Here is a 65,389-nt window from a genome sequence, read left to right as displayed (position 1 = left end):
TCAACGGCCACTACAAGATGGCGCCAGATCACAGAAGGAAGCACAGGCCTGCAGAAGGGCGCAAAGCCGCGGCCTCAATTACCGGCTGGCACGGCCCGACGCGATCGCGCGGTGGGGGTGCACCGAGTCACAGGATACTCCAGCTGTGCCGCCCCAGGTGCCAGGTCACTAAATCTAGTCGCAATTGCGAGCTGGCACCCGGGGTTTGTCAAACCCTGATATAAACAAAAAAAATACTGAAAATTTTGAAAAATAAACAAAATTTTATACATATCCAAAAAAAAAATGTAATGTCTTCAAAAAATGAATGCCAAAATGTCTTTTGCTACAAGACTTTGGTAAAAAAAAAAAAAAAATCAAAGCTATATTAATTGTACATTTGAGGCCCTAAAATGCCAGAACAGTACAGATATCCCCCAAATTAACCCCTTTTTGGAAAGTAGACAGCCCATGGGGCCAGATTCACAGTCAAAATACGCCAGCGTATCTACTGATACTCCGGCGTATTTTCAAATTTGCCGCCCGCTGGGTGGAGTTCGCGTCGTTTTCCGCGTCGGGTATGCGTCGGGTATGCTAATTAGCTGTTTACGGCAATCCATCGCATTCTCTTACGTCGTCGCTAGTCGGCTTTTCCCCGCGTAGTTACGGCTGCTATTTCATGGCTTATATTTAGACTGCCCATGTTAAAGTATGGCCGTCGTTCCCGCGTCGAATTGTAATTTTTTTTTTGCGTAAGTCGTCCGTGAATAGGAAAGAACGTAACGCACGTCGCTGTTCAAAAGATTACGTCGGTGCGACGTCATTTCGCGCAAAGCACGGCGGGAAATTACAAAACGGAGCATGCGCAGTACGTTCGGCGCGGGAACGCGCTTAATTTAAATGATACACGCCCCATTTGAATTAGGCGGGCTTGCGCCGGACGCATTTACGCTACGCCGCCGCAAGCTTACAGGCAAGTGCTTTGTGAATCAAGCACTTGCGCTGAAAACTTGCGGCGGTGTAACGTAAATGGGATACGTTAGACCGCCGCAAATGTACCTGAATCTGGCCCACGGTATTTAGTAAGAGGCATCGTAAGTTTTTTTAGGTTGTCTTTTTTTTTTTTTTTTTGCCAGAATTTTTTGGAAAATTAAGGAATTAAAAACATTTTTTTTCACTTTTTTTTATATATATTTTTTTTATTATGTACTGTTGCATGTGCAGTACGGCATCATTATATAGCTGGTGTGGTGGTGGTCAGGAACACTGGTGATCATATGTGTAGGCACCACCCGCTGCACCAAAAACAAATCTGGTCTCGTCGCAGGCTCCTCGCCAACTGCCCGCTCCTCCATCTGACATTTCTTAGGTGACCCCCGCCCCCTTGTGACATCACTGACCGGGGCATTTACATTTTGAATTAATAGAAATGCACATGTCTACTTGCCATCAATCATCAACAAACTTGACTGGGGCTCTTGGCAAGGTATGGTGATGGGACGCAGCTTCAGCAGACACACAAGGTAGGGCAGATGGCTGAAGGAACACCAGGGGGCGCCAAACTAAGTGCAGCAATATAGTGATATAGGATAGAACAAAACAAATGGCAACAGACTCAGGAAACATGTAGAGCACGTTTGTAGATCATGGTGATGACGGTAGGTATGTTTGTTATGCAGGTCAACCATCCAAGAATCAACGCCACTGTCCAGTTACTGTACCATGTCCAAGCAACTGAGAAACAGGAAGCAGGGGTTTCGGCTGGAAGTGATGTCACAGGAGGCATGGCTACGTGTTTCGAGGCATCTGCCTCTTTCTCAAGCCATGTAAATAATGAGGAGGGTACTTTTTCCCCCAAAAAAATTGCGCTTGTAAGGCCGCTACGCAAATACGGTGTGACAGAAAGTATTGCAACGACCGCCATTTTATTCTCTAGGGTGTCTGAAAAAAAATGAATAGAATGTTTGGGAGTTCTAAGTAATTTTTTAGCCAAAAGATTTTAACTTGTAAACAAGTGTCAAAAAGAGGCTCGGTCCTAAAAGGATTACTAAAGGAAAAAAAAGTTTTTTCTTTAAAATAACAAACATGTTATACTTACCTCCACTGTGCAGTTCGTTTTGCACAGTGTGGCCCCGATCCACGTCTTCTGGGGTCCGTCGGTGGCTGTCTCTGGTCCTTCACGCAAAAACTCATCCCAGTCATGCGAGAGCGCTTGCATGGTGGTGAGTCCTTGTGGGCGCACTCCCGTGATACAGCGAGCGGCCATAGCCGCTCGCTGTATCACTTGGCCCCGCCCCTCGGCACGCCGCGTCACTGGATGTGATTGACAGCAGCGCCAGCCAATGGCTGTGCTGCTCTCAATCCATCCCCTCTAGCCAATCAGCGGCAAGGCTGAGCGGCAAAGAGGATCTCGGGACCGAGCGCGGGACTTTCGACGGGTCAGGTAAGTAAAATGGGGGCTCGGGGGGGGGGGGGGCGGCATCATCAGATGTATTTTCATCTTAATGCATAGATTACATTAAAGTGGAGGTTCACCCAAAAAAAAAATTTTTTAACATTACATTCAGCAGCCGAGTTGTCCTAATGACAATCGGCTGTTTTTTTCCCCCCGTACATAGCCTGTCAATCAATTAGGAACGCCCAGTCCCGCAGAAGACATACCCGGAAGCGGCGGTGAAAATACGGTATGTACGGGGGGAAAAAAAACAGTGGGTGAACCCCCGCTTTAAGGTGAACAAAAATGTTTTCTTTACAACTCCTTTAAGTGGTTAAACAGCGTTTTAGTGGCACTAAAATGAGTTGAGCTTTAGCGCTAACACATTAGCGGCCCCAGTGTGAAAGGGGGCTTAGTCAGAGCCGCTTGTTTTAATTTACATAGGTCCTTTATCTGGACAGGCAACTTTTGTGGTAAAAATGAACTAGTGCTTTCAATGCTGGGTCAGTTCTGAGGGATTCAGAACACGCTTGCTAAATACTCGTAATATATCAGTCATTATAACATGTATTATTAATATTATAATTATTAATATACTTGGCCCTTTTATAAGCCACTCAACGTGGGGCAGCATTGCCCACAACCAAGATGGCGGCTCAGGCGCTTCCTTGCCGTGACGTCACGAGCCGCCTCTCACCGCTCCTGAGGCACTTCCGGTGTGGACGGTTGCAGGTGTGAGCCCGGAGAATCCGGTAATTCCGCCGTCAGCAGGTTGCAAATACCTCGGCCCGGACGTTCCTCTCTATTGTCCAGGTAAAACGTGTGAACCGGCAGACAACCGAGCTGTGGAAGGACTGCATGTCCCCGACTTCCCCACTGAGGTGGAGAGGAGCAGGGAATGCTGGGAGTTGTAGTTCCCTTTACCCCCTCCCAGACCAATACCGATGTTGCACTTCATACAGTCAGTTCGGATTCGGAATGGGGGTCAGTGCCTGTTCTGTCTCGGGGACACGAGGTAGACTGGCGCGCTTTGGGACACTGATGCAATTCTCACACAAGTCTCGGGATTGGGGCGTCAACTGAAGATCCTGAAAAGCCCCGTTACCTGAAAGCCATGAATTATAATGGAAGTCCTCCTTAACCACTTAAGCCCCGGACCTTTAGGCAGCTAAATGACCCAAGGGGTTTTTACAATTCGGCACTGCGTCGCTTTAACAGACAATTGCGCGCTCGTGCGACGTGGCTCCCAAACAAAATTGGCGTCTTTTTTTCCCCCATAAATAGAGCTTTCTTTTGGTGGTATTTGATCACCTCTGCGGTTTTTATTTTTTGCGCTATAAACAAAAATAGAGCGACAATTTTGAAAAAAATTCAATATTTTTTACTTTTTGCTGCAATAAATATCCCTCAAAAACATATATAAAAAAATGTTTTTCCCTCAGTTTAGGCCGATACGTATTCTTCTACATATTTTTGGTAAAAAAAATTGCAGTAAGCGTTTATCGGTTAGTTTGCGCAAAAGTTATAGCGTTTACAAAATAGGGGATAGTTTTATGGCATTTTCATTAAAAAATCTTTTTACTAGTAATGGCGGCGATCAGCGATTTCTTTTTTTTTCATGACTGCGACATTATGGCGGACACATCGGACACTTTTGACACATTTTTGGGACCATTGTCATTTTCACAGCGCTCGCGACTCCAAGGCTGGGCTCATAAAGGCAACGGACAGGTACGTGCCTGCGCCCAGCCGCGCCCTTCTGCCAAAGTATATCGGCGTGAAGGGGTCCTTAAAGGGTCACTAAAGGAATTTTTTTTTTTTAGCTAAATAGCTTCCTTTACCTTACTGCAGTCCTGGTTTCATGTCCTCATTGTTCGTTTTTGCTTTTAATGTTGCTGTAAATCCTCTCTGTTTTGGACACTTCCTGGTTGCCTGTTTCCTGATAACCACAGTGCTGGGAGATTTCTCACGGTGGTCACTAATGTGATTATTGTGTGTAAAACGAAACTGGATTGGTGCTGAGGAGTTTTAGACAAAGTATCACTGCTCTCTATTGGCTGACTGCCCTCTAGTGGCTCTCTGTACATCAGAGAACCAGCAAACAACAACAAAAACGAAACTACACTGCAGGCACATTATATGATTGTTTTTTTTATCTATTTTTTAATCATTTTTAAAAGGAATCAGTTAACTATTATGTCTCTATGCCCTGTAAACAGTCATTTCAGCTAAAAAAAAAAATTCCTTTAGTGACCCTTTAAGTGGTTAAGGGCGCATGGGCGCCGCCTCCCCTATCCACGTGTCCAGCCCCTATCAATGCGGAGGGGCTGTTTTTTTAAAGAAGACTCAAAGAATAGGCTTCAATATAGGGTGGGCTCGGGTTGTAGAGGTGTACGTCTTAGTACGCCGTCGGATCGTAGGTGCATTTTTCCGCTGGCCGCTAGGTGGTGTTTCCGTCGAATTCCGCGTCGAGTATGCAAATTAGGTAGTTATGGCGATCCACGAACGTACGTCCGGCCGGCGCATTTTTTTACGTAGTTTCCGCAAGGCTTTTTTCGGCGTATAGTTACCCCTGCTATATGAGGCGTATCCTATGTTAAGTATGGCCGTCGTTCCCGCGTCAAATTTTGAAAATGTTACGTCGTTTGCGAATAGGGATTTGCGTAGAATGACGTCATCGTCGTAAACATTGGCTTGTTCCAGGTTTATTTTCGAGCATACGCACTGGGATACACCCACGGACGGCGCATGCGCCGTTAAAAAAAAAAACTAAGGCCCTGCGACAGAGGGGTATAAATAGGGTGATCCACTTCTCAAAAGAAAATCGACTAATGACAAGGGGAGAGATGGAAAGAGAAGGGATGCAGGAACTGGACTTTCTGAGGCGGATGCAATTAGAAGCATTTCTTCGAACAAAGGCAGGTACCTACACGATAGTCAGGACCAGGGCTGTGGAGTCGGTAGATAAATGTTCCGACTCCGACTCCTCAGTTTTATGTACTTCCGACTCCGACTCCCCGACTCCTCTGTATTAATATGCGAATGTATTTTATACATTCCTTGAGGGAAAGAAACGCAACCTACCACAGGACTACTGGCTGGGAAGCCAACAGTCTACTGTATTGCACAGTTTAAGCAAAAGACAAACACAATGAAAACAATCAAGTGGCTGGATAGTATCAGCAGGCATAAACATCAGGAACAGGATCTTTACCAGTTCAAAAATACAAACCACATTATTTGGTTGTTTTAGAACAAAAACAAAGCTTATCTATAATAAACCAAAATCAAAATCTGCAAAACCTAGAAATGGTTTATATTAATCTTGAAATGTAGTTATAGGCTTAGCAAATGCAAACCAATTCAATGTAGAGTTCTAAGGAAGAGAATTGCCTCTGCCAGATCCTCTTTCATAGAGGCTCTTAAGTCAGACTTTATTATTTTTAGGGCTGAAAATAATCTTTCGACACTGACTTGGGTGGGTGGCATTGCAGTAACTATTCTGGCCACATCACTAACGATCTCTGGATAAACAAGGATGGCTTCTTCAACAGTAAGTTTTGATGAGCGATCATACTTTTCAACTTCTTTTAGTGCTTTATAAAACTCCTGTTGGAATTTTTTTATTTGGACACTTACTGGTTCTCTAACATGCGTTCCCTGTAAAAGCAGAACACAACACTATGGAAAGTATAAGTATTGCAGCTCCTAATTGTGCGTTGCGTGCCATATAGTGAAGCACATGAAAAGCGCGCTTCTTCACGGTCACTTAACGTGTTCGTTTTGCGGTTACGTGAGGCACTGCATGCATTGGTCTTTATTCTTACAGTAGAGAAGTCATTAATTATAACTTTTTGTGAATTGGGACATTTAAACTTGCTTTTTTTTTTTTTTTTATTCCAATCTAAATTTAGTAGGAGTCGGAGTCGGTGCATTGTTTGCCGACTCCGACTCCGACTCCAGGTACCCAAAATTTCCCCCGACTCCGACTCCTCGACTCCGACTCCACAGCCCTGGTCAGGACCCCATCTAAATTCGAGCGGACATGCCTAGAAGGAAAGTCAATAAGACACTCCCTGTCCTATTTCTATGCAATATTAGTAAATCTAGATATACCACAAGAATTTAAATTCATACAAGAATGGGAGAGAGACCTGAAATTAATATTCACACAAGAACAAAAAGATAAGATCTTGAGTTTCACGCATAAAGCATCAGTAGCAAGTAAATACGAGGAGGGGGGTTATAAAATTTTAACAAGATGGTACAGAACACCAGCGGTGCTACATCGAATATATCCAGAGATGTCAGAAGTCTGCTGGAGATGTCTGGAAGCGGAAGGGACACTAGTGCATATCTGGTGGGAGTGCAGAAAAATACAAGAATTCTGGCAAATGGTAATAGAAACAATCGATAAAATTGCAGGACTTAATTTGACGGGTAGACCATCGGCGGTTCTACTATTAGATATCCCAATGACAATGGAAAAATATCAAAATTCGTTGTTAAGACACCTTATCATAGCTGCAAGAGCGTGTATCCCAGCCTTGTGGAAGCAGGAGATACCTCCATCAAGAGCACAATGGCTCGCAAAAGTGGCAGAAATCCAACAAATGGAAAACCTAATATCGACATTGAAAGATCAGGATGGGAGATACCAATCGATGTGGGCCCCATATGAGAGGTATAGGGAGGGGTTGGTGGGGGGCAGCGGGGAATAGCCAGCGGAAACCTTCATTCTTTTTTCTTTTTTTTTTTTTTTTGGGAAGGGGGCGGGAGAGGGAAGGACTGTAAGGAACAGAAAGAAAGATAGAAAAAGGGAGAAGTATCGCTAAATCAGGATGGAAGCGGGAGGGGGAATGGTGGGGTTCTTATTTTTATGTTTTTTTCCTTACCATTTCTCTAACAATTCGATGATATAGTTTATGCAAGTGGTTGAACCACAACTTATAAGTCCTGTTAAGCAATGCTTGAAATAAATAAAGAATTAAAAAAAAAAAAAAAAAAACTTAATTTACGTCGGGTCGCGACGTATTAACATAAAACACGCCCCCATCACATACATTTGAATTGCGCGCCCTTACGCCGCCAAAGTTACACTACGCCGGCGTAACTTACGTCGCAAATTCTTTGAGGATAAGGAAAATGCGCTGTAAATTACGGCGGCGTAGTGTAGGGCTCGACAAATCCCGGGCGCCAGGTCGCCATGGCGACTAGAAATAGGGTCCTGGCGACTTGGCTTGGAAGGGGGAGCTGGCTCCATCTGGTGGTGAGCCGTTGGTATTACAAGTTATTACCACCAGATGTGTGAGCTGGCGCCATCTGGTGGTGGCCGTTGGTATTACAAGTTAAGCATTACAAGTTAAACAGCAATTCTAATGTAATTTTTCACTATTTTCACTGCCACCTTCTTCCCTCTAATTAGAACCCCCAAACATTATATATATTTTTTATCCTAACACCCTAGAGAATAAAATGGCGATCGTTGCAATACTTTCTGTCACGCCGTATTTGCGCAGCGGTCTTACAAGCGCACTTTTTTGGGAAAAAATTACACCTTTTTTAATTAAAAAATAAAACAGTAAAGTTATCCCCATTTTTTTTTAATATTATGAAAGATAATGTTACGCCGAGTAAATTCATACCCAACATGTCACGCTTCAAAATTGCGTCCGCTCGTGGAATGCCGACAAACTTTTACCCTTTAGAATCTTCATAGGCGACGTTTAAAAAAATCTACAGGTTGCATGTTTTGAGTTACAGAGGAGGTCTAGGGCTAGAATTATTGCTCTCGCTCTAACGATCGCGGCGATACCTCACATGTGTGGTTTGAACACCGTTTACATATGCGGGCGCTGCTCACGTTTGTGTTCGCTTCTGCGCGCAAGCTCGTCGGGACGGGGCGCATTTTCTGGCTCCTAACTTTTTTAGCTGGCTCCTAGATTCCAAGCAAATTTGTCAAACCCTGGCGTAGTGTATCAGAGATACGCTACGCTGGACGTAGGAATGCGCTGCGCTACAAGGATCTGGCCCAATGAAAATATTGGACGAATGATCATCCGTTTTTTTTTTTTTTGCATGCTAGTCTCATATCAAAAATGAAGAGGGAACGAAAGTTATGAAAATTCTTTCATGACAGAATACAAGGAAGTGATGTAATGTGTTGTATTGGTAATTCTTTCGTTTCCGAGCATGCACAGTCTCGGTCTTCCGATTTTGTTTTTTTTGTGGACGAACACTGTACTGCATAAAAGAAAATGGTACATTCTGGTATTGTTTGAGAAATTTTATATGTTTGTCCCTTCGTATTTTTTCGTATAAACTGTCATGATCGGCCCTCGAAAGCTGTGTACTAATGTATAGATTATCGTAAGATTGCTTTGAAAGCGGTATTTTTCATCCAGTTTTCTGGTCATGTGTACGAGGCATTAGTTAGGGGTGGTTCACCCTAAAAACTACTTTTTTTTATTATACTGGCCCCCCACATTACAATACGATTAAGGCTATTATTTTTTTTTTGATGCTGTACATACCTTTGTACAGCATATTCACCCGTGGCTTCGGTGTTGCGAGTCCCGCGGGAGTGGTCGTTCCAAACATGTCTGTGATTGACGTTTTGAGCTCCCCCCCGTCGCGTAAGCCGCGTCACGGTTGGCGAAAGGAGCCAAACGGCGAGTCGGCGCTATACTGCGCATGTGCATCGCCGTTCGGCTCCTTTCGCCAATCGTGACGCGGCTTACGCGACGGGGGGGGAGCTCCCCCAAACTCAGAGCAGATCTCATTTACAAAAAGCAATCCAACTAGATCAAAGAGCAATTGCCCACAAAAAGGGACAGCAGCCCCGACTCAGGAAGGTTCCCCCCTTCAGGGCATTTTTTTGCTAATCAGCACTGCGCTACTTTAACTAACAATTGCGCAGTTGCAAGTGCAACATTGTACACAAGTGAAATTTTTATAATTTTTTTTCCACACAAATAGAGGTCTCTTTTTTCCACACAAATAGAGGTCTCTTTTGGGGGAGTGGGCGTTCCTAACATGTCTGTGATTGACGTTTTGAGCAACAACGAGCTCCCCCCCGTCGCGTAAGCCGCGTCACGCTTGCCGAAAGGAGCCGAACGGCGAGTCGGCGCTATACTGCGCATCGCCGTTCGGCTCCTTTCGCCAATCGTGACGCGGCTTACGCGACGGGGGGGGAGCTCGTTTTTGGTCAAAACGTCAATCACAGACATGTTAGGAACGCCCACTCCCGCGGGACTCGCAAGCCGGAAGCCACGGGTGAATAGCTGTACAAAGGTATGTACAGCATCAAAAAAATAATAATAGCCTTAATCGTATTGTAATGTGGGGGGCTAGTGTAATAAAAAAAAGTAGTTTTTAGGGTGAACCACCCCTTTAAAAAGGTCTGGTTACCAAATACTAAATAGTGTGACATTTTATTGCCAACAGATTAACTGAACGATGGATCGGCATAGTGGAAACAATGCATCTCAGTCACAAAGCCTTAACCAATTATCAACCATAAACAATCCATCGTTGCCTCTAGGTTCAGGGCAGCAAGCATCCATCTTGCAAGTCGGTGGTCAGTCTTTCCTGATATTGACCGCGGGGCAATCATCGTCTCCACTTCAGGGTCTTGGAGTTAATTTGGTATCAGTTGGTGGACCTGATGCTTCCTTATTACAGACTGGTGGACCCCAAGAACAGCTTCTTCAAGGAAGGTGTGTTCAACCAGCTATCATTCAGATTGGTGGAATCCAACCTCTCTTTAACCAAACTGGAAGAGTTCAGCCCAACGTTGTCCAGATTCGTGGTCCTCAGCCTGCTACTATACAGCTTGGCCCTGGTGTTCAGCCACAAACCGTCCAAGCCAATGAGTTCAAACCATCTCAGTCCATCAGTCCACTTGACACTAGAGTTCAGGTTGGTGAGCTGCGGTCTTTATCAGTTCAAGGTGGACATACAGTTCCACCTCAATTGGCAACTTCGCAAATTCATGCTCCCAAATTTACGAGCGTGCCTTTAGTTGAGGGCAGAGTTCAGTCAGTTATAACCCAGACCGGTGGTGCTACGCCTCTCTTAAACCAAACTAGTAGAGCTCAACCAAGTGCTGTCCAGATTGGTGGCCATGTGACTTCCTCAGTCCAGGTGGGTTCTACCACTCCTCTGGGAATGGTAAAGACTAAAACAAGCAAAATCAGGACTCAGACTACGACAGAAAAAACATTTCACCCTGCTGTAGTTCAGAAGAGTGGAACAATGCCACCCTTGAGTGAGACTGGAAGATTTCAGGGCAGGATTGCCCAGTTTGGTAGGCTTCAGTCTTCCTCGACCCAAGTTACAAGTGCTGTTCCAATACAGACTGAATTTTCCCAGTCCCATGCCACGTTTAAGACAGAGCCTGGACTTGAAGAGCCGGCTGAGATGCTAACAATCCAAGCTAGCGGACATTATGCAGAAACTACCAATGCGATTCATTTTGGTACCCCAACAGTTCAGCCAAGCCTATTCCAACCATCGTTGGGGCATGCTGGTGGTAGACTCCACACGTTGGCTCCCCAAGAAAATGCTTTAACCAAAAAGAACAAACATTCCTCAACAAAGAAGGGATCCAAATGTCAGCAAGACACCCCTAAATACACAGACGTTGCGGGCTCAGCCTACGATCTGATAAAAATGGAGCACACTTACACTAACACAACCAAGATGAGCAAAAGCATTGGGACACAAGCAAAAATCTCATCAAAGAGTAAAAGTCAAGCCATTCAGTTTCCTGAGAACAGTTTTGGGGAACCTGAAGTGCCGACCTACCAGGAATGTTCCACACAGTGTGAGGAATCCTTCTGGCCTGAAGGAGTTGGTTTTCGGCAGAACAGAGAATCTTATCCCGAAAAAGTGGAAATCGTACGAGATCCCGAACCAGAGAGCGTCGGCGTATTTTTTCCGGGGGCTTCTCTCGGGGACAGTGATGAAGCGTGGAACATGGAAGGAGCCGAGAAGTGGATACACAAATCTTATCAGGCTGTAAGTATGCCTTCCAAAAACTAAGGCCCCATTCACACCTAGGCGTTTTTATGCCTGAAGCGCACTGCTCACAAACGCCAGAGGGGAGAATTAACATTATTCCCTATGGTGACTGTTCACACCTGAACGCCCAAACAAGTCCCGGACCTTTTTTTGTCGCGCGTATCGTGCGGTTTGGGCGTATTTGAGCGTTTTTTTCCCCATAGAAAGTAATGGGAAACGCGCGAATTGAGCGTATCGCGCGACAACGGGCGTTTGCTACGGGCGTTTCGTCGCTTTAATAAATAGAACTTGTCGCCCATGCAGAAGATTAAAAAAATCTACCAACATAGCAACAAGTGATGAAAAGATGATCATTTTTCCTATTGGCTAAAATAAAAACCGCCGAAGTAAAAAAACGTCGCACGACGCTGTATGCAAACGCGCAAATACGCGCGACAAAACGCCAGAAAAAAACGCCCAAAAAAACGACCGAACGACCGACGCTCAGGTGTGAATGCAGCCTAAAGGAAGAATGGCAGGCAAATGGGAACATCTCAATTAGGTTGCTGTGATGATGTGTAAATAAAGTTTATAGCAACCTTCTTCACTTCCCATATGTCAGGGGTGTCAAACTCCGTTTCAGCATTATGGGTATCTTTAACCACTTGCTTACTGGGCACATAAACCCCCTTAGTTCCCAGGCGAAATTTCAGCTTTCGGCACTGCGTCGCTTTAACTGACATTTGCGCGGTCGTGCGACGTGGCTCCCAAACAAAATTGACGTCCCTTTTTCCCCACAAATAGAGCTTTATTTTGGTGGTATTTGATCACCTCTGCGGTTTTTATTTTGTGCGCTATAAACAAAAAAAGAGCGACAATTTAAAAAAAAATATATATATTTTTTACTTGTTGCTATAATAAATATCCCAATTTATTTATTTTAATTATTTTTTTTTTCAGTTAAGGCCGATACGTATTTTTCGACGTATTTTTGTAAAAAAAAAAAAAATCGCAATAAGCGACTGGTTTGCGCAAAAGTTATAGCTCCAACAAAATAGGGGACAAAATTATGATATTTTTTTTTTTTTTTTTTTACTAGTAATGGCGGCGATCTGCGATTTTTATTGGGACTGCGACGTTATGGCGGACACATCGGACACTTTTGACACAAATTTGGCGCCATTCACATTTATACAGCGATAAGTGCTATAACAATGCACTAATTACTGTATAAATGTGACTGGCAGGGAAGGGGTTAACACTAGGGGGTGAGGAAGGGGTTAAATGTGTATCCTAGGTGTTTCTAACTGTGTGGGGGGAGGGGGGGTGACTGGGGGAGGTGACCGATGCTGTGTCCCTATGTACAAGGGACACAGATCGGTCTCCTCTCCTCTGACAGCACGTGGAGCTCTGTGTTTAAGAAGGTTGCTTTGCACTTTATTTACACATTGTCACAGCAATTTAATAGTGGTGGTGGAACCCTCTGAGCGGGGCTTAGTTTTCTCCATCCTCCCTGCAAAATTCATAGACCACCAAGCCATGGTCCTGGCAACCAGTGACTACACCTAGTAATAATTATTGGCTCGAGAAAATTAAGTAACGTCCTTCAGAATAAATAAGACCTAGTTCATAAATGTGAAATAAATGTATTTTTTTTATTTTTGGACAATTTTAGGCATACAGTGACAAGAGTCTCCCCGTAATCTGGTCTCTCCTTAGGAACACCCGCACTTTGATGACATAGCGGTTTATTTCACAGAAGAGGAGTGGGCGTGTTTAAACGATAAAGAGAGAAACCTGTATAAGAGGGTGATGATGGACAATTACTGGAACCTCGTGGCTGTAGGTAAGTAGATGTTATATGTGATAAAGTCCATCCAGATCTCCACAATCTATTTGATGTTTCCCAAAGCAACCGAGCTCCAGACGACATTGTACCACCAATCTGCAAGAGCCCCTGCATGGCACGTACAATTCTTTGCAGGCTCCTAGTAAAAAAAAAAAAATGCACATTTTCTTACCTGCAAAAAGATGTATATTTATTATTTATTTTTACAAAGGTGAACTTCTCCTTTAACTGCATAAGAGAAAAGTAAGGTCACTGACCACTGGCTGTTGGTTGGTCTAGGCTGGCTCTTTCTGCCTGTTCCAAGCTCGGTCTCATTTCCTAGATGGGGTCCTAATGGCATTTCTGTCACATGACCTCCTGGTTAGGGTACCAGTAGGAGCAGACGGGTCTGGACTCGCACACCAGCAGCAGTGGTCTCTACAGGTCTCTGACTGCAGGCTCTTCCCATTTGTAAGCAAAAAAAAACGAATTTGTCTGTAACTGGAATCCATTCTTGAGCTGCGCGTCCTGATTGCCCAAACACCCTTTCACTGCCCTTTCGCATGTCACTTACTGCATTTACAAAGTGACAATGCTACCCTCTCTTTTTATATATTTGATGTTTTGGGGGCTAAAATCTTGACCTGCGTATTCTCTGCAGCTGTGTTGAGAAATGTCTGTTGCACAGGGTAAAATGTACACACGCAGGGGAAAAAGTCACAACAGTGAACATGTCCACAGTTTCTGTCCATCTACTGTATCATGTCCACAGTCTCTGACCATCTCCTGTATCTCATGTCCACAGTCTCTGACCATCTCCTGTATCTCATGTCCACAGTCTCTGACCATCTCCTGTATCTCATGTCCACAGTCTCTGACCATCTCCTGTATCTCATGTCCACAGTCTCTGACCATCTCCTGTATCATGTCCACAGTCTCTGACCATCTCCTGTATCATGTCCACAGTCTCTGACCATCTTTTATCATGTCCACAGTCTCTGACCATCTATTTTTCATGTCCACAGTTTCTGACCATATCCTGTATCTTGTCCACAGTCTCTGACCATCTTTTGTATCATGTCAGAAATCTCTGAACACCACCTGTATTATGAACACACTCTCTGACTATCTCCTGGATTTTGTCCACACTGTTTGACCATTTCATGTTTAAAGTCTCTGACCATCTCTTTTATCATGTCCACAGTCTCTGTCCATCTCTTTTTATCATGTCCACAGTCTCTGTCCATCTCTTTTATCATGTCCACAGTCTCTGTCCATCTCTTTTATCATGTCCACAGTCTCTGTCCATCTCTTTTATCATGTCCATAGTCTCTGACCATGTCCTGTATCATGTCCACAGTCTCTGACCATGTCCTGTATCATGTCCACAGTCTCTGACCATGTCCTGTATCATGTCCACAGTCTCTGACCATCTCCTGTATCATGTCCACAGTCTGACCATCTCCTGTATCTTGTCCACAGTCTCTGACCATGTCCTGTATCATGTCCACAGTCTCTGACCATCTCCTGTATCATGTCCACAGTCTGACCATCTCCTGTATCTTGTCCACAGTCTCTGACCATCTCCTGTATCATGTCCACAGTCTCTGACCATCTCCTGTATCATGTCCACAGTCTGACCATCTCCTGTATCTTGTCCACAGTCTCTGACCATGTCCTGTATCATGTCCACAGTCTCTGACCATCTCCTGTATCATGTCCACAGTCTGACCATCTCCTGTATCTTGTCCACAGTCTCTGACCAGCTCCTGTATCTTGTCCACAGTCTCTGACCATCTCCTATATCATGTCCACAGTCTCTGACCATCTCCTGTATCTTGTCCACAGCCTCTAATAATCTCTTGGATATGTTGAGGGACGCACTTGAGCCCCCCATATCAAGAAAGTTCACCACCACTGGTATAGACATGGCCCCTGGATTTCCAGCTAAAGGCAAACGGATTCTGCTTTGCCTTTTTTTAGAAAACCTGTAACACTTTGTTGCTGGTATTGGGTGTACACTAAATTATAAATTTATCAATAAGATGTTATACTAATGGTAAAAAATAAATAAAGAAAGATAGATGTTTAAAAACTATATGGACTTTCTCCCCCTGGTACTGAGCTCTTTCTCTGTTCATCTGTCAAATGGCAGAGCTTCTTTTGCCTACTGAAGTCCCGGTATTTGACAGTTAAATGTAGGACCAAAACAACTAATCGATTAATCGACAACTAATCGATTATGAAATTAATCGATTACCATTTTCATAATCGATTAATCGGGCGGTTAACATAATGGGGTTAAAAATAAAAAATTAGCCCTTTATAGCACAAAAAGAGCAAATCGCTACTGTAAATATTACATTTACTGTCACACAGTAAAAAAATGAACCTCTTACAGTAGCGATTATTTTTTGCAGAAACGCACCACAGTTCATGTACCTACAGTACAGACCAAAAGTTTGGACACACCTTCTCATTCAAAGAGTTTTCTTTATTTTCATGACTATGAAAATTGTAGATTCACACTGAAGGCATGAAAACTATGAATGAACACATGTGGAATTATACATAACAAAAAAGTGTGAAACAACTGAAAATATATTTCATATTCTAGGTTCTTCAAAGTAGCCACCTTTTGCTTTGATTACTGCTTGGCACACTCCTGGCATTCTCTTGATGAGCTTCAAGAGGTAGTCACCTGGCGCAGCACCCCATCACTCTCCTTCTTGGTCAAATAGCCCTTACACAGCCTGGAGGGGTGTTTGGGGTCATTGTCCTGTTGAAAAATAAATGATGGTCCAACTAAACGCAAACCGGATGGAATAGCATGCCGCTGCAAGATGCTGTGGTAGCCATGCTGGTTCAGTATGCCTTCAATTTTGATTAAATTCCCAACAGTGTCACCAGCAAAGCACCCCCACACCATCACACCTCCTCCTCCATGCTTCACGGTGGGAACCAGGCATGTAGGGCCAGATTCACGTAGAAGTGCGGCGGCGTAACGTATCATAGATACGTTACACAGCCGCAAGTTTTCATCGCAAGTGCCTGATTCACAAAGCACTTGCAATGAAAACCTACGCCGGCGTAAGCCCGCGTAATTCAAAGAGGCGTGTGCCATTTAAATTAGGCGCGCTCCCGCGCCGGACCTACTGCGCATGCTCCCTTTTGAATTTCCTGCCGTGCTTTGCGCGAAGTGACGTCATTTTTTCGAACGGCGACGTGCGTAGCGTACTTTCGTATTCCCGGACGTCTTACGCAAGAAAGAAAAATTTTGAATTTCGACGCGGGAACGACGGCCATACTTTAACATGGGCTGTGTAAAGTTAGGGCAGCTAATACGACGACTAACTTTGCAACCGGAAACTAGACTAGCAGCGACGTAGCGAACGCGAAAAACCGTTGTGGATCGCCGTAAGTACTAATTTGCATACCCGACGCTGGTTTACGACGCAAACTCCCCCCAGCGGCGGCCGAGGTATTGCATCCTAAGATCCGACAGTGTAATTCAATTACACCTGTCGGATCTTGGGGCAAACTATGCGTAACTGATCCTATGAATCAGTCGCATAGTTAGGAAGCCCCTAAAACAGAGATACCACGGCGTATCAGGAGATACGCCGTCGTATCTCTTTTGTGAATCTGGCCCGTAGAGTCCATCCGCTCACCTTTTCTGCGTCGCACAAAGACACGGGGGTTGGAACCAAAGATCTCAAGTTTGGACTCATCAGACCAAAGCACAGATTTCCACTGGTCTAATGTCCATCCCTTGTGTTCTTTATCCCAAACAAGTCTCTTCTGCTTGTTGCCTTTCTTTAGCAGTGGTTTCCTAGCAGATATTCTACCATGAAGGCCTGATTCACACAGTCTCCTCTTACCAGTTCTAGAGACGTGTCTGCTGCAAAAGGTGGAAGAACCTAGAATATGAAATATATTTTCAGTTGTTTCACACTTTTTTGTTATGTATAATTCCACATGTGTTCATTCATAGTTTTGATGCCTTCAGTGTGAATCTACAATTTTCATAGTCATGAAAATAAAGAAAACTCTTTGAATGAGAAGGGGTGCCCAAACTTTTGGTCTGTACTGTATCTATGTATCTTGCCTTCCTCTGGCTCTAATCAGCTGGATTTGTATGTGAGACGTCTCATGTTGTTCCCCTTCAGTCTAAGTTACCTGTTCTGAGATGGAATAATTGCTTATTGAATGTCGTTGTGTTTTATATACAGGGAAGATAAGTGTAACGCCCCCGTTGATATCAAAGATTGAGAGAGGAGAAGAGCCCTGCATAAGGAGCCTACAGCAGGCTGACCACAAGCAGTTCTCAGACCATGCCGGTAATGTAACTGTTTTCGGAAACCGTTAAGTCGATGGGTTTAGTTCCGCTTTAAGCAATGCTCCCAGCACAGAACAGATGCATACAGTATGTGGCAGCACAGATTGAAGCCCCTTCTCCACCCTACCACATTTATGCATATGGCCATCCGGAAAAGGTTAAAGCGGAGGTTCACCCTAAAAACATTTTTCTAACATTACATTGTGCTCACTTCCAACATTGACAGTATGCTGATTTTTTTTTTTTTGCTGTACATACCGTCGTATAGCTATTCCCCCCCCCGGATTCCGGTTGTGGCTCCCGCGGGAGTGGGCGTTAATATGCAGAGGCTAAGTGATTGACGTGATAACAAAAACTTCCCCCCCGGCGCATAAGGGGCGTCACCAGTTTCCGAAAGAACCTGAACGTCGGTGCGCAGGCGCCGTATAGAGCTGACTCGCAGTTCGGCTTCTTTCGGAAACTCGTGACGCGCCTTATGCGCCGGGGGGAGGTTTTTGTCCTCGCGTCAATCACTTAGCCTCTGCATATTAACGCCCACTCCCGCGGGAGCCACAACCGGAAGCCCTGGATAGCTATACGACGGTATGTACAGCAAAAAAAAAAAAATCAGCATACTGTCAATGTTGGAAGTAAGCACAATGGGCCAGATTCACCAAAGAGATACGACGGGAATTGCGAAACGGAGAATGCGCAGTAGGTCCGGCGCGGGAGCGCGCCTAATTTAAATGGCACACGCCCATTTGAATTGGCCCACCTTGAGCCGGAGGCTGCCAGCGTAGTTTTCATCGCAAGTGCTTTGTGAATCAGGCACTTGCGGCGGTGTAACGTTACGCCGCCGCAGTTCTATGTGAATCTGGCCCTATGTAATGTTAGAAAAATGTTTTTAGGGTGAACCTCCGCTTTAAGGAGATGCAGCCTGTGAATAGCTAAACTATCTCTTCTCATGAGTACCTTGAAAGTGTTTAGGTAGTTTATGGTCTTTGGTCACTTACCGTTGCATTATTGGTAACCTTTATTCTTCTTTCTGATAGATGATGTATCAAGCCAGAATATCTTCGCTGAAAGTTATAATATTCAACGCTTCTACGAACGCTTAAAAATGATCACCACTCCCATGAGGCTTGCCAATGCCGGCCTGACTGAGACCAGAATAATGTCTGACCCGTCGTCTTGTGAGCCATCTCAGGCTGCCCAGGGTGAGCCCAGGATTAAAAACCCCGGTGATCAGTGTCCTTACAAGCCTTTCCTGAAGGAAAAACTGGTGATCAACGAGAGGCCCTTCCGTTGCGTCAAATGTGAGCAAACGTTCAAGCTGTTTGGCAATCTCAGCCGTCACTATCAAAGGGTGCACCAAAGCGAGAACCACCTCACTTGTTCCGAATGCGGTAAAAAATTCTCAAATATGAAAGCTCTCCTTCTCCATTTGATGAGACACACGGGAGAGCGACCCTTCATCTGTACGGGTTGCGGGAGGACTTTCACATCCCAGGTTTGTCTCAACAACCATTATGGGTTAAATTCGAAAAAGAAGAAGCAGTACGAGTGCTCGGAATGCGGGAAGAACTTCACTCTGAAACATTGCCTCATCAAACATGAGCAGCTTCACCAAATGGATAGGCACAACGTGTGTCTGGTCTGCGGGAAGAAGTTTGTGCATGAGTCCGGCCTTCGGCTCCACGAGAAAATCCATGGCAGTCATTACATCTGCTCCCAGTGCGGGCAAAATTTCAGCTGCAAGGAGGACTGTGAGAAGCACATGCTAGACCACAGGCAGATGCAACTGTTTGTATGCACTGAATGCGGTAATGCCTTCTTCGACGAAAGCCAGCTCATCGAGCATCAGAAACTGCACCAGGCCGACTACACCAACTTGTATCCTGACCTGGTGATCAAGGTGGAGGAAGAAGATTGAAGAAATGTTTAATGGCAAACTTTAGTTTGTGGGCTGAGCTACATTGGCAATTTTGATTGCAGTTTGTGAGAAGGAGGTTTTTGGTTCTAGAGCAAACTTTCCAAACAAAGAGACAGTTTACTGTCCTTCAGACTTTAGGGAGGCCAGACTGTGGCCATTGGGAGTAGAAAAGGTCCTGAAATTAGTGGGGAAAAAACAAGATCCCATCTTTGGTGTCAGAGGGAGGAATTGTGCCTCATCGTTGGTGTCATTGGGAGGAATTGTGCCCCGTCGTTGGTGTCATTGGGAGGAATTGTGCCCCGTCGTTGGTGTCATTGCGAGGAACTGTGCCCCGTCAGTGGTGTCATTGGGAGGAATTGTGCCCCGTTATTGTCATTGGGAGGAATTGTGCTCCATCATTGGTGTTATTGGGAGGAATTGTGCTCCTTCCCTGGGGGGGAATCATGCCCCATTGTTTATCAGTGGATAAAATAGTGCCCCAAAGGCCAGATAAAAGCAAGGAACGGGCCCGCAGTTTGAAGACCACTGATCTAGACAATTAAAATAAAGATATACGTAAAGAAGTATCACGAGACATTGAAATTTATTGTTGAATCCCTCATGTAGCACTTAATCCTGTTCAGATCTATGCAGTAGTTGTTGAGCTGGACCCACGTCTAAGGCCCCGTACACACGACCGAACATGTCTGCTGAAACTGGTCCGCAGACCAGTTTCAGCGGACATGTTCGGTCGTGTGTACGTCCGACCGGACAATTTTCCGGCAGATCGGACAGGTTTCCAGCGGACAAATGTTTCTTAGCATGCTAAGAAACATGTCCGCTGGAAGCCTGTCCGTCGGACATGTTCGGTCGTCTGTACAGACTCACCGGACATGTCCGCTCGGCCGAAAGCCCTCGCATGCGTCAAAGTGATTCGACGCATGCGTGGAAGCATTGAACTTCCAGGGCCGCGCACGTCGCCGCGGCCACGTCACCCCGTATCCTCTCCGCGCGGATTTCTGTTTGATGGTGTGTACAACCATCAGACAGAAATCTCCGAGCGGACATATCCGATGAAAACGGTCCGGCGGACCGTTTTCATCGGACAGTCCGTCCGTGTGTACGAGGCCTTACTCTTTCCTCTACAAGCTGTCAGGAGGGAACACTAAACGTCTGTACAGTAAGTAGAGTGACGCAATGGGGCTGTGCTGACAGGAGCCCGAAGCAGAGGTGATGGATATTCATTCGTCTGCTGTTGTTCTGCATGGACCCTCAGGCTACTTTCTTAGTGAGTTGGAGAGAGACTAGAGTCATAGTTGATTGCTTGTGGTGTTCTGAAGGACAGAACAGACAACAGACCCACCTGCCTGCTATCATGGGGAGAGAGACTAGTAGTAGCTTGCGTTGTTGCAAATGACTACACGGTGGTAGTGTCATCATTAACAACAACACAAGCCCGCAGAAAAAATGCCAGCTAGTACTCTAGTCTCTCTCAGACAACTGAGCCAAGACCCAGCCTGCTATATTATGGGTAGGGAGACTAGTGTAGTAGTCGGTTGCTTGTGTTGTTGTGAAGGACAGAGCAATGGAGACAAGCACCATCGTTCACAACAACACAAGCCCACTACAAACACACCATCTAGTACTCTAGTCTCTCTCGGGCAATTGAGCCCAGAATACCTACCTGCTATTATATGGAGAAAGGCTGGAGTTGTAGCTGGCATGTGTTGTTGTGGACTTGTGTTTTTGTGAATGATGCCACTACCAACGTGTAGTCATTTGCAACAACACAGGTAGCCAGCTACTACTGTAGTCTCTCTACCCTATAGAAGGCAAGTGAGTCAGCAACAACACCCCCCTGTTTTACTCCGTGAAGACTACCTTAAAGCGGAAGTTCACCCATTAATCTATTTTTTTAAACAATCCCCTTAGATTCCTGCTCGTTTTGTCTAGGGGAATCGGCTATTTGTTTTAAAATATGAGCCGTACTTACCGTTTTCGAGATGAATCTTCTCCGTCGCTTCCGGGTATGGGTCTTTCGGGAGCGTTCCTTCTTGATTGACAGTCTTCCGAGAGGCTTCCGACGGTCGCATCCATCGCGTCACTCGTAGCCGAAAGAAGCCGAACGTCGGTGCGGCTCTATACTGCGCCTGCGCACCGTCGTTCGGCTTCTTTCGGAAAATCGTGACGCGATGGATGCGACCGTCGGAAGCCACTCGGAAGACTGTCAATCAAAATAGGAACGCCCAGTCCCGCAGCCCATACCCGGAAGCGGAGGAGAAGATGCATCTCGTAAACCGTAAGTACGGATCATATTTTAAAACAACTAGCCGATTCCCCTAGACAAAACGAGCATCCATCTAAGGGGAAAAAGTGTATTGTAGGGGTGAACCTCCGCTTTAACCACTTCCATACAGGGCATTTTCACCCCCTTCCTGCCCAGACCAATTTTTAGTTTTCAGCGCTGTCGCACTTTGAATGACAATTGACAAAATTGTCTGCTGTGTCCACAGGATCGAGCCCCAGGGTCATAGCGATCAAACGATACCTCAACCGCTTATAGGGGACAGATACTGTGCACCGTGATCCGCTGTGTCCACAGGGGTCACAGGATCGAGCCCCAGGGTCATAGCGATCAAACGATACCTCAACCGCTTATAGGGGACAGATACTGTGCACCGTGATCCGCTGTGTCCACAGGGGTCACAGGATCGAGCCCCAGGGTCATAGCGATCAAATGATATCCCAACCTTTAATAGGGGCAAGGTACCTTGCGCCGTGTTCCGCTGAGTCTACAGGATCGAGCCTCAGGGGGCGAGCCAGTGCACATGACCACCACAACGTACCCTGTAGCTGCCGCCCCCAGTAAATGTACTGTGTGCGGGCAACAAGTGATTAAGGTACCAAGTCCATCATGCTAAGTAAAGAGCAATACCACCCATAACGGTTTTCGGGTCACAGCTTTGATCCCCTTCAAGCTCTCCATGCTACTTAGAAAGCTGGTGTATGGAAACATCCCACCTTCAGAAAAGTTGAGCTACTGTTATTACTGGCCCAAGGATTTCCTCATATATTCAGTCCTACAGCCTCCTACACCCTCATTTTGCCGTTTGAGCGTTTGTACACCGTACTTATGAATATCATATTTTTGTGATAATCAGAGCATTTGTTAATTTGCCTTTAATGCAGCGGCCCTGATGTATCTGTAGCTGCCATGTAGCTTAGCCCTGTGTTGTTTCTCGTTTCTGAAACGCTCTTCCTTACTTTTGTTATTTAAAGTTCATTTATAGGTAATAAACAGAAAAAGTCAGACAGATGCTGTGATGTGTTATTTGTACCAGGATTTGTAGCAGGAGCAGCTCTGACCTATTGGACAGTTCGCCTTCTGGGATGAATTGGGGACCTCATGCTGGAGTGGCCTGTCAGGTGATTTCAGTCGCTAACTAGTGTCTTTTTGAGGCATTTGGGTGGATTTACAGCAGCCTGTGGTGTGCTAAAGCGGTAGCTGAATGGCCAAGTCACGATAACGTCACTCCTGCACATGCACGCGGGAGTCACAGCCTTGGCACAGAACTCTGGAGGAATGGCACGGGTATGCGCTGGTGACATCACCAGCTGCCGACCAGGCGATTATCTCCTAAACTTGCACATTTAGGAGGTATTCATATAACACAGGTAAGCCTTATTATAAACTTACCTGTAGGTAAAAATCAAAATCTTGGGTTTACTACTGCTTTAACCACTTAAGGACCGAACCTGTTTTTCAGACTCTGGGGTAGATTCATGTAGGAGATACGACGGCGTATCTCCAGATACGCCGTCGTATCTGAGTGTGCGGCGTCGTATCTATGCACCTGATTCATAGAATTAGTTACGCATAGATTTGACTAAGATCCTTACGCTGTCGTATCTTGGTTGCAATTTTAGGCTGGCCGCTAGGTGGCGCTTACGTATATTTACGCGTTGAATATGCAAATTAGGTAGATACGCCGATTCAGAAACGTACGTTTGCCCGGCGCATTTTTTTACGTCGTTTAAGTTAGGCTTTTTCCGGCGTATAGTTACCCCTGCTATATGAGGCTATAGCAGGGGTAAGTGCGGCGTATCCTATGTTAAGTATGGACGTCATTCCCGCGTCGAGTTTTGAAAATTTTACGTTGTTTGCGTAAGTCGTTCGCGAATAGGGCTGGACGTAGTTTACGTTCACGTCGAAAGCAATGACGATTTGCGGCGGAATTTCAAGCATGCACCGTTCATAAAATACGTCAAACACGTGGGGGTCACAGTAAATTTAAATAAAACACGCCCACACCATCCACATCTGAATTACGCGGGCTTACGCCGGACCACATACGTTACGCCGCCGTAACATAGGGCGCAATTTCTTTCTGAATACTGAACTTGCGCCCTAAATTATGGCGGCGTAACGTATCTGAGATACGTTACGCCGCGCGGATAGATACTCCATTGTATCTGAATCCAGTCCTCTGTGTTTACAAGTTTAAATTTTTTTTTTTGCTAGAAAGTTACTTGGAACCCCCAAACATTATATATTTTTTCTAACACCCTAGAGAATAAATGCGTTCATTGCAATACTTTTTGTCACACCGTATTTGGGCAGCGGTCTTACAACCGCACTTTTTTTAATTAAAAAAAATAAGACAACGGTAAAGTTAGCCCAATTTAGCCCCGTGGAATGGCGTCAAACTTTTACCCTTAAAAATCTCCATAGGAGACGTTTAAAAAATTCTACAGGTTGCATCTTTTGAGTTACAGAGGAGGTCTAGGGCTAGAATTATTGCTCTTGCTCTAACGATTGCGGCGATACCTCACATGTGCGGTTTGAACACCGTTTTCATATGCGGGAGCTACTCACGTGTGCGTATGTAAACATCCCTTGCAATAGAAAAAAGCATGACAGGTCCTCTTAAATATGAGATCTGGGGTCAAAAAGACCTCCGATCTCATATTTACACTAAAATACAATAAAAAAAAAAAAATTGCCTTTAAGACACATGGGCGGAGGTGACGTTTTGACGTCGCTTCCACCCTGCTATGCTATGGCAGTGTCTTTTTTTTTTTCCTAACTTTTGCCCCTCTGTGCACATCATTAACCTAGGAGAATGACGTGCACAGTGCTCGCTGGGCCTCCTGGGATAAGCATGGCCTTTTATCCCTCATTCAGTAAGTAGGAGAAGGACGGGCCTTTCAGCGCTGTATCAGGAGTCCCTGCCAGCTGAAACCAGAACCGCCAGCAGGCCTCTTGATGTCACAAGTAAGATGGCAGCACAGGACCGCACTGTGTCTGTTGAGAGAAGGATGTCAGCAGGGCAGTGCTAGATTTGGTGGCTGGATGAGTGTCCATACTGTGACTGCAACACCACCTGGTAAGGGGGGGTATTGAAAAAATATGGGGGCTTCACTGCCGGTTTCCCTTACCATGAATGGCGGCAGCAGCACCCGAGAGTCGTTTGGAAAATCGTCTGAGGTGCCAACATTGTGGGATCCCTGGACAGGTAAGTGTCCATATATTGAAAGTCAACAGCCTACAGTACTTGTAGCTGCTGACTTTTATTTTTTTGGTGGGGGCAGTACTCCTCTTTAAGTCTAAAATAAAATAAAAAAAAACAGCCAGGCTCTTTATTGTAGAAGAGACACGCAAAATCTATTTTGCAATAAAATTAACCTACCTACCTACTTGCTCGCTGTCTTCTGTAGAATGTACACTGACCTGAGCATGAGCAGTTCAGTTAACGTTCCTACACATTGCCTGTGTGCTAGGATGACTGCACCCCTGAACGTCGGCGTAAGTGCTTTGTGAATCTGGGCCATAATAGTTAACTGATTCCTTTTAAAAATAGATAAAAATCGATCATATAATGTACCTACAGTTTTACTTTCGTTTTTGCATGCTGTTTCCTGCTTCTGTGATGTACAGAGCCACAGAGCCAATACAGGGCAGTGATGGTTTGTAAAACGAAACTGATTGGTGTTGAGGGGTTTTAGACACACAGTAATCACACCTCCTTGATTAGTGACCACAGAGAGAAGGCTCCCAGTACTGTGGTTATCAGGAAACAGACAACCAGGAAGTGTGGAGATGAGAGAAGAATTACAGCAACTTGAGAGCAAAAATGAACAATGAAGACATGAGAAAACAGCACTGCATTAAGGTAAAGGAAGCTATTAAGATAAAAAAAATGTTTTCCTTTACAAACCCTTAAGCCTGTATCTGAAAGGGTAATAAAATATTCCTAGAGGCAATAACTTTGGTGGATTTCTGTGAACAGCGCCTGAAAGAAGCTGCATCTGCAATCCCAATGTGAAAGCCCGAGTGCTTTCACACTAAACCACTCCTAAAGCCCCCTTCCCATTGAGGCGCTCTTTTTAACGCCAAAGCGACTGAACAACGCCCCAGTGTGAAAGGGGTCTTAGCGGAGCTTTACCAGCGTTTTCCGGGCGCTGGCAGTGTGAAAGGGCTCTGAAAGCACTCAGGCTTTCACATTGGGATTGCAGATGAGGCTTCTTTCAGGTGCTTTTTATAACGTCAAAGCGCCTAAAAAACGCCCCAGTGTGAAAGGGGTCTTAGAATAGACAAATGGGTACTGTTATTATTGATGTGTCTAAGTTGGATCTTTAACCACTTGCCTACCATGGACGTCCTCGGCTTTGTGCGGTGATATCTGAATGATGCCTCCAGCTACAGGCATCATTCAAATATCGCCGGCGATTCTCTGCACGATAAGAACGATCAAAGCGGCAGTTCCGCCGCTTGATCGCTCTTATAGGCAGTGGGAGGGGACGTCCATCCGGTGCTTCTCCGGGCTCTCCTATGCCATCGGGGGCCCGGAGAACGAATCGACCAGCGCTGGCTGGTAAGCATAGAGATGAGTGGTTACCAGATGGCCATCTCTATGACCGTCGGAGGCCCGGGCACAAAGTTATGACGTCACGCCCGGTACCCGGAAGTAAACAAAGCCGCAATCGCAGCTGTCGGCATGAGATCGGTAATTTTTTTTTTTCACAATCTCATGCTTGTAAGCCTGGAGGAGAGATGTGAGGTCTTGTTGACCCGCATCTCTCCATAAAGAGGACCTGTCACACTGATTCCTATTACAAGGGATGTTTACATTCCTTGTAATAGGAATAAAAGTGATTAAAAAAAAAAGTGTAAACATAAAAAAATGAAGTAAAATAAAAATGTAATGAATTTTTTATTTTATTTTTTAAACGCCCCTGTTCCCGGTAGCTCGCCCCCAGAAGCGAACGCGCATGTAAGTCCCGCCAACATATGTAAACCCCACATGTGAGGTATTGTCGCGTGCGTTAGAGCGTGTGCAACAGTTCTAGTACTAGACCTCCTCTGTAACTCGAAAATAGTAACCTGTAAAAAAAAAATTGTGTCGCCTATGATTTTTAAGTACCGAAGTTTGGCGTCATTCCATGAGTGTGCGCAATTTTAAAGCATGTCATGTTAAGTATCTATTTACTCGGCGTAACATCATCTTTCACATTATAGGAGAAAATTGAGCTAACTTTACTGTTTTGTAATTTTTTAATTCATGAAACCGTTTTTTTTCCCCCCAAATTTCAATGGGCAGAGGAGCTTTAGGAGCGGTGTATACAAATATTTTGCTGGCAGGACTTTTTTTTAGCATCCTGCCAGCGCACCCTTGAGCTTTCACGCTGGAGTGAATTGAGTGGCTCTTTCAGAGTGCTTTGCAGGTGACATTTTTAGCGGTATAGCGCCTGCAAAGCGCCTCAGTGTGAAAGGGGTTAAATGGTCTTCCCTATGCCTGTTAAATACGAAAAAAATAAAAGACGCAGGTGTAATTTTTCAAATTGCACAGCGCCAAAACACATGGTACGCAATATGGTACTGAAGTACTACTACTAATAATTATTATAATAAAAATAATAATAATAATAAAAAAATATTAAATGTACTACTTCTAACTACTACTAAAAAAAAAAAATGATGATACTAATAATAATAAAAATAATAATAGTAATACATATACTACTAACACAAATAAAAATAATAAATATACTATTACTAGCCTTAATAATAAATATACTGCTATTACTAATAATAAAAGACTAAAAATGTATTATAATAATATTAATAAGAATATACTACTATTATTAATAATAATAATAATAATAAATATACTACTAATATATTATTATGTTATTATTTTTTATTATTGTTATTTTTTTATTGAGATTCTTCTTATGTCGATAATTATTATAATAATTTGTGTTGTTACTATTACCATTATGTCAAAGATAAATAAATAAAAAAAAAAAAAAACTCACTTCCTAAAAGTCAGCACACCCACTGTATATATTTCTATACTTATCTCTTCATTTGGCGAAATTGCCCTTCTCCAAAATGGCCGCAGAGCTCTTTCCTGTTTCGGTATAAACGTTTCCTGTCGCTATGGAAGCAGAACTCTCACACATGCGCAGCAGATAGCCTAAATTAGTTGTCCACATGATTTGTGTTTAACGCCCGGAGGCGGGGCCAGTCTAGTGACGTCACCCGGCAGAAGAAACGCAGAGGGAAGAATGGGGAGAGCGTGAGCGGTGGAATCAGGTAGAGAGGAAGTCATGGCGGTACAGGTGGGGGTCTGGACGGATGGCTTGTAATGTGTGCAGGTGACAGTTTCCATGTCACACACTCAGATAACAGAAGGTTGTCTCAGAACTTTGGCTCCTGTCCGCCATTGGTCTTGTTTAGAACACATTCAGGAGATGTTGATGGCTGTGTCCCCGCCCTCCCCCGCTGAACGCTGTGGTATCTTCCGCTGACCCCACCTCACTGCCAAGTCCTAATGATGTAGTGGGTCATAGGACGGAACCATGACGGGCAGTGGGGGGGGACACAGGCATCTGATACCCCCAGAATCATAAGTAGGCTGCTGTCAGGAGCCCTAAGAATATCACATTCCCCATAGATAAAGGGGATTGAAACCCAACATTTCAAACCATCAATTTATGTGCGCCCGTGAAATGGCAACAAACATCAGTACCCTATATTTTCTGGCTATGTTATCAAGGCAGATTGCCGTTCTGACAGAGATAAAGTTGGAGATCATGGCCCGGATTCAGATAGCAGTTACGACGGCGTATCTCCGGATACGGCTTCGTAACTCTGAGTTGCGGGGTCGTATCTATGCGACTGATTCAGAGAATCAGTTACGCATAGATTTCCCTAAGATCCGACTGGCGTAAGTGTCTTACACCGTCGTATCTTAGGCTGCATATTTACGCTGGCCGCTAGGTGGCGCTTCCGTAGATTTACGCGAGGAATATGCAAATTATGTAGATACGCAGATTCAGAAACGTACGTCCGCCCGGCGCATTTTCTTTACGTCGTTTACGTAAGGCTTTTTCCGGCGTAAAGTTACCCCTGCTATATGAGGCGTATCCTATGTTAAGTATGAACGTCGTTCCCGCGTCGAATTTTGAAAATTTAGCGTAAGTCGTTCGCGAATAGGGCTGTACGTAAGTTACGTTCACGTCTAAAGCAATGACGATTTGCGGCGGAATTTCGAGCATGCGCACTGGGATTCTTTCACGAACGGCACATGCGCCGTTCGTAAAAAAAATCATATACGTGGGGTCACAATTAATTTTAATAAAACACGCCCCCAACATCCCCATTTGAATTATGCGGGCTTACGCCGGACCACATACGTTACGCCGCCTTAACTTAGGGCGCAAGATCTTTCTGAATACGGAACTTGCGCCCTGATACGCCCGCCGATAGATACACTATTGTATCTGAATCCGGGTCCTTGTGTTCCTGCTAAGCAGCAACACGGATCTCTGTCTTCATCCAGTCAGACCATCCCCCACACAGTTAGAAAGCACCAGCTAGGAGCACACTTAACCCATTGATCGCCCCCTAGTGTTAACCCCTTCCCAGCCAGTGTCATTAGTACAGTGACAGTGCATATTTTTAGCACTGATCACTGTATTGGTGTCACTGGTCCGCAAAAAAAAAGCGTCACTTAGTGTTCGATTTGTTCGATGAAAGAACGCAGTCCCAGTAAAAATCGCTGATCGCCACCATTACTAGTAAAAATAAATAAATAAAAAAAGTCCATAAAAATATCCTATACTTTTTTGCAACCAGTCAATATACATTTATTATTACTGACAGAATTAAATAATCTACACTGATTAGAGCAGGGTTTGACAAATTTGCTTGGAATCTAGGAGCCAGCTAAATAAAGTTAGGAGCCAGAAAACGCGCCCCGTCCCGCCGAGCTTGCGCGCAGAAGCGAACACATACGTGAGCAGCGCCCGCATATGTAAACGGTGTTCAAACCACACATGTGAGGTATCGCCGCGATTGGTAGAGCGAGAGCAATAATTCTAGCCCTAGACCTCCTTTGTAACTCAAAACATGCAACCTGTAAAAAAAATTTAAACGTCGCCTATGGAGATTTTAAAGGGTAAAAGTTTGTCGGCATTCCACGAGCGGACGTAATTTTGAAGCGTGACATGTTGGGTATGAATTTAGTCGGCGTAACATTATCTTTCATAATATTAAAAAAATGGGGATAACTTTACTGTTGTCTTATTTTTTATTTAAAAAAAGTGTAATTTTTTCCCAAAAAAGTGCGCTTGTAAGACCGCTGCGCAAATACGGTGTGACAGAAAGTATTGCAACGATCGCCATTTTATTCTCTAGGATGTTAGGATAAAAAATATATATAATGTTTGGGGGTTCTAATTAGAGGGAAGAAGATGGCAGTGAAAATAGTGAAAAATTACATTAGAATTGCTGTTTAACTTGTAATGCTTCACTTGTAATACCAACGGCCACCACCAGATGGCGCCAGCTCACACATCTGGTGGTAATAACTTGTAATACCAAAGGCTCACCACCAGATGGTTCCCCCCTTCCAAGCCAAGTCGCCAGGACCCTATTTCTAGTCGCCATGGCGACCTGGCGACCGGGATTTGTCGAGCCCTGGATTAGAGTTATTTTTTTTTTAATATATACAGCGGAACCTTAGTTTACAGTTAATGTGTGTTTTGAATAAACGTGCAGCTTTTTTTTTTTTAATCCTGACTCTGTTTGGGAGTGTTGTCTCACAAAACGAGCAGAATTCTAGCGAATGGGGTGTGCAGTACCGCATTTGACCAGGGGTGCCGGAGACACTCGAAACAGTTCGGAAATAGTCGGAATCACTCTGAAACACTCCGTCCCTAATTTTTTCAGAGATCAGCTGAGCTATCCCCAAGTATTTCCGAGGCTCTCCGGCGCCCCCCCCCACCTCTGGCCACATGCAGTAATTGCATGCCATAGAAGTCAATGCGAAACAAATGTTTCCATTGACTTCTATGGGGGAAACTCGCTTTAAATTGCGAGTGATTTGGATTACAAGCATTCTCCTGGAACGGATTATGCTCGTAATATAAGGTTCCACTGTAAATGTAATTTGGGTTCAGTGTTGCATGACCGCGGAATTGACAGTTACAGTAGCGCAGCGCTGAATAGGAAAACATGCCCTGGTCATGAAGGGGGGTTAAACTTTCCAGAGGTCAAAAATTGCTAAATAAATACAAGGGGGCATTACCTACCTTCAGTGTGATGTGTCCCTTGTGCTTCTGTCTCAGAAGTTCTCTTCCTATGACAATGCCCACACCTGCCACCGCAGTCCTCCAGAGCAGCGGGGGTTAATGGAACCAAGAAGCTTTCATTGGCACTTATCAAGAGTATGCCCATCAAGAGTATGCCCAGCCTTTCTGCTCAGCTCCGCCCTTCATAAAAACTGTACCTACAGCTTCTGTGAACAGACGAAGGGCGAGCGATTAAAAAGGCCGCCCCCCTCCATTCATAGATTGTGTTTCAGTAAGGGCCCTTTCACACTGGTGCGTTTTTGCCGCGTTTTCGCGGTAAAAATAGCGCTATTAAAACGCTCCCCATGCCCCCTCCATTGAAATTAATTAAAAACCGCTGTAAAAACGGAGCGTTAAAATCGCGGTAAAATACCGCAATTTTACTGCGTTTTTACTGCGATTTTACCGCGTTTTTAATTCATTTCAATGGAGAGGGGCACGGGGAGAATTTTAATAGCTCTATTTTTACCGCAAAAATTCGGTAAAAACGCACCAGTGTGAAAGGGCCCTTATAGATGCTGTAGGACAGCTTCTATGAATGGAGATGCTGGGTGGAAAGGACGGGCAGGGTTGGGCTCTACTGGTGGCAGCCTGTGGCCACTCCCCCCCAACCAAACAAGATGATTACGATGGCAAGAGTGAGGGTATCAGAGGAGAAAGATTACTAATGAACTAGAGGACAGAAGCACAAGGGACCCATCACATTGGAGGTAAGCAGTGCCGATCCTGACCTCCCTGGGGGCCCTAAGCAAAATGACATGGCACATTAAAAATGAGAAGCGGGGGGCGCTGACGACAGTGACATGTCACAATAACCACTTAAGAACCGCCTCCTGCACATATACGTCGGCAGAATGGCACATCCACGTACAGGTACGTCCTGTACTGGTACCCACCCGTGGGTCGCGGGCGCACGCCCGCGGCGCGCTCCCGCGGCCCGGGCCGAAGCTCCGTGACCAGGACGGTGGGTCCCGCGGACCCGATCGCTGCTGGAGTGCGGCGATCGGTCCCCGGAGCTGAAGAACGCGGAGAGCCGTGTGTAAACACGGCTTCCCCGTGCTTCCCTGTGGCGGGGGCATCGATCGTGTCATCCCCTTTATAGGGAGACACAATCAATAACGTCAGACCTACAGCCACACCCCCCTACAGTTGTAAACACACACTAGGTGAAGCCTAACACGTTCAGCGCCCCCTGTGGTTAACTCCCAAACTGCAATTGTCATTTCCACAATAAACAATGCAATTTAAATGCATTTTTTGCTGTGAAAATTACAACGGTCCCAAAAATGTGTCAAAATTGTCCGAAGTGTCCGCCATAATGTCGCAGTCACGAAAAAAATCGCTGATCGCCGCCATAAGTAGTAAAAAAATAAATAATTATAAAAATGCAATAAAACTATCCCCTATTTTGTAAACGCTATACATTTTGCGCAAACCAATTGATAAACGCTTATTGCGATTTTTTTTTTTTTATACCAAAAAAAGGTAGAAGAATACGTATCGGCCTAAACTGAGGGAAAAAAAATGTTTTTTTTTATATTTTTGGGGGATATTTATTATAGCAAAAAGTAAAAAATATTGAATTTTTTTCAAAATTGTCGCTCTATTTTTGTTTATAGCGCAAAAAATAAAAACCGCAGAGGTGATCAAATACCACCAAAAGAAAGCTCTATTTGTGGGGAAAAAAGGACGCCAATTTTGTTTGGGAGCCACGTCGCACGACCGCGCGATTGTCTGTTAAAGCGACGCAGTTCCGAATCGCAAAAAGGGGCAAGGTCCTTTAGCAGCATTTTGGTCCGGGTCTTAAGTGGTTAAAGAAAGTTGAGAAGCGGGGGGTAGGGGGCGTTCTGCTGTCGGAAATGACATCTTACATTAAATTGAGAAGCAGGGGGTGCTGACTTCTTACCTCTTCTCCCATGCAGCCAGCGAGTTGAGAAGCGGGGTGAGGGGGCGAAAATGACTTCTCACCAGGCGGGGGCCTCTAGTAATTTTGGGGGGCCCTTCGCAGCTTTGCGGGGCCCTAAGTGACTTGCATAGAGAGCCTATGGGGTGGATCGGCCCTGGAGGTAAGTAATGTCCCATGTCACCAGGTGGGGCCTCTAGTAATTTGGGGGGCCCTTCGCAGCTTTGCGGGGCCCTAAGCGGCTTGCATAGTGAGCCTATAGGGCGGATCGGCCCTGGAGGTAAGTAATGTCCCATGTCACCAGGCGGGGCCTCTAGTAATTTGGGGGGGCCCTTCGCAGCTTTGCGGGGCCCTAAGCGGCTTGCATAGAGAGCCTATAGGGCGGATCGGCCCTGGAGGCAAGTAATGTCCCATGTCGTCGTCCTTCCTTTTTTTTTTTTTTTAGGGAACGTAGGCTTAAAATGTTATATGTACATATAGTTGGCATTGAATGTTTTCATCTTTTTTTTCTGTAGATGGCGCTCTAAGCAATAACACGGAGATATTTCACAAGCCTGTCGAAAAGATGGAGGATAAAAGCGACAATGACCGCCGTCTCTGTGAAGATGGCCTTCGTAATAAGCGCAGTGTGAGGAAAAGGAAGCCTACTGGGAGAACAACTGTTGGAAGAGAGACCACCTTCCATACCACTGTTACTGCGCCCAGTAGCCAAACAAAAACCTCAAATCCTGACTCTTGTGAGAGGGAAAAGTTTGACGGCTGTGGCAGATTTGCAGTAAAAAAAAGAAACATTCAGGTGAAAGAAGAATACGTGTCGTCTGGAGAAGAAGACATATCTGGGAAAGGAAAAGAATTTGGGTCCTCCAGGGAAGAAGATATATCCAGGAAAGGAAAAGAACATGTGACCTTCAGGGAAACGGACACATCTGAGAAAGGAGAACATGGGTCCTTCAGGGAAGCAGACACATTTAGGAAAGGAGAGGAATGTGTATCCTCCAGGAAAGTAGACAGATCTGAAAAAGGAAAACGTGGGTCCTCCAGGGAAGACGATACATCTGGGAAAGGAGAAGAACATGTGTCCTTCAGGGAAGCAGACACATTTAGGAAAGGAGAGCAACGTGTATCCTTCAGGGAAGCAGACAGAGCTGAAAAAGGAAAACGTGGGTCCTCCAGGGAAGCGGACATACCTGAGAAAGGAGAAGAACATGGGTCCTCCAGGGAAGCGGACACATCTGAGAAAGGAGAAGAACATGGGTCCTCCAGGGAAGCAGACACATTTAGGAAAGGAGAGCAACGTGTATCCTCCAGAGAAGCAGACAGAGCTGAAAAAGGAAAACTTGGGTCCTCCAGGGAAGACGACACATCTGGGAAAGAAAAAGAACATGGGTCCTCCAGGGAAGCGGACACACCTGGGAAAGGAGAAGAACATGGGTCCTTCAGGGAAGCGGACACATCTGAGAAAGGAGAAGAACATGGGTCCTCAAGGGAAGTGGACACATTTAGGAAAGGAGAGCAACGTGTATCCTCCAGGGAAGCAGACAGAGCTGAAAAAGGAAAACGTGGGTCCTCCAGGGAAGACGACACATCTGGGAAAGAAAAAGAACATGTATCTTCTGCTGAAGAAGCTCCTTCTCCTGGGGAAGGAGATCTAGGAAGTATTGAGACTGTTGAAGACTCTCCTGTCACTCAGCACAAACAGGGATGGGACATGTTAAAGTTTAATATAGGCCGATCCAGAGAGATCTCAGAGGACCTCAGGAAGCAAGTTGTTGAAGCTCATAAGAGTGGAAAGGGTTACAAAAGGATCGCCAAAGACTTGGACTTGCATCAGTCCACGGTAAGGCAGATTGTCTATAAATGGAAAAAATTCAGCACTGTAGCCACTCTCCCTAGGAGCGGGCGCCCTACAAAGATCGGCGCAAAGGCGCGCCGTACGATTCTCAAACATTTGACGGAGAACCCTAGGGTGACGGCAAAGGACCTGAAGGCATCTCTGGCACTTGATAATATCAATGTTCATGAGTCCACCATAAGGAAAACTTTGAACAAGTGGTGCTCATGGGACTTTATTATGGAGGAGGACACTGCTGTCCAACCAGAATAATTGGGTTTGCCTTCTGAAGACCTCTTTGGGGTTGCGCTTGGAGTTTTCCTTGGCTTTTTTCTAACATACGTTGCTTTTCAATAGTGCTTGCTGCAATGGCCAGTTAGAGGTGGGGGGGCAGCAGATTCCTTTTTTCTTTTTCATAGTAATTTTCTTTGGGCAGTCGAGACAGCAATTAAGCTTTTTTGGTAAATGTACATAGCATCATATTAGGGTTGTCCCGATACCGATACTAGTATCGGGACCGATACCGAGTATTTGCGGGAGTACTTGTACAGGACGTACCTGTACGTGGATGTGCCCCGATGCCTAAATAGAATACTCGGCCCCACCGCCGCCGCTACACCACATCCCGCCGGCCGCCTGGTTAATACGAGCGGGGAACATTACAGCTTTCATTTGAATAGCTGTAATGTTCCCGCCGCGCCGCATATAGACACTCCCCCTTGCTCGGGTGATCTGTCCAATCCCGAGCAAGGGGGAGTGTCTATACGCAGCGCGGCGCGAATCATTACAGCTATTCAAATGAAAGCGTAATGTTCCCCACTCGTATTAGCGGCGCGGCAGCATGCAGGTAAGGGGGGGGGGACATGGCTGCATATATGGGGGGACATGGCTGCATATATGGGGGGACATGGCTGCATATATGGGGGGACATGGCTGCATATATGGGGGGACATGGCTGCTTATATGGGGGGACATGGCTGCTTATATGGGGGGACATGGCTGCTTATATGAGGGGACATGGATGCTTATATGGGGGGACATGGCTGCATATATGGGGGGACATGGCTGCTTATATGAGGGGACATGGCTGCATATATGGGGGGACATGGCTGCATATATGGGGGGACATGGCTGCTTATATGGGGGGACATGGCTGCATATATGGGGGGACATGGCTGCATATATGGGGGGACATGGCTGCATATATGGGGGGACATGGCTGCATACATGGGGGGACATGGCTGCTTATATGGGGGGACATGGCTGCTTATATGGGGGGACATGGCGGCATCTGTGTGGGGACATGGCTGCATCTGTGGGGGGACATGGCTGCATCTGTGGGGGGACATGGCTGCATCTGTGGGGGGACATGGCTGCATCTGTGGGGGGACATGGCTGCATATGTGGGGGGGGACATGGCTGCATCTGTGGGGGGACATGGCTGCATCTGTGGGGGGACATGGCTGCATCTGTGGGGGGACATGGCTGCATATGTGGGGGGGGACATGGCTGCATATGGGGGGGGGACATGGCTGCATTTGGGGACACATTTAAAAAAAAGTATTGGTATTCGGTATCGGCGAGTACTTGAAAAAAAGTATCGGTACTCGTACTCGGTCCTAAAAAAGTGGTATCGGGACAACCCTACATCATATTAAATAAATTTAAAAAAATCAGCCTACTGACACAAAACATTTATCCAAACTGTGAAACATGGTGGAGATAGCTTCATAGATGTGCTGCCTCAAAGCACTGATTGCAATTGGCGTGGGACCAGGGAATTCTAAATTGTATCAAGTTCTTGTGCAGAATGTCCAGGTATTTGCCCAGGATCCAAAACTAAATATCTAAAAATGTAAAGGCTGAATTCCAGGAATTCAGCAACATTGCAAAAAGTGAAGGCACACTATGAGTTAAGTCCAAGGAGGTGCATGACTTCTCACAAACTTACCTCTATTATTTATATACGACAGGTTTATGGCCCAACACCAGCCCCAGTGTCCCGGATTGCAGCCACAACAGCCCCAGTGTCCCTGATTGCAGCCACACCAGCCCCAGTGTCCCTGATTGCAGCCACACCAGCCCCAGTGTCCCAGATTGCAGCCACGCCCGCCAGCCCCAGTGTCCCGGATTGCAGCCACGCCCGCCAGCCCCAGTGTCCCTGATTGCAGCCACAACAGCCCCAGTGTCCCTGATCCCAGCCCCAGTGTCCTTGATCCCAACCACACCATCCCCGCTGTCTGGGATCACAGCCACACCAGTCTTGCTGTCTCTGATCACCACCAAACCAATCATAGCCAAGAGAAAGTGGTTTGAATCTAGCAGCTGAAGAAAAGTACTGCGGGGGGAAAAAAAACAATGCAGCAAAAGTTTTTTTTAATTTTTATTTAATATATTTTTTTAATGGGTTCTTCATTTTATATGATTTTTTTTGTCTGGAGATCGGCTGAAGACCCATGTTAAATAAAGACGTGGCAGTATGAAATGTTGTGTTTGTTCAATGTTGTTCTTAAGCTGATGAGCTGCAGTCTTCAGGGTTCAGATACACTTCAGGGCTCACGTTGTCGGGTGTTCATGTCCAATGCATGTCCAATGCAGAAGGACAGCGGGCAGTAGGAGAATGGAGTGGGGGCGCAGAAGGACAGCGGGCCAGAGGAGAATGGAGGGGGGGCAGAAGGACAGTGGGCCGGAGGAGAACTGAGGGTGGGCACAGAAGGACAGCTGGCCGGAGGGGGGGCGCAAGAAGGACAGCGGGCAGTAGCAGAACTGAGTTTGGGCACAGAAGGACAGCGGGCCAGAGGGGGGTCACAGAAGGACAGCAGGCCGGAGGAGAACAAAGGAGGGCGGGTGTAGAAGGACAGCGGGCCGGAGGAGAGCAGGGGTGCAGAAGGGCCGCGGGCTGAAGGAGAATGGAGGGGGGCGCAGAAGGACAGCGGGCCAGATGAGAATAGAGGGGGGCACAGAAGGACAGCGGGCCGGAGGAGAACAGAGGGGGGCACAGAACGACAGCAGGCCGGAGGAGAACAGAGGGGGGCACAGAAGAAAAGCGGGCTGGAGGAGAATGGAGGGGGCGCAGAAGGACAGCAGTCCGGAGGAGAACAGAGGGGGGCACAGAAGGACAGCGGGCCGGAGGAGAACAGAGGGGGGCACAGAAGGACAGCAGGCCGGAGGAGAACAGAGGGGGGCACAGAAGAAAAGCGGGCTGGAGGAGAATGGAGGGGGCGCAGAAGGACAGCAAGCTGGAGGAGAACAGAGGGGGGGCACAGAAGGACAGCGGGTCAGAGGAGAACAAAGGGGGGTCATAGAAGGACAGCGGGCCGGAGGAGAATGTGGGAAACAGCGGGCCGGAGGAGAATGGAGGGGAGGTGCAGAAGAACAGCGGGCCGGAGGAGAACAAAGGAGGGGGCGCAGAGGGTCAGAGGAGAACGGAGGGGGGAGACAGAAGGACAGCTGGCCTGAGGAACTGAGGGGGTGCAGAAGGACAGTGGGCCAGAGGGGGGCACAAAAGGACAGCGGGCCAGAGGAGAACGGAGGGGGGGGCGCAGAAGGATAGTGGGCTGGAGGAGAACGGAGGGGGGGGCTCAGAGGGACAGTGGGCCGGAGGAGAAGAGAGGATGGCGGGCGTAGAAGGACATCGGTCCAGAAAAGAACAGGCAGCGCAGAAGGGCAGCGTGCTGGAAGAGAGCGGAGGGCAGCGCAGAAGGGCAGTGTGCTGGAGTAGAGCGGAGGGGGGCATAGAAGGACAGCGGGCCGGAGGAGAACAGAGGGGGGCACAGAAGGACAGCAGGCCGGAGGAGAACAGAGGGGCACAGAAGGAGAGCAGGCCGGAGGAGAACAGAGGGGGGCACAGTAGGACAGCTGGCCGGAGGAGAACAGGGCACAGTAGGACAGCTGGCGGCAGGAGAACAGAGAAGGACAGTGGGCCCAGAGGAGAATGGAGGGGGGCGCAGAAGGACAGCGGGCCGGAGGAGAACAAAGGAGGGGGCGCAGAGGGTCAGAGAAGAACTGAGGGCGGGGACAGAAGGACAGCTGGCCTGGAGAACTGAGGGGGCGCAGAAGGACAGTGGGCCAGAGGGGGGGCACAAAAGGACAGCGGGCCAGAGGAGAACAGAGGGGGGGCGCAGAAGGATAGTGGGCTGGAGGAGAACGGAGGGGGGGGCTCAGAGGGACAGCCGGCCTGGAGGAGAAGAGAGGATGGCGGGCGTAGAAGGACATCGGGCCGGAAAAGAACGGGCAGCGCAGAAGGGCAGCGGGCTGGAGGAGAGCGGAGGGGGGCATAGAAGGACAGCAGGCCGGAGGAGAGCGGAGGGGGGCATAGAAGGACAGCGGGCCGGAGGAGAACAGAGGGGGGCACAGAAGGAGAGCAGGCCGGAGGAGAACAGAGGGGGGCACAGAAGGACAGAGGAGGGCATAGGACAGTGGGCCCAGAGGAGAATGGAGGGGGGCGCAGGAGGACCAGAGGACAACAAAGGGGGGCGCATAAGGACAGCGGGCCAGGGGAGAATGGAGGGGGGGCGCAGAGAGACGGTGGGCCAGAGGAGAATGGAGGAGTGGCGCAGAAAAACAGTGGGCCGGAGGAGGACACATGGAGGATATGCCAGTGCCGCCCAGTATCAGCCCTGCTGCTGGGAGATGGCAGGGCACTCGCGGGTGTCCGGGAGAATCCTGCACCTCGCTGGAGACTTGGGATGTCTGTTATTACAGTAATAGATTTTAGAAGTGGACCCTTCTGAGTCATCTACAATACAAAAATAATAATAATATTGCCATTAATAATGACAATCTTATTCATAGATATTATTATTACAGTAATATATTTTAGGAGCTGGTCCTTCTGAATCTACTATACAATAAAATGAATCGTACCCAAGACAATAATAACAATAGCAATATTAATAATTATTGTTACAGTAAAATATTTTGGGAGCTGAATCATCTACAGAACAAAAATCATCCTAATAATACTTATTCGGGATAATAATAAACATAATTTTAATATTATTGTTAATATTTTAATTTTTATTAATATTTTTATTTTGTACTGGAGATGATTTAGGGAGCAGCTCCTAAAATATCTTACTGTAATAATAATAATTGAGTAATGTTAGATAATACAGACAGGCCACTTCCTACAAGTCACCACTCATCACACACTGCATTCAATACATTCCTATGTACAGTTATGGCTTTGTTTGCCCTTCTCCAAGATGGCCGCCGCGCTGCTTCCTGTGTTAGCCACAGAACCCTCGCACATGCGCAGTAGACAGCTCATGATCCGCGTTCCGCAGCCAGACCCCTCTCTGTGCCTCTGGCCGCACATGCGCAGGAGATAGCGGATGTTGCTGAAATCACGTGTGCACCCCCGGAAGAGGCGGGACTGAGCTGGTGACATCAAGGACTGCTGAGGGAAGAAGGTGGAGAGTGGTAGCGGTGGAATCAGGTAGAGGAGTTTATTATGGAGGTACAGGGGGGTGTCTGGTGTGTGATTGGGTGGAGGGAGAATGCTGCCATGGCACTGACTCAGAGAAGGCTGTCTGTGGACTTTTGCATTCTTAAAGGGATAGTCCACCTTGTACAACAATGTGATAAATGCATTCATTGTGTGCAAAATAACACATGTGCATGGATTCCATGTTTGTATTGGATCCTGCAGAGCGTTACAGCTCTGGTTAGCGTGTGAGGGGTGCAATGTCCCGCCCCTCCGCTCTGTACATGTTGGGTATCTATTTACTCGGCGTAACGTCATCTTTCACATTATACAAAAAAATGGGCTAACTACTGTTTTTTTATTATTTTTTAATTCCAAAAAATCCCCCCCTCCCCCTCTGGTGCCACAATTGGCACCTTTCAGGGGGGAGGGGGTGCAGATACCGTATAGCCATGAATGCGGCGCCCACCTCATAGCCATGAATGCAGCGCCCACCTCATAGCCATGAATGCAGCGCCCACCTCATAGCCATGAATGCAGCGCCCACCTCATAGCCATGAATGCAGCAACCACTCCATAGTCATGAATGCAGCTCCCATCGTATAGCCATGAATGCAGCTCCCACCCCATAGCCATGAATGCAGCTCCCACTCCATAGCCATGAATGCAGCTCCCACCCCATAGCCATGAATGCAGCTCCCACTCCATAGCCATGAATGCAGCTCCCACCCCATAGCCATGAATGCAGCTCCCACCCCATAGCCATGAATGCAGCTCCCACTCCATAGCCATGAATGCAGCTCCCACCCCATAGCCATGAATGCAGCTCCCACCCCATAGCCATGAATGCAGCTCCCACTCCATAGCCATGAATGCAGCTCCCACCCCATAGCCATGAATGCAGCTCCCACTCCATAGCCATGAATGCAGCTCCCACTCCATAGCCATGAATGCAGCTCCCACCCCATAGCCATGAATGCAGCTCCCACTCCATAGCCATGAATGCAGCTCCCACTCCATAGCCATGAATGCAGCTCCCACTCCATAGCCATGAATGCAGCAACCACTCCATAGCCATGAATGCAGCAACCACTCCATAGTCATGAATGCAGCTCCCATCGTATAGCCATGAATGCAGCAACCACTCCATAGAAATGAATGGCGCACCCACCGTATAGCCATGAATGGCGCACCCACCGTATAGCCATGAATGGCGCGCCCACCGTATAGCCATGAATGCAGCACCCACCGTATGGCCATGATGCAGCGCCCACCGTATAGCCATGAATGCCGCGCCCACCGCATAGCCATGAATGCAGCACCCGCCGTATAGCCATGAATGCAGCGCCCACCGCATAGCCATGAATGCAGCTCCCACCGTATAGCCATGAATGCCGCGCCCACCGTATAGCCATGAATGCAGCTCCCACCGTATAGCCATGAATGCAGCGCCCACCGTATTGCCATGCATGCCGCGCCCACCGTATTGCCATGCATGCCGCGCCCACCGTATTGCCATGAATGCAGCTCCCACCATATGTGGGCACTGATTGGCATATGTTGGGCATGTTTTGGAACATGTGGATGGCTATGGGGGATGTACCTGGCTATCCACATGTTAAGGCTTCCCTGGTGGTCCTGGCGGCTTCCTAGGTGGTCCAGTGTGGGCATCCAAGGGAGGGCTGCGCTGTTAAAAAATCACTGCGAACCCCCCCTGTCAGGAGAGCCGCCAATCGGCTCTCTAATAGCATCTGTCAGACGCGAGCGAGGAAAAGCCGATCAACGGCTCTTCCTGTTTACATTGTGATTGGACACGGCTGATCACCTGGTAAAGCAGTGTGTCAGACTGACACACCGCACCACCCATCGCCGCGATGCGCGCCTCCATGGGTCGAGCGGCGGTTGTTATCCTGTAGGAAGTCAATAGACGTCCAGTCAGGAAAACGGAACCATTTCCCGGACGTCAATCTGCTTTTGACCGGACAGGAAGTGGTTAAGCACAGTAGAGTAGCCATCTTTGATTGTAGTAATCGGTTATACATCCCTATTATAAGATTATCCTGATGTCTCTTGATTGGGTGGACTGATTTCATAGCTCCACCATAGCTTGTCACCACGTGTATATAGTTGGCATTGAATGTTTCCATCTTCATGTTTTTGTTTTTCTGCTAGATGGAACTTTAACCAATAACACGTTGGAGATATTTCATAATCCTGTCGTAAAAGATGGAGGATAAAGTTGATCACGATGGGCTACGTAATAAGCGGCGTGTGAGGAAAAGGCGGCCTGCTAGGAAAGCATCTGCTGAAAGAGAAACCACCTCCCGTGGCACCGTAACTGCACCCGGCCACCGGGTGAAAGAAGAAGTGTCCTCTGGGGAAGAAGACGCTTACGGGAAAGGAGAAGATGTGTCCTACAGGGAAGTAGACACATCTGGGAACGGAGAAGAACATGTGTCCTCCAGGGAATCCGATACGTCTGGGAAAGGAGGAGAACATGTGTCCTCCAGGGAATCCGATGCGTCTGGGAAAGGAGAAGAACGTGTGTCCTCCAGGGAATCCGATGCGTCTGGGAAAGGAGAAGAACATGTGTCCTCCGGAGAAGACGACGCAACTTCTGGGGGTAAAGATCTGGGGAATACGAAGACTGTTCTCGTCCAAAACCCTCCTGTGACTCGGCACAAACAGAAACGTCGCACGTCCAAGTTTGCCGTAGTCCGATCCAAAGAGATCTCGGAGGACCTCCGGAAACAAGTGGTTGAAGCTCATAATAGTGGTAAAGGTTACAAAAAGATTGCCAAAAACTTGGAAATGAACCTGTCCACAGTCAAAGGGATCATTTCCAAATGGAAAAAATTCAGCACGGTGGCCACTCTTCCTAGGAGCGGGCGTCCTACAAAGATCAGCGCACAGGCACGCAACACAATCCTCAAACACATAAGGGACAACACTAGGGTGACGGCAAAAGACCTGAAGGCATCTCTGGCACTTGCTAACATCAACGTTCATGAGTCTACTATTAGGAAAACGCTGAACAAGTGGTGTTCGAGGGACTTTACCATGGAGGAGGAGGACACTGCTGTTCAACAAGAAAAATGAGGGCCTGCCTCAGTTTTTCTGAAGACCACCTGGGTCTTTCACAGCCCTAATGGAACAATTTTCTACATTAAGCTGTTTTTTAACATATGTATAGCATATAGAACACCAAATATTCACCCAAACTGTGAAGCATGGTGGAGGAAGCTTCATAGATTTGTTGCCTCATAGCACTGATCTGTTGAGGGACCAATGAAAGTTGTATTGTATCGTCATGTTCTTCTGCAGAATGTCTCGGTATCTGCAGAGGATCTGCATTGATAGTGATTCAAAACACAAGAAAATTTAAAGAAGACATAATCCCTAAGACCCCTTTCACACTGAGCGTCGGCGGTAAAACGCCGCTGTTTTTACCGCCGGCGCTATGGGGCGGATTTGCGGCGCATTTCAGGCCGCTAGCGGGGCGCATTTAACCCCCGCTAGCGGCCGAGAAAGGGTTAAAAGCAGCGCATTGTGGGCGGTATAGCCACGCTGTCCCATTGATTTCAATGGGCAGTAGAGGTGGAGGAGTGGTATACACACCGCTCCAAAGATGCCGCTAGCAGGACTTTTCTTACGGTCCTGCTAGCCGCTAGCGCAACGCTCCAGTGTGAAAGCCCTTGGGCTTTCACAATGGAGCAGTTTTTTAAGGGCGGATTGCAGGCGCTATTTTTATCACTATAGCGCCTGCAATATGCCCTCAGTGTGAAAGGGGTCTTAAGTGAAAGTTATAGTGCCTACAAAGTACAAACTATAACTATGGGGTGTGTGTGTATAATATTTTTTATATATATATATATATATATATATATATATATATATATATATTATAATCTGGGGTATCCTGTGTCTGTGTGCCCCACCTCCCCTGCAGCGCGATCGCGTCGGGCCGCACCAGCTGGTAATCGAGGCCGCAGCTTTGCGGCCTTCTGCAGGCCTATGCTTCCTTCTATGATCTGGCGCCATCTTGTGGTGGCCATTGGTATGACAAGACAACCAGCAATGCTAATGGAGCTTCCCCTGTCTGTTTTCACTGCCATCTCCTTCCCTCTAATTAGAACCCCCAAACATTATATATATTTTTTTATTCTAACACCCTAGAGCAGGGATATGCAATTAGCGGACCTCCAGCTGTTGCAGAACTACAAGTCCCTTGAGGCATAGCAAGACTCTGACAGCAACAAGCATGACACCCAGAGGCAGAGGCATGATGGGACTTGTAGTTTTGCAACAGCTGGAGGTCCGCTAATTGCAGAAGAGGGCCCTAGAGAATAAAATTGCGATCATTGCAATACTTTCTGTCACACCGCAGTGCGCAGCGGCACTTTTTTGGGGAAAAAATACACTTTTTTTTTTTAATTAAAAAATAAGACAACAATTTGGATATGTATATCTTTTGCGGCCCCTGGGCTACTAAAGATGTATACTGTATTTATCAGCGCTACCTCAGAGGGGACAGGGAGAGGGGCATCACAAGTGCTTACTTAGCGGCATCTGTACTAGGAAGTTCTGTCTCCTGGGCTGCCATTGGATCATAGAAGGCAGGACTTGGTATTAAAGAGGCCGCCGAGAAAACAGGATATTCTCCTGCATGTAATCTCTTAGCCCTCGTCCTGTCCCCTCCGAGGCTGCAAATGGGCATGGGTCAGGCTGGGTACATGGCAATGGGGAGGCTGCATTGATGGGCACTGACCCTTATTTTGCTTCACAGTTCTTTATTTAAAATTGTTTTTTTTTTTTTTCCTGAATCTTCCCTCTTAACCACTTAACGACCGCCACATGTATATATACGTCCACAGAATGGCACGTACAGGCAGATGGGCGTACATGTACGTCCCTGCCTTTCCGCGGGTCGGGGGTCTGATCGGGACCCCCCCCTCCTGGTACATGCGTCGGTCGGAAATCGTCTGGGAGCGATCCGGGATGAGGGGGCGGCTATTCGTTTCTAGCCACCCCCTCGCGATCGCTCCCCGGAGCTGAAGAACGGGGAGAGCCGCATGTAAACACGGCTTCCCCGTGCTTCACTGTGGCGGCTGCATCGATCGAGTGATCTCTTTTATAGGGAGACTCGATCGATGACGTCAGACCTACAGCCACACCCCCCTACAGTTGTAAACACACACTAGGTGAAACATAACTCCTTCAGCGCCCCCTGTGGTTAACTCCCAAACTGCAACTGTCATTTTCACAGTAAACAATGCAATTTAAATGCATTTTTTGCTGTGAAAGTGACAATGGTCCCAAAAATGTGTCAAAATTGTCCGAAGTGTCCGCCATAATGTCGCAGTCACGAAAAAAAAAACGCTGATCGCCGCCATTAGTAGTAAAAAAAAAAAATATTAATAAACATGCAATAAAACTATCCCCTATTTTGTAAACGCTATAAATTTTGCGCAAACGAATCGATAAGCACTTATTGCGATTTTTTTTTTTTTTTTTTAACCAAAAATAGGTAGAAGAATACGTATCGGCCTAAACTGAGGGAAAAAAAATGTTTATATATATTTTTGGGGGATATTTATTATAGCAAAAAGTAAAAAATATTGAATTTTTTTTTCAAAATTGTCGCTCTATTTTTGTTTATAGCGCAAAAAATAAAAACCGCAGAGGTGATCAAATACCACCAAAAGAAAGCTCTATTTGTGGGGAAAAAAGGACGCCAATTTTGTTTGGGAGCCACGCAGTGGCAAATCGCAAAAGCCTGGGCCTTTAGCTGCATTTTGGTCCGGGGCTTAAGTGGTTAAAGTGAAGGTGCGTGTCATACGCCGATAAATAACACTCACTAGCTCATCCTTGGTCTTGAACGGCTGCTTGGGGATTCATTGGGGCCACAAAAGATATATATCTATAAAGATATCTAGCTACAAATAACACGCCCAAGCTCAACTCTTCACCACAAAGGCAGGAGAACTCTTGTTGCGCGGTGTATTAGTTGCTCAAACAAACACCCTTAGACCGAATTTTAATGGTTCAAAGAATGTCGGGCAAAAATGGTCGGCCCTCACGCATGTTCACTTCATCAAATCTGGCCCTCGTTGAAAAAAGTTTGGACACCCCTGATCTAGGGCGATCAAAGGTTTAAATGTGTGTTTAACGATGTGTAATATGTGCTGCTTTTACTAATAGAGCTCTTTGTTTCTTATCCCTTCGCAGGGATGAGAAACAGGGAGATCGTTCCTTCTGTAAAGTGGGGGCTTTGGGCTGTGATTGAATCATTGGCCAGGACTTGCTGACAGACTGTACAATCACAGCGGGTGTCGGCGAGGGACGTGACTGCGACATTATGGCGGACACTTCGGACAATTTTGACACATTTTTGGGACCATTGTCATTTTCACAGCAAAAAATGCATTTAAATTGCATTGTTTATTGTGAAAATGACAGTTGCAGTTTGGGAGTTAACCACAAGGGGGCGCTGAAGGGGTTATGTATGACCTAATATGTGTTTCTAACTGTAGGGGGGTGTGGCTGTAGGTGTGACGTCAGTGATTGTGTATCCCTATAAAAGGGATCACACGATCGATCCCACAGTGAAGAACGGGGAAGCTGTGTTTACATACAGCTCTCCCCGTTCTTCAGCTCCGGGGAGCGATCGTGGGACTCCAGCGGCGATCAGGTCCCGCGGTCCCGGAGCTTCGGACCGGGTCGCGGGCACACGCCCGCGATCCATGGCTGGGCTCTAGCACAGGACGTACCTGTATGTGCATGTGCCCAGCCGTGCCATTCTGCCGACGTAAATGTGCAGGAGGCGGTCCTTAAGCGGTTAAAGGTAATGGTTTCAACACAGGTAAACATTGTTAGGCACGCATTTAACCCTTTGATTGCTCCTAGATGTTAACCCCTTCCTAGCCAGAGTCATGAATACATCGATGGTGCATATTATTGCCACTGATCACTGTATTGGTGTCACTGGAGATGTCAGTTGCCGTTAGCCAGTTCTTACAAAGTGTCAGATCGCCCGCGGTCCCGCTATAAGTTGCGGATTGCCACCATTACTAATACTGAATTATTATTTTATTTTTTTTTGTTATGCATCTCATAGTTTGTAGACACTGGCCCGGATTCAGAAAGATTTGCGCTCTATTTGCGGAGGCGCAGGGCAACGATTTTGCCCTGCGCCCCCGCAAATATTTTGCGCTGCCCTCGATTCACGGAGCAGTAGCTCCGTAAATTGCGAGGGCGCGCCTGCAAAATTGCCCGGCGTAAGCGTGCGCAATGTAAATGATCCCGCCGGGGGCGGGAATCATTTCAATTAGGCGCGCTCCCGCGCCGAGCATACAGCAAACTTTCCCGATGTGCATTGCGGCAAATGACATTGCAAGGACGTCATTTGCTTCAAAGTGAACGTGAATGGCGTCCAGCGCCATTCACAAATCACTTACGCAAACGACGTCAAATTCGAACGGCGCGACGCGGGAACGACGGGTATCCTTTAGCTGCCCCTGCTTTTAGCATGGGCAGCCTTACGCTAAAGACGCCGTACGCAACCGACGTAACTTGCGTACGCAGGGGGCGCGCAACATTGTGAATCGGCGCAAGTATGCAATTTGCATACTAAACGCTGACCACAATGGGAGCGCCCCCTAGCGGTCATCGCAAGAATGCAGCCTAAAATCAGCGTGGCATAAGAGCCTTATGCCACGCAGATTTTAGGCTGCAGTCGGCATTACGATGTTCCTGAATCGGGAGCATTCGTAACGCCGGCGCAAGTAAGCAATTGCGCTGCGTAACCTATGGTTACGCAGGCGCAATTGCTTATTGAATCAGGGCCACTATAACTTTAATGCAAATCAATCAATATACACGTACAGTGGAACCTCGGGTTGCGAGTAACGCGGTTAACGAGCAGTACCCCATTTGGCCAGAGGTGTGTGGGCGCAGGAGCCGTTCGGGAATACTCCGTTCCCGAGCCTTTTCGAGGGTTGACGAGGACAGCCAAACGATCTCGGAGTATTTCCGAATCTCTTTGGCGCCCCCCCCCCACCTCTGACCACATGCGGTATTGCATGCCATAGAAGTCGATGTGGAACTAATTATTTTCGTGTCCGTTGATGGGGAAACTCGCTTTGATGTGCGAGTGCTTTGGATTACAAGCATTCTCCTGGAATGGATTATACTCGGAATTCAAGGTTCCACTGTATTGGGATTTTCTTTTAACCAAAGACGTGGAGCGGAATACATTTTGGCCTAAACATGCGAAGAAATGTGTTTTTTGTTTTTGCACATGTTTCTTTTTCTTCAATATGTATGCTGCTTTTCGGTTTATAGCGCGCAAAACAAAAAAAAAACGCTAATTTTTGTTTGTGTACAGTATTACATGATTACGCAATTACCGGTTAGAGTAGCGCAGTGCCGAATAGCAAATGGCCTGGTCATGAAGGGGGGGGGGGATGTTCTGGAGCTGAAGTGGGGGGGGGGGGGGGAAGAGGTGGAGTTTCGCTTTAAATAAATCTGTGACAATATAAAAGGTGCATTTTATTGTTGCTGTATCTTTTTATTATATTGTAGGAGTTGTTGATGCAGAAATCCAGATATTCCTGACATTAAAAAGATGATTCTTAAAACCGTTTCTGATTTTTTTTTTTTTTTTTTTTTTATCTTAATAAAGTGTTAATGACTTTGCTTTTATGTTGACATTTTTGGGTTCTATGTGTTTTTGTTAACTTGCAGGCCTGCCTAGTAGTGATCTGATCAAGGGGTAAAAAAAGTACGGCATTCGTGGTTGCAAGTTTGCTCTCGAGTTAAATTTTTTTATTTTTTTTTGGGTCCTGATTGCTACTCCTTGTACTGCACACTGAGCGGGGAGGGGCTTGTGCAGCGCCGCTGTCTCCTATGGAGCGATCTGATAAAAACAGACAGCATGTCCGTTTTCATCAGATCTTATCCGATCCGCCATGGACCGATGGGGACGTATCGCCATCTCTCTGATTTTGGCGGATCGGGTCGGATGTCAGCGGACATGTCTCTGCTGACATCCGACGCTCCATAGGATTGCATGGAGCGGCCGTTCAGGCTGGCCGTCAAAACTGACAGGTGAAAGGGGCCTAAGTGTTCCCTTCACAATTATAATAACAATAGTATTATTAGTAATGATAATGGTTATAGTAATATATTGAGGAGCTGGCCTTTCTGAATGTCCTACAGTACAAAAATCATAATACATTTTATAATAACAGCAATAATGACAATATTGTTATGAATAATAATGATTACTATTAACCACTTCTCGCCGGCCCTATAGACGAAAGACGTCTACAGCGCGGCGCTCATCTGCCGGGAGGACGTCCTCTTGTAAACAAGTTCCCTGCGCTTGCGCGCATCGGGGAAAAACTGTGCCCGCCAGGTCACGCGGGTTCTGATGTACGCAGACGGCATTTAGAGAGCCAGGGACGTGGATCTCTGTGTGTGTGTAAACACAGAGATCCATGTCCTGTCAGGGAGAGGAGTCCGACAGTGTGTCCCTTGTACATAGGGACACAGATCGGTCTCCTCCCCCAGTCAGTCCCCCCCCCCACAGTAAGAATAACCCCTTTCTCGCCCCCTAGTGTTAACCCCTTCCCTGCCAGTCACATTTATACAGTAATCAGTGCATATTTATAGCACTGTTCGCTGTATAAATGTGAATGGTCCCAAAGAGGTCCATACAGTGAACTTGGTGTTGAGTTATTCACTTTGCGGTCAACACTGAGGACAAGGGGGCACTCTTTACGTCTAGAGGAAAAGAGATTTCACCTCCAAATACGGAAAGGTTTCTTCACAGTAAGAGCTGTGAAAATGTGGAACAGACTCCCTCCAGAGGTGGTTCTGGCCAGCTCAGTAGATTGCTTTAAGAAAGGCCTGGATACTTTCCTAAATGTACATAATATAACTGAGTACTAAGATTTGTAAGTAAAGTTGATCCAGGGTAAATCCGATTGCCTCTCGGGGGATCAGGAAGGAATTTTTTCCCCTGCTGTAGCAAATTGGATCATGCTCTGCTGGGGTTTTTTGCCTTCCTCTGGATCAACTATGGGTATGGAGTTGGGTGTATAGGATTTTACTGTGTTTTTTATTTTGTTTTTTTTTATTTTTTGTGGTTGAACTGGATGGACTTGTGTCTTTTTTCAACCTAACTATGTAAAGTAGTGTCTGAACTGTCCACCGCAATATCGCAGTCCTGACAAAAATCGCAGATAACCGCCATTACTAGTAAAAAAAAAAAAAATGCCATAAATCTATCCCCTTTGTAGACGCTATAACTTTTGCGCAAACCAATCAAAATATGTAGAAGACCACGTATCGGCCTAAACTGAGAAAAAAGATTGGGATATTTATTATAGCAAAAAATACCTTATTTATCGGGGTACTGCGCGCTCCGGCGTATAGCGCGCACCCCTAAAGTGGACCCGCATTCCTGTAAAAAAAACATTTTAGTACTTACAGTTTTGGTGTCTTGCGCGGCGTCCATCGGCGGCCTTGTCGGGTCCGGCGTCCGTCTGCGGCTTCGGTGGTGTCCTCCTCGTCGGGTCCGGCGTCCTTCTGCGGTGTCCTCCCCGCTCGATCCACTCGAGCATAGTCAGGCAGGCTCGGCTCCTCTCGCGGTCACGTCCTGTGCGTCCTGTATGTCCACGACGTGACCGCGAGAGGAGCCGAGCCTGCCCGACTATACCCGAGTGTACTGCGCTCGGTATATGCCAGCGCAGTGGTTCAAACTCGGCGCAGGAAGCGGGTATCGGCGTATACAAATTGGCCTGGGCAGGAAGGGGGTGAAAATGCCCTGTATTGAAGTGGTTAATACAGTAATGTATTTTAGATATTTAAGAAGCTGGCCCTTCTAAATCATCTACAATATAATAATAATGTCACTATTTTTTATATATATATAAAATTATAATTCCGTATATGCTCGAGTATAAGCCGATCCGAATATAAGCCGAGGACCTAATTTTACTACAAAAAACTGGGAAAACGTATTGACTCGGGTATAAGCCTAGGGTGAGAATGCAGCAGTTACTGTAAGCGGAAAAGAGGGTCAACAATGCCCATTTGCATGCCTCACTGTGCCCATTGCAACCTCACTGTGCCCATTGCAACGTACCAGAATTTCTTGACAGGCTGCAGCCATTACAACCTCACTGTGCCCATTACCTCACTGTGCCTATTACCTTACTGTGCCCATAACAACCTCCCTGTGCCCATTACCTTACTGTGCCCATCCTCACTGTGCCCATAACAACCTCACTGTGCACATTACAGCGTACCTGAAATATTTGACAGGCTGTGCTGCGGGCGTCCATTTGTTTTGTTCCGTTCCATTCCGTGATAGGCATTTGACACTGTGTTCAGTGTTCTGCCTATCATGGACGTTCTTTCATCCTCGGACAAGAGAAGGTCCGTGATTGTCGGAACACTGAACACAGTGTCAAACGCCTATCACAGAGCGGGACGGGGGACGCCCAAGGTACACTGACTCGAGTATAAGCCGATAGGGGTATTTTCAGCCCTAAAAAAGGGCTGAAAAACTCAGCTTATACTCGAGTATATACGGTATATATATATATATATATACACAGTATATATAAATAATGTATTAGTTGGCCCTTATGAATCATTTACAAAACAAAAATAAAAAGTATTATTATTAGCTGTGATATTAACCTCCTTGCGCCCACGATATAGCCGAATGATGGCTACAGCACAGGCCTTAAAGGGGTTGTAAACCTTCAAGGTTTTTCACCTTAACGTATTCCATGCCTTAAAGTGGAGGTCCGCCGACAAATACTGCAGCTGCTGACCTTTAACCACTTCCTGCCCGGTCAATAGTAAATTGACATCCGGGAAGTGGTTCTGTTATCCTGACTGGACGTCTATTGACATCCAGCAGGATAACATGCCGGCGCGTGCCCGTGGGGGCGCGCAGCGCAACGATCAGTGATGCGGGGTATCACTGATTGATTTCAATGGGCAGGGGCGCTGTAGGAGTGGTATATTCACCACTCCTACTGCGCCTCAAAGATGCGGCTGGCAGGACTTTTTTTTACCGTCCTGCCAGTGCAACGCTCCAGTGTGAAAGCCCTCAGGCTTTCACACTGGATATAAAGGAGTGGCTCTTTCAAGATGCTTTGCAGGCTCTATTTTTAGCGCAATAGCGCCTCAGTGTGAAAGCAGCCTAAGTTGTCTGGGGGCCATCATATGATGTCCTCCCGTGCATGAGCTGCCTGCGTGCCCCCTTATCTGCCTCATCTGTGTCCACCAGTGAGTGCCACCTGCCAGTGCCCACAGTGCCACCTACCTTTGCCCAACAGTGCCACCCATAGTTGTGCGCAGCCTATTGCATTAGGGTGTGCACTCCAAATGTATTAAAACATGAACGGTGGCAGTGGGCGGTGTCAGTCGTTTTTTATTTTCATTATGTTATTTTTTACAATTTTGTTAGGATAAGGTGACCAGATTTTCTAAATGGACATATTTTTTGGTACTAGTAATGGCGGCAATCAGCGACTCTGCCCGTCGCCGCCCGCCTCACAGCCTGTCAAGTCTCACTCTCCGGGCCCCGTCTACTACTGGATGTGGAGCGGAGGAAGATCCCTCCACCAGGGAAGGCAAGGAGATAGGCAGGCAGGCGGCTGGCCGGGACTTGAGCCAAGGCAGAAGAACAGAAGTGGAGCGGAATGGGCATGCACCTGAAACTGAAGAAATATTCCCTCCGCTCCGACCAGCACATGATCATCAGAAAGAGGCACAGATAATGGAAAGAAATACACCCCCCCCCCCCCCAAGCTAGTAGAATCGGCGGAGTGGAGGTGTGTAATTCAGAATTTATTTTTTATTCTGCACTGAATGTCTTTGAAATTGTCCCTGTTCAAATCCAATCCGTGGACAAAACCAGGGACAGACTTGGTCCGGGGACAGTGTCCTCAATCTGGGGACTGTCCCCTGAAACCGGGGATGTCTGGTCACCCTATGTTAGGAGCCTCGTTGGAGGGCTTTGGTATCAGCAGGGAGAATCTGCGCCGATTGAGGTGACTAGGGTGTGCCCGGGCATGCCCCCTGCACATGCCTTTGGTGCCACCTATTAATGGCCACCAGTGCTGCCCATCAGTGCCTCATCATCAGTGCCCTTCAGTGTCCCCCATAAGTGCCACCACCTATCAGTGCCCGTCATTGCAGCCTCATCAGTGCACATCAACGAAGGAGAAAAATGACCTGTTTTCAAAATAAGCAAATGTTTAATACTCGTTATCATTTTATTGTTATTACTATTATTAAATAATTGTTACTTGTATTATTATTATTACTTTGCACTGTAGATGGTTTAGAAGGAGCAGCTCCTACAATATCTTGCTGTGATAATAATAATTGAATAAAGTCAGATGGATGCACAAAGGCCACTTCTTACAAGTCAGCACTCATCCCACGCTGCATACAGTCCTTCATTTATCTATCCGCTTTCCAGCTTGCCCTTCCGCAAGATGGCCGCTGAACTACTTCCTGTCTCAGCGGGTCGCCTGAATCTGACGAAACGCCGTAGAAATGTCGCACATGCGCAGGAGATAGCGGATGTTGCTCAAATCATATGTGCACCCCCGGAAGGGGCAGGAGCAGGTTGATGACATCACCCTATGTTGAAGGACTGCTGAGGGAAGAAGGTGGAGAGTGGTAGCGGTGGAATCAGGTAGAGGAGTTTATTATGGAGGTACAGGGGGGGTGTCTGGTGTGTGATTGGGGGAGGGAGAATTCTGCCATGGCACTGACTCAGAGAAGGCTGTCTGTGGACTTTTGTATTCTTAAAGGGATAGTCCACCTTGTACAACAATGTGATAAATGCATTTATTGTGTGCAAAATAACACATGTGCATGGATTCCATGTTTGTATTGGATCCTGCAGAGCATTACAGCTGGGATCAGTGTATGGGGGGGAGGGGAAAGTCCCCCCCCCCCCCACTCTGTATGGAGATACCAATGGACGGTGTCACCTCGCCGGACTCCATTGAGATCTACACGTCCCTCGGCCATGGTGACAGATGAGAGTTGTAGTCTTCCTATTTACAAAATGGACGCGTGGGGCGGAGTGCCGCATCTTTCCTGTGCTGGAAGGTGGAGGGAGATCGGTGAACGTGCGTTCGCTGATCTCCCCTTCCTACTATTGACCCGAAAGTGATGTGTACATCGTCACCCCCAGCTCCCCCCAACCAGTATAGCTGAGAAGAAGCTAATAAAGCCCAATCTGTGTCCCATTAGCTTCATTGGAGGACAGATGAGACATCGGGGGTCAGTTATACCCCTAATGTCTTAATAAAGAGAACCTGTCACAGAAAAAAAAAATGATTGCATAGGGGCCGTATACATACATCAGGGGTTGACAAATTTGCTTGGAATCTAGGAGCCAGCTAAAAAAAGTTAGGAGACAGAAAACGCACCCCGTCCCGACGAGCTTGCGCGCAGAAGCGAACACATACGTGAGCAGCGCCCGCATATGTAAACGGTGTTCAAACCACACATGTGAGGTATCGCCGCAATTGGTAGAGCAAGAGCAATAATTCTAGCCCTAGACCTCCTCTGTAACTCAAAACATGCAACCTGTAGAATTTTTTAAACGTCGCCTATGGAGATTTTGAAAGGGTAAAAGTTTGTCGCCATTCCACGAGCGGACGCAATTTTGAAGCGTGACATGTTGGGTATGAATTTACTCGGCGTAACATTATCTTTCATAATATAAAAAAAAATGGGGATAAATTTACTGTTGTCTTATTTTTTTTTAATTAAAAAAAGTGTAATTTTTTCCCCCAAAAAAGTGCGCTTGTAAGACCGCTGCGCAAATACGGCGTGACAGAAAGTATTGCAACGATCGCCATTTTATTCTCTAGGGTGTTAGGATAAAAAATATATATAATGTTTGGGGGTTCTAATTAGAGGGAAGAAGATGGCAGTGAAAATAGTGAAAAATTACATTAGAATTGCTGTTTAACTTGTAATGCTTAACTTGTAATACCAACGGCCACCACCAGATGGCGCCAGCTTACACATCTGGTGGTAATAACTTGTAATACCAACGGCTCACCACCAGATGGCGCCAGCTCACAAAAGCCAAGTCGCCAGGACCCTATTTCTAGTCGCCCTGGCGACCGGGATTTGTCGAGCCCTGAGTTATACCCCTAATGTCTTAATAAAGAGAACCTGTCACAGAAAAAAAAAATGATTGCATAGGGGCCGTATACATATATATATATATACATTAGGGGTGCAACGGATCGTCATTGATCCGTGATCCGCACGGATCAATGACTTCGGATCGGCACACACGTGATCCGTGGTGTGCCGCGGGACTGCAGAACAAAGTGGTAAAAAAACACATTGAAATTGTCTCCGCTGTTTGCACACAGCCCCGCCTGCTCCTAACCACGCTGTGATAGACAGAATGCGTGTCCAATGCGCTGATGTGTTTTGTCTATTACAACGTGGGCTTAGGAGGAGGTGGGGCTGTGTACGAGCAGGAGTGGAGACGGCGGTGAGTTCAGTTTGTCTCTGCTAGAAACCATGTGCTGCTGCCGTCCATCCGTTCCCCCCCACACTTCTCCCTGCTGGCTCTGATAACCCCCCCTCCCGTCCGTCCGTCCGTCCGTTCCCCCCCCCCCTCCAGCTGCAGTCCGTTCCTCCCCCCAGCTGCCGTCCGTTCCCCCCCCCCCCCCCCCTTCCAGCTGCCTTCCGTCCGTTCGTTCCTCCTCCCCCAGCTGACGAGTCTCCTGTCCTTGCTGCAAATAGCACACAGTGAGATGGGTAAGCTATGCTCTTCCCATCTCAACTGTGAGGACTGTTTTTGGAGCTGACAGGGTTAACAAAGAGAACCTGTCACCTTCAATTGCTATGACACAGGGAATTGTTTTCTCTTGTGTAATAGCAATAAAGTTAAAAGTAAAAAAAAATAAGAAATAATTCAATTAATAAAAAAATAAGTAATTAAAAAGTAAAGAAGAAGAAAAATATTAAAAATAAGAAAATTATACAAAAATTAAAAAAGTAAAAACGACAAGCTACAAAAAAAAAAAAAGTGATAATGTAATAAAAAAAAAAGAAGAAACAAAAAATATTTGAACTAACCGTGCCGCCCCTGCCATCCAACTGCTATTCTCCGGGGGGGGTGGTTCGGTTGGTGGGGAGGGGGTGCATTGCAAAACCTGGCCTTGGGGTGGCAGGGAAAGGAAATCCAGCCCTGCTGGCTGCCCTCTCACTTCTTCCACCCTGGCGAGGCGGCAATTTGGGGCACAGTGAGGCGGCAATTTGGGGCACAGTGAGGCGGCAATTTGGGGCACAGGGAGGCTGCAAATTTTTTTTTTGCTGATCCGAAAAATGATCCGATCCGTGACTCCTGATCCGAGGAACGATCCGAACCGTGAGTTTTTTGATCCGTTGCACCCCTAATACATACATACATACATACATACATGTAGAAAAATATTGATTGCGATGTGAATGTTACAGATCGCTACGCACGCCGGACCAATCATTCTGGGCCCATTATTCATGGTGAGAGTCCATTCACACTTCTACCACCTCAAAGTCATGCAACTGACCATGTGGTTGATTGGCTCTACAAAGTCCCTCACAAGTCGCATGTATAGCATTCAGGTGCAGCTTTTGAGGGTTTACATTGAAGCCTATGGCCCCTCAAATGGCATGAACGTAGGATCAAAGTAGTGCAGGAACTACTTTAACCACTTGGCGCCCGCGCTATAGCCGAACGACGGCTACAGCGCGGACCCCAAATGCCGGGAGGACGTCAATAGATGTCCTCCCCTTCGTGCGCTTCCCGCGCGTGCCCTGTGATCACCAGAGTCACTGAGACTCGGGTGATCACAGATCCCAGTAAGGAGCCGGTCCCGGCCCCTTACCACGTGATCAGCTATCAGCTGTCAGCCAATGAAGTAAAGATAAGTAGAGAAGTCGGGTCCTCGGAAACATCCCCCGTCGCCACCATGATACCCGGGTATCGCCACTCCGGCGCTGTGACTTGCCGGAGTGGCTATGACGTCGCTCCCGTGCACGCGTGAGGAACGGCACGATCCCCGCGCATGCGCACATTTCCGGCACTTTTCGCCAGGCTCCCATTCAAGAGCCGCCACGCTCAGTGCGCCTGCGCCAGCTTTTCTGCAAATATCTCATTAACCATGTGGGTTAGGGAGATATTGCAAACACCTACAGGTAAGCCTTAACGTAGGCTTACCTGTAGGGGCAAGTACTAGCAGAGGGTATACAACCGCTTTAAGGTTCACTCTGATGGGCACATTTTTTTTATTTTTTATTTATCACCAGAAAGCCAGTCCTCGCGGACCTTCAACATACAATGGTAACAGTAGATACAACAGTTCTCGTACATTGGTAAAATAACAAGTGTGAAGCTAATGTCACCGACACATTACAGCGTGCATGTTAGAATATAACTAGATCTCGGTGAGGGAGTGTCTGTCAAGGCGATGAGTACTTCCTCGTGCCACGATGCCGGGGTCCGATCGGACCGGCCTCTATAACCGTTTTCCGTTTTCAGAGTAGAGAGAGATAGAATAGAAGAGAGCAGGGAGGGAGGCAGGGAGGAGAGGGAGAGGGGGGGTGGGGGGACTGCCCGAGCAGGGCTAGTGTAAGGCGCCCCCAAGGGGCGTAATGTATTTCTATGTCAATCCTGGACAGACTGTTTGTCAAAAGGAGCAGGCATTAAACCTGTGGATGCGTAGACAGTTGGCAGTCGGTCTCTCTAAGCTGTTGTCCTTCCTCTGAGTACTTGAAGATGTTGTACATCTGCCAAGTCTCGGAGTACGTCTCCTGTCGCTGTTGGCTGGAGAGGATGAGGTCTTCCATTCGACTGATCTCGTCTACTTTATTTAGCCAGAGAGAGATAGTCGGGGGGTGAGGGGATTTCCAGCGGAGAGGTACGCAGGCTCTGGCTGCGTCCAAAAGGTGACGCACCACCGACTTTTTATAAGACCCAGGTGGTATATTAGTTGCCTGTAAGAGGAAGTAAGCCGAGTCATCCGGCACTGTGTACCCCGTAAACTTTTGGGTGATCCGGCGTACCTCTCCCCAGAAGCCCCTGATCCGTGGGCAATCCCAGAACACATGGAGTAGGGTGCCCTTCTCCTGCTGGCATCTCCAGCAGGTGTCGGTAGTGTTGGGAAATAGCTTATTTAGGAGATCTGGGGTTCTGTACCAGCGAGTAAGGACCTTGTAATTTGTCTCCTGAGTTTTTGCGCATAAAGATGACTTATGTGCGAAGCGGAGTATGTTCTGTCTTTTGGTGGGTGAGAACAGTGTGTTCAGGTCTCTCTCCCATTTTGTCAGGGCCGGGATTCGATAGTCTCCCGGGGGGGCGATCAGCATGGCGTATAGTAGGGACAGAGCATGTGGGAGCACTCCCGTCTCTTCGCATAACTCCAGTTCTGTCAATGGCCCCTGTCCGGTTGGGGGGGCCGGAATGGAACTCAAAAAATGAGTCAGTTGGCTCGCCCTCAAAAAGTCTAGGCGGTAGGCACCCCCAGGGTCTGTCAATTCGGTTGCTGATTTCCACCGTCCGCCTGAGCTAAAGTGAGACGCCTGATAGAGGCCCGCCTTCCCCAAGTCCAGAAACCTCCCATCTCGTAGGCCTGGGCCAAAGAGTGGATGTCCAATAATGGGTCTGAGGGGGGAGTTTCCAGAGGTCAGGGAAAATTGGGCGAAAAGGTCCGAGCACACTTTAATCGTGGTCCCCACAAGTGGGTGGCGTGTAACTGTGGGGGGGAGCGAGGCAGAGCACCACGGGGCGCGATGTAAGGGGGGATCTCGGTCTGGCCCTGTTCAACCTGTGTCCACAGCTTATTGTGTCCGTGTCGGCACCAGTCAATTAGTCTAACCAGGTGTGTTGAGCGGTAGTACATCCGGATGTCCAGTAGGGCTAGGCCTCCCTGTAATTTGGGGAGGGAGAGGACTGTTCTGCATATCCGTGACCTTTTCCCCGCCCAGAGAAACAGGTTGAACGTAGAATGAACCTGCTTAAAGTAGCTCCCCGGGATGGAAATCGGGAGGGCCTGGAGGAGGTACAGGAACTTGGTCAAAATTGTCATCTTTAAGATGTTGCATCTGCCCACCCAGGAGTGTAGTCCCCCAGTCCACTGAGTCAGCAGTTTCCGAACCTCTGTCAGCAGGGGGGGGGAAGTTCAACTGGAATAGGCGTGCGAGTGTAGGGGGGATGTACGTCCCTAAATATTTTAGTGCGACTGCCGTCCACTTCAGGCTGAAGGCAGCCTTGAGTTGGGCTAGCCGTTGCTGTGGAATCCCAATGCCCATGGCCTCTGACTTTGTATAGTTGATTTTAAGGTTGGAGAGGTTACCGTAAATCCCGAATTCCCGGAATAGGGCCGGGAGGGAGGTGTCAGGTTCTGTAAGGGTGAAGAGCAGGTCGTCTGCGTACGCGGAGACTTTGTGGTGTGCCTTTGTGGTAGCTACACCCTTAATATCAGGGTTCAGCCGCACATGACACAGAAAAGGCTCCAGTGACAGTGCGAACAGGAGGGGTGACAGGGGACATCCCTGTCTCGTCCCGTTGGCAATTGGGAAGGGCTCCGATAGAACCCCGTTGGCCCTTACCCTTGCCGTTGGTCCGTTATAGACCGCCGATACCCAGCACCTCATCCTATAGCCCAGACCTATGTGCTCTAGAGTAGACATCATGAACCGCCAGTCCACCCGGTCAAATGCCTTTTCGGCATCCGTTCCCACAAACAGACTAGGTGTCTTACTGGCTGAGACTATATGTAGGAGGTTAAGCACCTTGATAGTGTTGTCGCGGGCTTCCCTAGTGGGCACGAAGCCCACCTGGTCTAGGTGGATCAGCTGTGGAAGATGACCCTGAAGTCTAGATGCCAAAATTTTAGTAAACAGTTTAAGGTCCGTGTTAAGGAGGGAAATGGGGCGGTAGCTACCGCAGAGGGCCGGGTCTTTATCTGCTTTTAATATCACGGATATTTGGGCTTGCAGTGTGGTGGCGTGGAAGGGCTTCCCTGAGCCTAATTAGTTGAACAGCTTCGTCATATGCTGTCCCACGGATGATAGCACTGCCCTATAGTATGCTATGGTGAGTCCATCAGGACCTGGGGCTTTACCCGGTTTCTGATGGGCACATTTTATGTTAAGGCGGCACTGTGATGGAGACACCTGATGTAAAGAGGCAATCTGATGGTGGCACCAAATGTAGGGGGCAATCTGATGGGGTCGAATGATGTAAGGGGGCCTTCTGATGTAAGAGGGCACTCTGACGGGAATTCCTGATGTAAAGGGACAATCTGATGATGGCACCAAATGTAGGGGGCACTCTGATGGGGCCTTCTGATGTAAGAGGGCACTTTGACGGGAATTCCTGATGTAAAGTGGCATTCTGATGGGGACACCTGTATAAGGGGATACTCTGACTGTGGCAACTGATTAATGGGGGTAGTCTGGCAACCAATGTAATGAATTGCTTTAGTAGGGGCACCTGAAGTAAGGGGGAACACTATTTGGGACATTTTCAGAGTATTACCAGAGTGTGTGGAGGAAACGGTAAGGAAAGCGCCAGAGAGCGTGGCTTGCGCCAAAAAATGGAAAGTAGACATGTACAATCTTTCATGGCACAGACTTGTGTTTCGGACCTTGGCCAAAATTTTTTTTTTTTTACCAGACCTCCTTGAATTTTAATTTACTACCCCTGCTGTATATACTTGGTATTGATTTGTTTCCATCTTCATGTTTGTTTGTTTTTTCTGGTAGATGGAACTTTAACCAATAACACATTGGAGATATTTCATAATCCCACCAAAAAGATGGAGGATAAAGGTGACAATGACGGCAGTATCTGTGAAGATGATCTTGGTAATAAGCTAAAAGTGCGGAAAAGGCGTTCTGCTCGCAGGTCGTCTCGCCTATCTGCATCTGTTGGAAGAGAATCCACTTCCCGTACCACCGTTACTGCACCCGGTGACCAGACAAAGGCCTCAAATCCTGACTCTTGTAAGGAGGAAAATTTAGATGGCCATAATGGATTTTCAGGCCAGCAGAAAAACATTCGGGTGAAAGAAGAACATGTGTGCTCAGGGGAAGAAGACCTATCCTGGACAGTAGAAGATGTGTCCTCCAGGGAAGCGGACACATCTGGGAAAGTAGATGTGTCCTCCAGGGAAGCGGACACATCTGGGAAAGTAGATGTGTCCTCCAGGGAAGCGGACACATCTGGGAAAGTAGAAGAAGATGTGTCCTCCGGGGAAGAAGGTGCATCTTCTGGGGCAAATGATCTAGGGAACATTGAGACTTTTATAGTTCAAGACTCTCCCGTTACTCAGCATAAACGGAAACGGGACGTGTCGAAGTTAGGCCGATCCAAAGAGATCCCAGAGGACCTCAGGAAGCAAGTTGTTGAAGCTCATAAGAGCGGAAAGGGTTACAAAAAGATCGCCAAAAACTTGAATATGCATCTGTCCACAGTCAGAAAGATCGTTTACAAATGGAAAAAATTCAGCACGGTCGCCACTCTTCCTAGGAGCGGGCGTCCTACAAAGATCAGCGCGAAGGCACGCAACACAATCCTCAAACATATAAGGGACAACACCATGGTGACTGCAAAAGACCTGAAGGCATCTCTGGCACTTGATAATATCAACGTTCATGAGTCTACTATCAGGAAAACTCTGAGCAAGTGGTGTTCATGGGACTTTACCATGGAGGAGGACACTGCTCCTCAACAAGAATAATTTGGAGTCTGACTCAAGTTTTCTGAAGACCACTTGGATTTTTCACAGCCCCAATGGAACAATTTTCTTTAGAAAAACATTAAGCTGTTTTAGTATACAGTGGAACCTCGAATTGCGAGTAACGCGGTTAATGAGCGTTTTTCGCAATACGAGCGATGTATTTAAAAAAAAAATCGTGGTTCGGTTTGCAAGTGTTGTCTTGCAAAACGATTCAGGCCAAAGCGGTGTGCAGTACCGCATTTTGCCTGAGGTGGGGAGGGGGCGCGGGAGCCGAGCCAAACGTCGCCGATTGCAGCCGATCAGCACAGTTCGGAAATGCAAGGAAAGGCCAAAAGACAGCATGGCTGACCTTGGCAAATCTCGGGTAGGAAGTCCTTTCGAGGTTTGCTGAGGTCAGCCAAAGTGTCCTCGGGCCTTTTCCGAGGTTCTCTTTGAGCTATAAAAAAAAAAAAAAGACAATTTTGAAAAAAAAACACTTCCGGACCGCCGCATGTACATATACGTCGGCAGAATGGCACGGACAGGCACATTGGCGTACCTGCCTAGACGTGGGTCGGGGGTCCGTACCGGGACCCCCCCCCGCTACATGCGGCGGTTCTCGTGGCTTCAGGAGCGATCCGGGACGAGGGCGCGGCTATTCGTTTATAGCCGCCCCGTCGCGATCGCTCCCCGGAGCTGAAGAACGGGGAGAGCCGTAGGTAAACACGGCTTCCCCGTGCTTCACTGTGGCGGCTGCATCGATCGAGTGATCCCTTTTATAGGGAGAGTCGATCGATGACGTCAGACCTACAGCCACACCCCCCTACAGTTGTAAACACACACTAGGTGAACCCTAACTCCTACAGCGCCCCCTGTGGTTAACTCCCAAACGGCAACTGTCATTTTCACAATAAACAATGCAATTTAAATGCATTTTTTGCTGTGAAAATGACAATGGTCCCAAAAATGTGTCAAAATTGTGCGAAGTGTCCGCCATAATGTCGCAGTCACGGAAAAAATCGCTGATCGCCGCCATTAGCAGTAAAAAAAAAAAATATATAATAAAACTATCCTATTTTGTAAACGCTATAAATTTTGCGCAAACCAATCGATAAACGCTTATTGCGTTTTTTTTTTTTTTTTTTTTTTTTTTTTTTTTACCAAGAATAGGTAGAAGAATACGTATCGGCCTAAACTGAGAAAAGTTTTTTTTATATATTTTTGGGGGATATTTATTATAGCAAAAAGTAAAAAATATTGTATTTTTTCAAAATTGTTGCTCTATTTTTGTTTATAGCGCAAAAAATAAAAACCGCAGAGGTGATCAAATACCACCAAAAGAAAGCTCTATTTGTGGGGAAAAAAAGGACGCCAATTTTGTTTGGGAGCCACGTCGCACGGCCGCGCAATTGTCTGTTAAAGCGACGCAGTGCCGAATTGTAAAAACCCCTTGGGTCATTTAGCAGCATATTGGTCCGGTCCTTAAGTGGTTAAATATTCCTAAATTGTTTAAAAAATAAATAAATAAAATTTCATCAGTTTAGGTCAATATTTACTCTTCTACATATTTTTGGTAAAAAAAAAATAGGAATAAGCATATATTATAAAACATATAACAGTGAGACCAATACAAGGACAGTCCTTAATGAAAAAGTCTGCACTCTGAGAGGGTCCAGATCCAGTGTAGTCCTGCCGTGCATTAATGTGCTCCAAACGGAGATAAATCCTAATCTCCAGCGGTGCAGGTATTGTGAAAAAATAAAAATACAATCAAAAAATGAAAATACGAAAAGTACACGGAAAACAGTCCTGAAGGAAATATATATAAGACCCTTAGATCCGTAGTATAGGTGAAAATAGGATAGTTGAGCCAACACCAAAGTTATATGTAAACACCTTTGGTGAACCCAGCTGCTCACCTCGAGTTGACCACAATATGTCCAGGTCAAACTGGTCTAGATGGTTACAATCCACAAATACCACATGTAAATCTCCATCCGATGTTTAACATGAAAAAACAAAGTAAAAAGACAAAAAGGGGCTGATGGTGAAATACCGTCACAAAAAAGATATTAGCAATTGGAATCTTGGCGGATGGGAGTGCACTCACATGTGGGTGAGAGATCTCAGACTCATATCCACGAGTACCGCACTCGTCGGTCCCTCTATCTTTCCTCTGCTTCTTTCCACTATTTCTCAGGGTTCAGATGCTGGCTGTTTTAGTCTTCCCAGGATTTCTCAGTGTGTGACGCTGTCTCAGCTGCTGTGGGCTTATGGTAACTCCTATCCCTCTCTCATTAGCTCAGATGGAGCGCTCAGGTGTTTGCAATGTGAAAGGGGTGAAAGAAACATACCCATAGTATAGCCCAGTCAGCAATGTAAACCGATTTTATTAAAAACAACAGTTAAAACTCACATATCAATGCGGGAACTCTGCAACAATCCTTACGAGCGGCGAACTCGTATGTCCGTTCGTCAGATGTTGTGGTGTGTCCTGCCTACCAATCCCCTGTGTCCTGCCTACCCTGGGATTGTTATACTGTTATATGTTTTATAATATTGTTTTCACTAAATAATATTTTCACTAGTCACTCATAAATATTACTGCCCATTACATACTCCCTGTCTCACACCTTACAGCGCAAGTATTGCAATTTAATCTTTCTGTTCCACTCTAGTCTATCGAGGTAGACTTTTATACTTGCAGCAGTATTTTTAGTTTGTCCCCCTCCTTTCACTTTTTAGACAGCGCAGGAGTTTACTCTATCTAATAAGCATATATTGATTGGATTTCGCAAAAGTTTATAGCGCCTACAAACTATAGGGAAGATTTATGGCATTATTTATTTTTTCACTAGTAATGGTGGCGATCTGTGTTTTTTTTTTTTTTTTTTTTTCTCCCTGATATTGCAACGGACAGATCGGACCCTTTTTTTTGCATTAAAAAAAAATACGTCATTTACGTCGGGTCAAGACGTATCTACATAAAACACGCCCCCATCACATCCATTTGAATTGCGTGCCCTTACGCCGCCGTAACTTATGGCGCAAATTCTTTCAGGATAAGGAAAATACGCTGTAAGTTACGGCGGCGGCTTAGTGTATCAGAGATACGCTACGCCGGACGCAACAATGCGCCGATGTACGTGGATCTGCCCCCGTGTGTCCAGATCGATCATTTCAAGCACAATTTTGTCGTAAGAATATATGTTCGCTTGACATACTCCTGTAAAAGTCACAGCTCTTTATCTTGGACCTTCCTTCAAAAGCATTATATAAATGAACACATCCCTGGTATCCCTTTAGACAAGCATGCTCCCGCCTGCTGTCCACT

At 46.8% G+C, this 65,389-nt stretch overlaps 4 protein-coding genes across 9 annotated transcripts; all 4 read left to right on the top strand.

The window, feature by feature from the left end:
* The first annotated feature begins 3,117 nt into the window (after positions 1 to 3,117).
* LOC120909850 lies at positions 3,118 to 19,663 on the top strand. The gene is made up of 5 exons (XM_040321583.1): positions 3,118 to 3,226; positions 9,860 to 11,434; positions 13,136 to 13,262; positions 17,477 to 17,584; positions 18,615 to 19,663. The coding sequence occupies exons 2-5, from the start codon at positions 9,872 to 9,874 to the stop codon at positions 19,493 to 19,495; spliced, it is 2,679 nt and encodes an 892-aa protein (XP_040177517.1). The 5' UTR covers positions 3,118 to 3,226; positions 9,860 to 9,871; the 3' UTR covers positions 19,496 to 19,663.
* An 8,268-nt stretch (positions 19,664 to 27,931) lies between these two features.
* On the top strand, positions 27,932 to 35,533 carry LOC120909896 (spore wall protein 2-like). 3 transcript variants are annotated; one of them, XM_040321696.1, is made up of 3 exons: positions 27,932 to 28,073; positions 33,533 to 34,414; positions 34,523 to 35,533. In XM_040321696.1, the coding sequence occupies exons 2-3, from the start codon at positions 33,583 to 33,585 to the stop codon at positions 35,119 to 35,121; spliced, it is 1,431 nt and encodes a 476-aa protein (XP_040177630.1). In that variant the 5' UTR covers positions 27,932 to 28,073; positions 33,533 to 33,582; the 3' UTR covers positions 35,122 to 35,533. The 3 variants fall into 3 exon arrangements, with proteins under 3 accessions (XP_040177630.1, XP_040177628.1, XP_040177629.1); XM_040321694.1 differs by having other exon boundaries at positions 27,944 to 28,073; positions 33,533 to 35,532; XM_040321695.1 differs by having other exon boundaries at positions 27,944 to 28,099; positions 33,533 to 35,532.
* Positions 35,534 to 40,192: 4,659 nt separating this feature from the next.
* Positions 40,193 to 43,686, top strand: LOC120909941. The gene is made up of 2 exons (XM_040321761.1): positions 40,193 to 40,288; positions 42,449 to 43,686. The coding sequence occupies exon 2, from the start codon at positions 42,503 to 42,505 to the stop codon at positions 43,373 to 43,375; it is 873 nt and encodes a 290-aa protein (XP_040177695.1). The 5' UTR covers positions 40,193 to 40,288; positions 42,449 to 42,502; the 3' UTR covers positions 43,376 to 43,686.
* A 10,201-nt stretch (positions 43,687 to 53,887) lies between these two features.
* Positions 53,888 to 62,209, top strand: LOC120909937. Of its 4 annotated transcripts, XM_040321758.1 has the most exons (3): positions 53,888 to 54,005; positions 61,100 to 61,453; positions 61,493 to 62,209. In XM_040321758.1, exons 2-3 carry the CDS (start codon positions 61,153 to 61,155, stop codon positions 62,074 to 62,076), a joined length of 885 nt encoding a protein of 294 aa, XP_040177692.1. In that variant the 5' UTR covers positions 53,888 to 54,005; positions 61,100 to 61,152; the 3' UTR covers positions 62,077 to 62,209. The 4 variants fall into 4 exon arrangements, with proteins under 4 accessions (XP_040177692.1, XP_040177690.1, XP_040177689.1 ...); XM_040321756.1 differs by having other exon boundaries at positions 53,889 to 54,026; positions 61,100 to 62,209; XM_040321755.1 differs by having other exon boundaries at positions 53,890 to 54,005; positions 61,100 to 62,209.
* Positions 62,210 to 65,389: the final 3,180 nt, after the last annotated feature.

The sequence above is a fragment of the Rana temporaria genome, chromosome 8 (genome assembly GCF_905171775.1).
Source record: "Rana temporaria chromosome 8, aRanTem1.1, whole genome shotgun sequence".
Classification (NCBI taxonomy): Eukaryota; Metazoa; Chordata; class Amphibia; order Anura; family Ranidae; genus Rana; species Rana temporaria.
The sequence above is the reverse complement of the archived record's forward strand: the minus strand, read 5'-3'. Positions and strand labels throughout refer to the sequence as shown.

What these genes read in the sequence shown, in the direction of transcription:
- LOC120909850 (XM_040321583.1), top strand. Translation starts at nt 9,872, where the DNA reads ATGGATCGGCATAGTGGAAACAATGCATCTCAGTCACAAAGCCTTAAC. An exon ending in TACACAAATCTTATCAGGCT is followed by an intron (nt 11,435 to 13,135) that starts GTAAGTATGCCT and finishes GTCTCTCCTTAG; the next exon opens with GAACACCCGCACTTTGATGA. An exon ending in GCAGTTCTCAGACCATGCCG is followed by an intron (nt 17,585 to 18,614) that starts GTAATGTAACTG and finishes TCTTTCTGATAG; the next exon opens with ATGATGTATCAAGCCAGAAT.
- LOC120909896 (XM_040321694.1), top strand. Translation starts at nt 33,583, where the DNA reads ATGGAGGATAAAAGCGACAATGACCGCCGTCTCTGTGAAGATGGCCTT.
- LOC120909941 (XM_040321761.1), top strand. Translation starts at nt 42,503, where the DNA reads ATGGAGGATAAAGTTGATCACGATGGGCTACGTAATAAGCGGCGTGTG.
- LOC120909937 (XM_040321756.1), top strand. Translation starts at nt 61,153, where the DNA reads ATGGAGGATAAAGGTGACAATGACGGCAGTATCTGTGAAGATGATCTT.